The 60,948-nt window shown below is 36.1% G+C and overlaps 3 protein-coding genes across 4 annotated transcripts; 2 read left to right on the top strand and 1 right to left on the bottom strand.

Annotated features, from left to right (window-relative positions):
- Positions 1 to 3,628: 3,628 nt before the first annotated feature.
- On the top strand, positions 3,629 to 7,121 carry LOC133875520 (probable inactive poly [ADP-ribose] polymerase SRO5). 2 transcript variants are annotated; one of them, XM_062313682.1, is made up of 5 exons: positions 3,629 to 4,902; positions 5,140 to 5,381; positions 5,469 to 5,608; positions 5,739 to 5,834; positions 6,604 to 7,121. In XM_062313682.1, the coding sequence occupies exons 1-5, from the start codon at positions 4,304 to 4,306 to the stop codon at positions 6,631 to 6,633; spliced, it is 1,107 nt and encodes a 368-aa protein (XP_062169666.1). In that variant the 5' UTR covers positions 3,629 to 4,303; the 3' UTR covers positions 6,634 to 7,121. The 2 variants fall into 2 exon arrangements, with proteins under 2 accessions (XP_062169666.1, XP_062169667.1); XM_062313683.1 differs by having other exon boundaries at positions 3,631 to 4,902; positions 6,607 to 7,121.
- Positions 7,122 to 16,984: 9,863 nt separating this feature from the next.
- LOC133876045 (uncharacterized) lies at positions 16,985 to 17,863 on the top strand. The gene has a single exon (XM_062314347.1). The coding sequence runs from the start codon at positions 16,985 to 16,987 to the stop codon at positions 17,861 to 17,863; it is 879 nt and encodes a 292-aa protein (XP_062170331.1).
- Positions 17,864 to 31,925: 14,062 nt separating this feature from the next.
- On the bottom strand, positions 31,926 to 38,922 carry LOC133875349 (1-deoxy-D-xylulose 5-phosphate reductoisomerase, chloroplastic). The gene is made up of 12 exons (XM_062313459.1): positions 38,630 to 38,922; positions 37,786 to 37,964; positions 37,141 to 37,227; positions 35,631 to 35,756; positions 35,483 to 35,545; positions 35,217 to 35,366; positions 34,941 to 35,008; positions 34,332 to 34,443; positions 34,113 to 34,217; positions 33,824 to 33,945; positions 32,979 to 33,125; positions 31,926 to 32,419 (listed from the first exon to the last, which is right to left on the bottom strand). The coding sequence occupies exons 1-12, from the start codon at positions 38,715 to 38,717 to the stop codon at positions 32,251 to 32,253; spliced, it is 1,416 nt and encodes a 471-aa protein (XP_062169443.1). The 5' UTR covers positions 38,718 to 38,922; the 3' UTR covers positions 31,926 to 32,250.
- Between the last annotated feature and the right edge of the window lie 22,026 nt (positions 38,923 to 60,948).

The raw sequence follows: 60,948 nt of genomic DNA, 5'->3' as shown, positions 1-60,948 counted from the left end.
GTTTTCATCTTTACGTCATACGAGAACACTTTTTTAAATTAATAATAAGAAAACACCCTCCAAGCCCTAGTCAATAGCACAATGCAAAACCCCCCCTCTCCCCCCAAAAAAAAAAAAAATTATATATATATATATGACATTGTTAATCCTTTCTCTATTCTGAGAGGTTTTGTTAGAGCAGACCGTTGGTTTGAGTGAGAATCTCTTTGGTTAAATGATTGACATTTCTCTTAGATTTGCCAGTTGCCACCATTGTCTCCCTTGCTTAGCACTTAAGAGCACTAGAAGCAGATTCTCAACTATTTTTCTTATTTTAAGAAAAATTTAAGGAACTAAACTACCTTTTTTTTTTTCCTATACAAAAACACATCACAACAATTTCTATTTATCTTATCATATATATTAAAATATAATTATTCTTTAGTTTCACTTCTTTTTTTTTCATTTATTTCTTTTATCTCTCAACATCTCTGTCTCATCTCCATCTCTCTCTTAGATTTTCGCCTTCTTCCTCACTCTCATTTCCATTTTCACTTTCTAGGTTATTGATTTTTGGTTTGTAGTGGCGGCGTCGCTGGAGATCAAAGTCGTGGTTTCGCGTTCGACGTGGTTCTCGGGGACGGAGAGGCGTTCAACAGGGTTCTCAAAGTTTTGGTCACAGATCGAACTGAAACGCCGTCGTTTCACACGCCGACAGAGATAAGAGTCGGCCGTTCTGGATCTCCGAGCCCTCCTCCGTCCTCGAGCGTCGCTCCAGCCTCCTCCACCAGATGGGCCTCAGCAACAACCCCCTTTATCTCGAACCAGTGCGTGAAGGAGAGATGGAAATATCTGTTTTTGTTGTTTTGTGAGAAATTTGAATAAGATTTGGGAATTTGTGTTTGCAACTTTGTTTGGTTCATGAGAAAATGGAAGATGAGAAGATTGTGCAGAGGTTCTGTGATTCGAGGGAAGAAAGAAAAGGAAAGAAAGATGAAAAGGAAGAGGAGTGAATTGATGTGAAGGAGAGAGACTTTTTTTTTATTATTAAAATAACCTGTTGGGAAGCTACAGTGCTTCCCAATGGTGATCATCTAAAATAGGGTAACTATTGTGGGTTAATTTTTTGTTACTTTTTTCAAATTTTTCCTATTTTAGGAAATAGAATTATATATAGGGCATCTGCTACTAGTGCTCTAAGACCGAAGGTACCAGTCTTTCGGTGTTTTTTAAGACGGCAAAAGCTTAAAAAGAAAAAGTTATATGGTAAAGAAGTGTTTAAAAAAAAAAAATTGCTTTGCAAAAAGGAAGTGCTATCTTTAATGCTCTCTTCGATTTTAAATAATCATTGCACGCCATTTCTGGTGTTCCCTTGCAAGTTGCATCAGACGGTAACATGCAATTGGGCGGGGAACAGTAGATGTTATGAAATTTGATGTGAAGTATATAAAATAGGATCCTGTTAATAGGGTGGCCGGGTCTAACTAATGGGTCCAGTCAATTCGCTGTAAGAAGAAATATTTCTCATAAGTAATAATACGAAATTCCATCAATCGAATCACTTATGTCATCTCTCATGTGTCGCAAAGATTGCTTCGTGGAAAGATATGCTTATAGTACGTGATCCTACAGTTGCCACTATTGCATTGACTCCGCAGGGTCGAAAATGCTCAACATCAATTTTCATACCTTAACGTAGGGTCCAAGAAAAACTAATAATGAAATTGTAGAAATTCTTTTCTCTCTCTGGTGAGTCTTCATCTGCCTTAAGCCAGATGATGTTCTTGATCAAATGGAAGACATGCCTCCGAATTAACATGAAAGTTTTTCTTTTTTGTTTTAAATAATAGAAGCTATATATAGACTCTTACTTACGTTATATTTTTTCAATCTAATGATGATTTAAAAGTCATGTCACATTTTATATATATATACACAGTACTACAAGTTTATTTTGTCTTGCAAGAGAAACCCCATCAATAAAATATGACAAATAAGAAAGGTTGTGTGTGTTGCCCAAAAAAGAAAAAAAAAAAACGACTGTGAGAAGGAATTTAGAAAAAAGGAAAAAGATTAAAAAAAAAATAAATACTATTTAATATTTACTATTCTTATCCTTTCTTTTAACGCCAATTTGTTGTGTTATGTAAATAGTATAACTTTGCACTAAAAATTAGTCATTGAAAAGTATTTTTTTAAAAATAAAAAAAAAAATAACTAATTTTTATTGTCACGTTATTTAAATTATATGACAATTATGTAATAATTTATTAAATATTGACAATTCATTCCGGTGTGCGTGTCAGCAGTAATATTGGTTTGGTTTTTGTTTTTTCGCTTTTTTAAGCAGTAGTATTGACTATTTATTCCGGCCCACAAGGGTTGATATTGACTATTTAGTCCAGCCCCATTACCGACCCACGGATTCTCTCTAACACAATTAAGTTGCTCAAAAGCCTAGTAGGTTAGGTTCTTCCTTCTAATAGCGACAATTCCATCCGTCCCACAATATATGATATTTCCTTTAGGACTGCTCTATAATAGATACAAGTTTTCTTTTTCTTTTTCTTTTTTTCCTTTAGACTGCTCTCTATGATATTCCACAATATATGATATTCCATTAGAATGCTCTATAAACGTTGAGCCCCATCAACGTTTGCTTGACTTGTCTCATAATCCGATGTTGTGAGTTACACAATTTTTATTTTTTTTTAGTTAAACTTATAATTACAATTGGATCGTTATTAAACTTAGATTTGGAGTGTAAAATCACTCGATATTTTTTTTAAAATATATATATATATATTCTAAAAAGAAAATGAAAAACCCGACTGGCCAACTTTATATAAATTCAGCATGAACTAAAGAAATTAGGATGAAATAGAGATGATCTATTTCATGGTCCTGATGTTGTTTTGTGTTATCTAAAATTTTAATGATGATGAATATGTGAAATTTAATCTAAAAGTAATCAACTTTATCTCACTTGAAATTGAGAAAATTTTGATCCAAATTAGAGATTAATTGAAAGATGTAATTTGTTACCATTAATTCATAGTACCCAATGTCACATAATCCAATCACAAAACTTTTTGAATTCGGCCTATGTGCTGTAAAAAAAACTATAACATATCTGTTGTATCATTTTCAACAATTGATATTTAATTTTAAGTTTTTCATTAAAAAAAATAATAAATTTAAACATATAATAATTATTTTTGCCGCAGCTAAACCAAATCCAAAGGCTCTCCTAATCAGAAGCCCATCACGTCCCAAAACAAATGAAAAATATCTACACCACACCCAGAAGCTGCATGTAGTTGCCAATAATAATAGACATCATCCTCGATCTACCAATATTTTCTCATGCCCCAATCAGAGCATGACAGGCTTTAATTGCATACATTATCCATGAACCAATCATGGAAAGTAGAGCAGAGATATTAGCAAGGGTATTCTAGTAACTTCCTCGGGATATGTTCAAACTCGGGGTAACCGCCTCTATCTCTAGAGGAGTCCAACTGTCCACAAAACAACAGGCCCTCAAAAAACAATCAGCGCACCGCCCATCGCCCGTTCCAACAAAAGGCGGTTCCGTTAGTTTTATTATATATCTATAATCTATATCTCTCTGTAACCGCCCTCTTCTCCAAGTAACACATATAACATATATTCACATTTTCGCATTCAAATATTCTCACAAAAAAAAAAATATCACACGACAAATATGCATTGATTCCTTTCTGTACTTCCTAGGCAAGCATCACATGAAATCTTTCCATACTTGAAGCTTTCTCTTCGCTTACGTTTTTTCCTTTTTTGTGTTTCCTTGATCGCAGAGTATCGGTTCGCTTTGATCTTTGATAGTTTTTTCTGGGTTTATTTTTTCTTGTTTTCAATTCGTTGGAGTTCAGTTCTAAGGCTTTTTTTTGGTTTTTGCGCCAATTAATTGCCAGACTATGCGACTCTGTCCGTTCGTTCTACGGAAATCTTAATCTTGAAATTGAATTTTCTTTAGTTTTTTTTTTTTTTGGTACAGATTCTTATCTTTTGGTTTTCTGTTGGGCTCTCTGAATTCGTCGACCTTTCCTTGCTGGGTTTTTTGGTTTTGCATTCAATACAGTCGAAGTTCATTTCCGGGTTCTTCTTTTGGATTCTCTCTCTCTCTCTCTCTCTCTCTCAAATGTTCTACAATTTGCAACTCTGTCAATCTCAATCTTAAGCCTGTATTCTCTTTTCTTTAGGATTTAAGCTCGTTTTCTTGGCTGTTAGATTGTAAATCACTCTTAGCTTTTCTCTTAGGCGGTTGTAATTTCCTGTTGATATGGAGAATAGTAACGGAGATCAATGTCGGTCATCGTCCAGTCAAATGCGTAACAGTCATAGTACTTTTCCACATGGATTTGGGACTACAGCCTCTAACACTTCATCTGAAAATCTATTCGACGGGCGGTCCAGGCAAATGGGTGTCGAAGAGTCGGTCTCCGAGACCGTTAGTGATCAAGAAGCGTTGGTTTCCGATTGCGAAAGCGGCGTTTCCAGTGCTAGTTGCGAGCAATTTCCGTTGTTCGATGATGGGTTGGTCAGGCTGGCTGAAGGGGACACAATTTACGAAATTATCAAGCGCAGATTCGAGTCGAGTGTCGCTTCGCTTGGCGTGCAAGCAAGCGTTGTGGGCATTCATAGAAATGAGTTTGGCGGTGTGATGGGACAAGCAAGATTGAATTCGTTTCGGGTTTATGCGCAGGCGGTGGAGAAGAAATCCGGTGGTGATGCGAATGCGAAGTATGCTTGGTATGGTGATTCTAAGGATGAGATAGCTCAGATTGTTTCACATGGTTTTGGTCACTCTGGGCTGTCTCGGAACAATGGGTTGTATGGCGGCGGCGTTTATCTTTCACCGGATAATTCCCCTTTGGAAAGGTAAGCTTAGTGGTTATTACAGTTTCTCTTTGTATGTTTCTTCTCCAGTGTGATTGATATGCGAGATTGTTTCTGTTCCAGTGTGATTGATATGCGAGATTCGTTATGTGTTTTGATTACGAGTGATAAATTAGCAGTTGTGCAAAAGCCTAAGCTTACAAGAAATTATGCTTATCCTCTGTTCTAACAAATAATGTTCTGATTTTGTTGACAAATTTATGTCGGTGTTTATTACAGTGCGTGCAACTCGGTTGTTGATAAGGATGGTCTGCGACATCTTCTGCTCTGTCGTGTTATATTGGGGAAGGCAGAGCTTGTGGAGATCGGTTCCGAGCAGTGTCACCCGAGTTCCGAAGAGTTTGATTCCGGCGTGGACAACCTTTCGGCCCCTCGGAAATACATTGTGTGGAGCACCCACATGAACACTCATATTTTGCCTGAGTTCGTAGTGAGTTTCAGAGCTCCACCTTGCTTGGCAGGTAAGAGTAATTTGCCTTCTTGTGTGTGTGATGTGTGGATTTGTTTTCTCATGGTGTTTTACTGATTCTGTATCTCTAATTGTGTAGGGTTTGTAAGGATTAATCCAAAACCATCGAGTGTTCCGACTTCACCATGGGTGCCATTTTCAATTCTAATTTCCGTGCTTTCGAAATTCTTACCTCCACCCACCGTCTCTCTGATTAACAAGTATCATGAAGCTCACAAAGTAAGTACTTAGCAGTTAGCACTGATTTATCAGAGGCCACAAACCCACAAGCCTTTTTTTTTTCTTTCAGAATTATCCTTTCTTTTTCATATGCTCATTTTCTTGAACGTTTTCTGGTCTCTGTCTCCAGGCGAAGAAGATATCACGAAATGAAATGATACAACGATTCAGACAAATAGCAGGAGATAAGCTCTTGATTGCTGTAATCAAGAAATTCAAAGCCAAGGTACTACTTCTGTGATGAAATAGATGACCTTGTCAATATTCTTGACTCTTAAGAATAGTATTGGGATTTTTGCTTCTTTTTTTTAGCGATAATGTCAAACAAAATGGCTATATGGTTGATTTTAATTTGTCTGATGTACAATGTTGATGCAACTCCTGTTCAACATATAGAATTACAAAAGGTTTTTGTGGCAAGGTCTCTTTGGACATAGAAATTTTATTGTCGAACATTTTGCTGCATGAACTATTTTTGTCATACACTTTTGAAGTCGTACAAGGAGCTGAAAATTAGAGATGAAATTATTACATGCTTTCTGAAAGAATCTACTTGAAGCTGCAACTTGTTCACCTTGTATTTGAAATGGTGGATGCATGGTTGCTTAATCTCTAGGCATATAGAATCTTACTTTGTTGAAAATAGCTTTCTTCAAGCATTACAAAATCTGGTATAATTTGATGATGTGAGGTATTGTTCTGGTTCTCTGGCCTGTATAATTTTATGATATCCAAGTCTGATTGGGGAATATTGAAGGTGGAGGATAACGGTTTCCTCCACTTTATGCTTATATCGTCTCCTTTATTTTTGGCTAGTCGTCTATCTTATGCCTAGTTCTGTTATAAAAAATTAACTCAATCTTTATAAGATTCCATGAACTGGGGTTTAAAGGTTTCTTCATAAGACTCCATGATTACATTTCTTTTTCTTCTTTTTTTTGCGCCTTGCATAAGAAAATGTTATTGGATTGAGATTTAACGTGTTTTTTCTCCAGCAGTCCATGGCGCTAGCCGGCCTTAAATAAAAGAAAGACGTGCTATTTAGTACACTTGGGTCTTTCTCCCATCGAAGCATTTTTCATTGAAAGGTTATTATAATCAGAGTGCAGGCAATGTTGACTGGATAAGTTTTGACAGATGGTTACTCCCAAGGACAGGAATGAGAAGGTAGATGGTTTTGTCATATTGTATATAGCTGTTTCTGAGGAAATTGATGGTGAGGGATTGGGCAGATACCTGAGGGGCTATGTGGGATTTTCTTCAAATGTCTCACTAGTTGTATAAATTTTAGCTGTTAATTAGTGTTCTACCTAATAGAGTCCTTTTTTCTGTTGTAATCACTTCACATGGTTGTTGGACATCTGATACTGTGAGCTGTTGTTGATGGAGAGTGATTTTCTGGTTGGATTGGTTGAGAAATGAGACGTGTTTACAGCTCAAAATCAAGTTTCTCTAGGGGCATTTTCGTGTTCATATTTGCTAATGTCATAATAGCAGCATTTTAGGCTGCAATTGGGTTGCTTTTTTGGCCGTAAGCCGGAATTTGGATCCCCTCCATTTCAAATGGAGAGTATTCTCTGCAATTGGGTTGCTTTTTTGGCCGTACGCGGGAATTTAGATCCCCTCCATTTCAAATGGAGATGATTCTCTCCATTTAGTTATAAAGTAGGGCATAGTTATCTTTTCACATTTTCATTCTCTCCATATGAGAATGTGAAAAGACAACTATACCCCTACTTTATAACTAAATGAAGGGAATCGATTTTGTTCCAACGATGAGGGGCGTGATAGCATCTCTAGCAATGTTACGCATTTTAGCTTATCAAAAAGCACAATTTTTTACTTGCTACTTTTTTAATACAAACTCAAACAGGTTTTTTATTTCATTCTCTAATTTTAAAAGAAAAAAAAAATTATTTAGTTTTTAATAAATTTTTATGATTTTCTTAAACTCCCAAAGAGAGAAATGATGTAGCAAAAAAAAGAGATAGAGAAATGATTAGAAAAAGAATATGTAAGGTATAGTGCTCTCGTAAAAGTATATAATCAAAAAGCAAAATATGTGTCAGGTAAAAGTAGGGAGAAAATGTGTTTCAAATTAGGAATATTATCTACAAATATACACAGGTTTTGCTCTAAGGTTGGCACCCAAAATTCAAGGCACCTTATTAGATCACTCTTTCCACTTTGTCGCGGTATTGGCATATGCTCTGCCTCTTGAATGGGGAGATTTGTGCTGATCCATTCATAGCTCACCATCTTTCTAGCATGAGTGGTTAATTGGAGCTGTTAAGTCGGGTAACCCTCAGCTAAACACCCAGATCAAGAGAAATTGCATGCGTTTGGCTATGAAATTGTAAATAGATCTAGATAAATTATTTAATCCAAGACCAAAATTATCATGATTTTCACAGAAATTATGTTAATTACATACTATAATCTTTGCAAACCCCAGGAAAATTGGTTGTTAATGCCGGAAAGTGGTTTCTTTCACTCGATCTTCAATTTTACGTTGCACGAAATTTGAGTAAATTTATAGAGTAGAGAAAGACTCTTTTCTTTTTTCACTATTAACTCTATTTCTTATTTAATATAGGGATAAATATAAAATCAATTCATGTAATTGGCTTAAATTACAAATCGCTAGTTACAATATAAAAAATAATCCATGTAATTGGCTTAAATTACCCCCAAGTCGGCCGGTCTAGGGTGGTTCAGCCACCTCCAGGGCCAAAGAAAAAAAAAATTGAAGAAGTGGTTTTGGCCCTTAGGGGTGGCCGATTACATGGATTATTTTTTATGTTGTAGCTAGCGATTTGTAATTTAAGCAAATTACATAAATTAATTTTTAATATATTAATTTTTTTTTTTCATTAAAAATAACACTTGTCATCATTCTATTAGCATTAATGTGACACATTAACGGAATTTGTCAAGTGTTCTGACGAAATTTGACTACAGGGACTAAAATGTTATTTTGACCTATTCCAATGACTTCTGAATCATTTTTATACCACATGAAGCAATTTATAATTTAGGTCAACCACAAAAACTCATTTTGCATTTATCCCTTCAATAAAAACTTGTATTCTATTTGATGTGGATCATTAAAAATTATTTCATTCTCTCACTTGGGGCACAAAACAATAATGTTTATTATATTAATATTGTGTTGCGTAATAAAACAAATCCATTTTTATTTTAATCTTGTCATCATAATGCCATAGTCAAACAACCCACTGGTGTAAGTCGGAATGAAAAATAAAATTGATCCCTTCTATATACAACCCAAATAACATGCTAAAATTTTAAAATGAGAACTGTCCATAAAAAGTCCACCAATAATGATCTCATTCAAAGAATATTCATGTCACCATCTCATCCAAACTGACACATGTATGTACGTAATGAAAATAGGAAGCTAATATATATATTCACAAAAGGGTATCGAATTATCAGCCGTTTTGAACAAAATGTACTAAACTTCTAAACGTCTCAAACTAATGTATCTAAGTTTCTAAATGTCTCAATAAAGGATAATCCGTTAGGATTTGCTGTTACATTCTACCAAAATTTTCAAAATACCCCTCATTTTTTTAAGGAAAAAAGAAAAAAAAAAAAAAAAAAAAAAAAAAAAGAAACTCATGCCTGAATTTTTGAACATTTTAATAATTTTTTTAAAAAAAGATAAACACATGAGTATTTTAAAAATTTTAGCAGAATTTAACAGCAAATCGTAACGGATTACCCTTTATTGAAATATTTGAAAACTTTGATACCCTAATTTGAAACGTTTGAAAGTTTAGTATATTTTTTTCAAAACGGCATAGTTTGATATCTTTTTACGAAGTTATCCAAAAAAAAATAAATAAATAAACAAATATTAAATTATCCCAATAAATTCTCAACAGCTTGACAATGGAGTCAACAATTCCAAAGTGACAAAGTTCTGCAACCACAATCCATGAACCGAGAACTCGAAGCAAATTCTTGATGTGTGTTTTTTTTTTTTTTTATTTGTTTTCAAAGAACATTGATGTGTATTTAAAGCAAGCCATCGATGAAAAAAAAAAGAAGAAAAAAGCAAGCCATCGGAGGCGGCCCATTCTCTTTGAATGGGCTTGTAGATATTGGCCTCATCCTAATACAAACGGGGTATGATATTTTGAGAAGCAAATTTGGACGACAAATATGAACGGGTTGGATTGGGTTAGGCCCAGTTCCTGAATCAAAAATAGGCGCAGTGTAAAAATCCTTGATTCCTTCTTCCACACAAAATCCACCAAAACAACTCTTCTAGAAAATGGATTTTCCATGGGAACAAGTTTTTTTCATGGGCCATGGCTATCACTCTTTGGATGGCACACTATACGAAATTATCCTGAAATTTTTAATTTTAGAAGTCTATTATGCTTTTGCAGCCTCAATCTTTGTTAAATCACCACTTTTACAAAAGTTTAAGCTAATAAAAAATATTGAATGTATTCATTTAATTAATTTTTTTAACACTGTCATCATTACGTATGTGCTCAAACTCTCTCTCTCTCTCTCACTCTCTCTTTTTTTAAAATAGATTCGCCTTCATAATAAATTATCAATTTAAGCATAACGTTCTACATAGAAAAGACCATTAAAACAGAGAGGGAAATCCTCAAGACCAAACCCGTTCCTCACTAAGAATGATTACTTCATTTGCAAGCATGTGGGTAGTCCTATTGGCAATTCGCCAGATATGATAAACCTTCCACTGACAGAATCCATTTAATACCCCTCGAGCCTCCTTGATAATTTGATCATATTTACTCAAGTTACAACCTTCATTCCTTAGGATCTGCACCACCTAGAAAGCACCTCATTTTAGCTCCACCTGTTGATACCCCAAGTCCCTACAGAATAAAACAGCTCGTCAAGTTGCAATGGCTTCTGCAAAAACAAGGGTCGTAATGTGATCTTTTGGAGCTGACAAAGTAGCCAGGACCTCACCCTCGACATCTCGAATTACCGCTCCAATACCCATCTTTCGATTGTCTTTGTTTACAACTTCATCCCAATTAACCTTTACTAAACCTTCCAATGGGCCTTGCTACCTCTGGTTCGTGGTAGGGATAGTTTCTGGGCAAATCCCAAAAATATTTACTGAATTAAAAATTAAACTGTAAGGTCAAGATAAGACTTTTGCTACGATAGATTCATGAGTACTATGTAAAAAAATCGATTAAAAATAATGAAAATTTTAAAAAAGTAAAAATAAAAAAATAAAAAACCTTCTTATGTCTGTGCTAACTCTACGATGTCTAGCTTTATAATTGAATGAGGTGGTCAAAAATATAATAATAATCTAAAATAATTAACATATATACGTACAATCTATAGTAATTAAGACACGGAATATTGTGAAAATCTAATTATAATATTCTAAGAATATCATCGTAATTGTACGTAATGTACATGATAATCTAATACTAAATAGCATATCATCATAATATTCTATATATTAAATAGCATATATATCATAATATCCTAACTGGAAAATCGAACTTGTCATGGTTGAATTGTAAACCACCAATTTTGTTTTTATTCATTGGAGATTGGAGTAATTTTGTCCCATACAAATATATCAACTATCTCATCACTCATTTTTACGGATCAGGATCCGGTCTTTCAAATTATTTGTTCGAATCTAAAAAAATTTAGAGAGATAATTTTGAGAAACTATTTATGAGATTCATCTGATCGAATAAATAGTTGAACATCTCAAATTTTATTTGGTCAAATAAATTTTATAAGTGGTCTCTCATATCACTTACTTATTTGATCTTTTTCAAATTTAAACAAATAATTTGAGACGAATATATATATATATATATATATATATATATATATATATATATATACATAAAACTTTGTTGAACTATTAAGCTCCTTCTCAGCGACAGCTAACAGCTAGCAGCTAGCAGTCATTGATTGCAGTAGGATTAATTAGCTTCTTGTCCAAGTGTTTACCAGGCAGTTGTAAACTACAAGATAAGCATGCAGAATTAATGAATCGTCTCTTGTCTTGTCTCCTCTTCGATCTCTTCTTGTAAACACATCTTCCTTCATTAATTAACAAACTTTTTTTCTGCGTTAAGTACTGGTTAGTGATAATGCAAGTAATGTGAAAACCAAGCTAGGAGGAGTGCATCGCCACCATCGGCTTTTCATAATTAGCAGCGACGTACATGACAAAACCTAACTACCCCCATTTTCTGGCGGCCTTGACTTGCACAAATTCAGTGTCTTTCTTTCTATAAACAAAAATACATGCATCTTTTGCCCATGCTCACCAACATACTCATTTAATTAAATCATTGTTCATAAATTTTTATATAATTTACCTAAATTTTGTGCATGCCAAAAAAAACAATCAGCTAAATAGATTTAAAAATGCTATTGGTAGTTATTACTTATTAGTGGGCAACATTTGGCCAAAGTTCAAAAGTTTAAAAAATATTTTATAAACTGGTTTGTAGAAAATTTTTATCTTTTTTTTTTTTTTTTTAGAAAGATTGAAACTTTAGAGAGTTTTTCGAAACTATAATATAATATATTGGAATATCACTTTAGGCCATGCTGAATGCTCAGGCAAATTAAGCAATCGTCTAATACCCCACATTCCCAATAAAATAAAAGAAGGCCCCAACTAGTAATAGTGTAATTAAGTTTCATTTTATATAAAAATAAAAAATAAAGACTAATTATGACAAAAAAAAAAAAAAAAAAGTCAATACTCTTTAATTAAGGCCCAATTATGATAAAAATAATTACAAAAATTGAAGCCCAAGATAGTGAGACTTTAGCAGAAAATAAAGAGAAAAATGGGGAGTCATATTAATGGCACTCCTAAAGCAATAATTAAACTCATAATTTTACCTGAACTTAAAACCAACATGTTGTCTAAGTTCCTTCATTAAACTTATTTTTAGAATAAATTAAATTTCATTTTGCACAAATTAAATTCTACATAAAAAGAACTATATATAGCTCAACACAAAGTCATCGGTTGAAATTAAATATATATCTCGTATTATAGATGAATTATTCATGTCGTTTGAAAAAATTAAGGGAAAAAATGAAAGGAATAATTTAAAATTAAATATTGAAAAATGCCCATATAAATTTGTTGTCGTAGGCCTCAAAATCTATAAGTCAGCCCTAATATCACTCAACGCAAAAGGCTAAGCTTTTGAGTCTTTGGCCCAAGTATACTATACTCAATCTTATGGACTATCTTCAGAATTACTTATGTGCTATGCAAATTTGGCCGCATCATGCACCCATGCCTATGCCATTCTACCATTGGCCCTGATAAGATTTGTTAAAGAATTTATGAGTTTAGGCCTTACTATATTAAATTAACCACTCACATTTATAACAATTTTTTCAATATAAGATTCAATCACATGTGCGTATTCAACAATTAATACAATATTTCTTTCTCTTTTTTTTTTTTCCGGGGGGGGGGGGGGGGAGGGGTTGGACTCATATATAGGAGAAGATATAATTTGTATCAAAAGGGATTTTATCTATCATCAACCCAAATTAAAAACATTTTATCAACTATTGCAACTTAATAATATCTTTCTATAGTCTTTCCATCAAATATAAAAACAAAAAGTACATTCCATTTAGGCCATTAAATGATCATCACCCAACCTTGTTCTTATTATGTTTGCTTGGTTTTATTAGGTTGATAATAATACTTTAATTAAAAGGTTGTCTCACTCGTACAGGCTGGATACATATATGTATCTTCCAAAACTAGGTTTTCCATTAACATCATTACTTGCGAGACTCCAGTATTTTTCTTCCACAACTTGCAAATTCCCCAAAAACTCTTCTAGAACTACCAACTTGGATGTGACTATTAACTCGGAATATTTTATCTTGCAATTTATGAAATATTTCTTTTATTTTTATGCCCATACTCCCACTCTCTCTCTCTCTAGATCTTGAACACCTACCGGTTGATCCATCTTTATTTATTTATCGAGTTCTACTTCTATACATCAAACTTTAAAGTATAATTATATTCTATATATAAAAGAATATAATTATACTTAAATATGATGTGATTGATGCTCCGGTTGTTTCAGCGTACAATAATTTTTGAAAAATAATTTTGATATTTTATAATGTTTGGTAGAGGCGAAAATAATGGTTAGCAAAAATTATGGTATTTTATGGTGTTTGGTAGAGGCGAAAGCTTCTTTAAATTTTGGAAAACGATTTACGATTTTGAAAATCGGAAATCGTTTTACGAAATTAAACTCTTTGTCCTTGCACGCACATTTGATATCCGATTGTCGGAATCCAGCAATTGTCGGTCGTCGGAATCTAGCCGGCGTCAAAGTCCGGCTACATCCAGCCGTTGGAATGCTATCGGCGCCGGCAGGATTTCGGCTATAGTCTAAAGCCGATCGGATCTAGCCAAAATGGCTAGGATTCGGCCATTTTGGCCAAACCCAGCCAAACCTACTCACAAGAATCCGGTAGTGGCGACTGGACGTTGCCAGATTTCGACGGCAGTTGCATTTTCGCTTTCGTAATTTTTTTGTGCGAGCCAAACGCCAAAAATTATTTTCGAGAAAATTATTTTTTCTGAAAATGATTTTGTCAAAAATATTTTACGACAAAACAAACGGAACATGAATTGATATATATCTTTAAAGCATGTGATTATCACATACGTAGAAGTAACTACATATAGACCAAAAAAAGTCATGGTCTTCCTTGGTTTTCAATTTTTTTTAGTAAGTTAAATATATATAAATTTTTTAGGCTTAAAAATTAAGGTTACCCTGATCAAAATTAAATTTGACTTCTCGTATTTATATCCTCCTATTAAGTCATACAGAAATAACCCTTCCACACCCACCAGGCACCGTCCTTCCCGCCCCTCGCTCCTATAAATTTTCATTTAATTATACGGAAGTTTTTTTTTTTTTTTTTTTTTTTTTTTAAGAGAATTATACGGAAGTTGCTAAAGAAAAAGGACAATATTAATTGCTTGTCTAGAATCTCAAGGTTCCCCACCGTCAATCAAGGTCACAAACATTTGCAGTACTCCTTTTTATTTCGAGAATGGGGCCTCTTTCTTTCTTTTTTCTTTTTCTTTTTTTTTTTTTCTCTTGAATTTTGTTAAAATGATTATTTTAAATACTAAATAATTATTGAAAAGACACAAAGTAAACTTGTGGAATTACTTGTATGTGATAAAAGATATATATATATGTCCCTATTAGAGATTAACTATTTAATAATACCTTAAATAATGTGTAAAGTTTCTTAGGAAAACAAATGATGTTGTCTTGACCTAATTGTTATTGCCGAATTTTTTTTTTTTTTTAATAAATTTCTCATGGTTTGGTTAAAGTCTAATTGTTTAATTTGTATCAAAAATCATTATCTAAGTATCAAACTTGAAACTATTCAAACCGTTATTAATTAAAATCATAATTTTTTACTCGCTTAAAAATTTGAGATAAATAATAATTTAACGTGATATTAAAACAAAAATTATAAATTTAAAACATAACTCCACAATTTTTCCTTATTTTCACTTTGTTGGCCTCAAAACCTTTTTTTTTGTTTTTTTTTTTTTTAATAAAAAGATAATTATCATTGATCAGCCAATAACCTCTTGGTGAGCAAGAATAACAGCTTGGAGGAACAGAGGACATTCTCCTATCCACTCCTCATCTAACAATTGGAAATTAGCTAACTTAGCCATACAATCATGAGCGACTTTGTTAGCCTCCCGTTTTATGTGCCAAACCGAAGAGAAAAACAAATTGTTAAGGCATTGCTTAGAATCGTCAATCATGTGGCCAAAAACACTCCAACAAGGGTCTCACAACTTAAGCTTTTATGTAATGTATGACTAAAAAAAATATAAAATGCCATAATTTCACCTGTATGTCTATAACCACACCCAAAATAATTGGATATCGATCCAATATAGTCACAAACTCAAGAATTGGCTAGCTAAAACTTATTGAGTAATGCTATATGCTATATTTTTATTTCATAATTATTTTACTATGTTAATGTGACAGTTATAACATATCATTTATTTATTTATTTTAACAATAATTAATTTAAGTATTAATTGGAATTGTCACGTGAATATCATAAAATAATTGTGAAATAAAATATAATTGTGAATAACTCGTTCAAAGAACTAATTTTCCTTGAGTTGGATCTTGGGATCTACGTACAAAAATCCCTACAGAATAGGATTTTCAACTCATTGCCTTTTGACCGTAATAATTATGACCCATATTCTTTAACCAATTTAGTTCTTAATATAGGATGATTCAAGAGCTCGAAACTACAAAATCCCTATATATTAGAATATATAAGATTTTCAACTTATTGCCTTTTGACCATAATAATAATTATAACCCACTAATTAGTTCTTAATATAGGATATGATTCAATAAGACTTATTCTTATCAAAAAAAAAAAAAAAAAAAGACTTACTGACTCTTCATTTTGATGGCTCGGTCATCGGGGAAAGTGCGATTTAACATAGGATTGTTAACTATCCAAAGATATAGGGTTAGTTAAATCTTTAATATTATTCTCAAAAGATTAGTTTCAAATAATAAAAGAATCAACCTAGAACTTAAAAGAATGAATTTATGAGTATTTTTATAATCTATCTACTTTTTATATGAATAACTCATATTCTAAATATGAGATTATGAAATCTTGTAAATTTGGTGCTGCATTCAAAATTGACTGCCATGGTTAATTGTAAAAAATAGCCTTTACCAAAAAGAAAACAGTAAAAAGTGAAAAGAGTTCGGAGCATCTTATACCGAAGTACAGCCTTCATTTATTAAAGTGAAATAATCATGGGAAGGACGAAGAAAGAACAACCACCACAATTTACAAGGACAGCAATACCGCATTAATAAATAAAAAAGGAGCCCAACAGAGCAGCGTTCGTTCTAGAACGCAAAAACTTCTATCTTCCACGTGTGAACGCTCACCCTCTTCCACGTGTAAACACAAAGCTTGAGCACAGGGAGCACACCAGTTGTTATTATTACGTATAGAAGAAGCAAGAAAGTACTCTAATAACGTCCATGAACTCTGCGCCCACCTTACCTGATAAAACCCCCTTTCCCTTTCCAAAAAGCCTCATCTCTCTCTGTCTCTCTTTGCTCAATTTCCCACAACCACTCACACCTATATATCCCCAGCTTAAGCCCCACACTTTCTGCCATTTCAACCAAACCCTCTCTCCTTTCCTCTCTGTGTATGAGATACCGGAGGAGCAGAGCAACAAGTGCGCTTTGAAATTTTGAAGTAGAATTGATTAGTCAAATGCAAGGGGGTTCAGCGGTGTCAGTTTCTCCAAGCTTCAACAGCTACCCTTCAGCCAACCTTGCAGAGATCGCCGCCAGGGTAGTCAAAGAGCTTGGCCAAGAACCCGACCCAGACGACGATATCTTCAGCTGGGCTGCGGAGAATCCTCCTCCCCAACCCCAAGAAACCTCCAACACTGAACCTCAACGAGAAGAGGACGAGGACGAGGATGAATTTGAGTTTGCTGTTGTTTGCAGAGAGCCGGAGTACTCGTCGCCAATCTCAGCCGACGAGATCTTCTACAACGGCCAGATCAGACCCATCTACCCGATCTTCGACCAAACACTACTTCTCAACGATTCCCATACAAACCCCGATAATTCAAAGGCGTCCTTGTCGACGTTTCGTCGTTCTCCTCTGAGAAAGCTCATGGTCGAAGAGCGAGAACGAGAGCAACAAGAAGAAGCACGCGAGCCCATGTCTTGCTCTTCCTCCGAAGCCGACGACCTCGACGGGGTCCAACCCGGAACATACTGCGTGTGGACCCCAACAAAGCCATCATCAGAATCAGCCGCGGAGGCTTCTTCACCGGCCGGTAGACGCAAGAAGAGCCTCTCCACCGGCTCGTCCAAGAGATGGAAGCTCCGGGACCTTCTGTATCGGAGCAACAGTGACGGGAAGGACACGTTTGTGTTCGTGACGCCTTCCAAAAAGGCCGAGAAGACCGTCGCTGTGGCGTCCAAGGTAGCGCCGCAACAACTCAACGCGCACTATGTGAGGAACGGCGCGGCGAAAGAAGAGGATCATAAGAGGAGATCGTACTTGCCCTACAGAAAGGACTTGGTGGGTTTCTTTGCGAATATGAATGGGTTGAATAGGAGTTTGCAGCCGTTCTGACTGTTTAGGCGAGAACATTGAGAGGTGGGTGGCCGGGTCGGTTGGTCGTTTCGTGAATCCCAGAGTTTGCAGCCGTTATGATTTTGTTAATTCTATATGGGTTTTTTTTTTCTTTTTTCTTTTTTCTTTTTTCCTCCCCACCCCTGTTTTCTGTAAATATTAATGTTGAATTTGAGCCTTCTTATATGATTAATTAATTTTGTTCATTTTCTTGAACCATCAAGCAATAATCTTCAGTTCACTGCCTGAAGAGCTCAGGATGTGTCAATGCGTGTAAAAGATGTAATTTTTGCTGTTTTGGTTTGTGAGAAATCGTGTGGGTCTCACACGGTTGAAGTTGTATAGGCTCTACCAGTAGAGTAATGCTGGCCTATTGTATTTTTTGGTTTATATTTTTTTAATCTTTCACGTGATTTTTAAAATTATTATTAAATTTAAAATGAATTGTTTTTAAATTTTAATTCAATGGTAATTAAAAAAAGTTACATTAACTATAAAAAAAAAATAATAATAATAATAAAAAAAATTGATATTACTTGATAGGAAGTGCCAACATCTAAGACAAAATAAGTCTCCAACGGGAGAATTTGAAACGGGAGGGGAGCCAAATCCAGAATGGCGAAGTTAAGAAAGCGATTCCAAGTATTTTGGAAACATTTGGGACAAAAGTTTTTCACAAATCAGCTTGTTTCACGAATCACATGTGTGAGTCACGTAGGTTCTTTAAGCATCACTTGTTTTTTTTTTTTTTTTTTTTATTATTATTGTTATTAAAAAAATATGTTAAAAATATGTCTTTTAAGCGTGAGAGAATCACATGTCTCCAAATTAATTTTAGGTTTTTTATTTTAAAAAAATAAGTGTTAAAGTAAAAGTTATTACGTGTATAAAAGTGATCTGAAGTTATATTTTAGAATGACAATGTATCCTATCTCATCTATTTTCATTAGAAGTTTTCTTATTTTTCAAATTAATTTATAAGTGAGGAACTGACTTGGTTTTTTTTGTTTTTTTAATGTCAGATTTAACTTCTTCTTTTTTTGCATTATTATAAGAGGGTTAGTGCACCTATCAAAAAGTTATCTATAAAATATATATATTTTTTTATTATTAATTATCCAAATTCCGATCCAGACAGTATGGTGTAGATAATAGATTTGAATAACTTGAGAATCGAGATGTTAAAAGTGGATGACGTGATTTCGTGGCTTAATTAAACTCTACGATAAAAAAATAATTCAATAAATCATCAATTGTTAGTATTAAAAAATAGATCCCATTATGGCACGCCGATTTAAAAAAATAATTAATTTATTCGCCTTCCTAAAAGGTGTTTGTGCAACATACAACTCATTAAGTTGCTTCTTCTCTTTAACTCTTCCAAATTAATTCCAACAGAAAATTCGAAAATAACCCTGGTGAATTCCTGAAAAATATTTTCTATTTCTAAATTTATAGAGACCATTTCTTGGTGCGAAAATGAAGTATATGTGGTATACCCTTATTTGAATTAAAAGAAAGATAAAATAAATAAATTAAAAAATAAACAAACTTCCTTTTCTGCTTTTAAAATCACTTTTTGAAATTAATATTAAATTTTGATCAAACAATAATTTTAAAAGTTCGTCAAATTTAGAGAAACATAGATATGACGTTTAGAATATTACCTTATATTTTTTTTTTAATTTTTTAGATTATTTTTTTGAGGGTTTTATGTTATAGATTGTTTATTAATATTTTTATTTTAATAACAAAAAATAATAAAATAAAATTTTACCAATTATATACCGTCATGTCAAGACCAAGTTTATAAAGGAGATGAAGTAAAAGTTTACGTCACTCATGATCATTTACTTAAATTACTTGTACATGCATATCGTCCCACGCAATGTTTTCGTTGATTTTTGGCTCACGAAAATGTAGATATATATGCGTTGTATTTTTGGTCAATATAGAAATCATATAAAAATAAAACACATTGGCTGCGTTTCAAGCAAGTGGGAAAATATAAAACCTGACGTCGAGAATCGGCTATTAAAAAAAATATATAATAAAATTCTCATTCTTTTCAAAAGCTACAACGTCAATATCAGCTATAAGAACACTACCCACAGATTCAAAATAACTTATTGCAACTGTCTTTAGTTTTCCTTAATCAAGGGAAATTCAAGAGAACCAAAAGTATCATCCTAGCTCCTAGCTAGATTAAGGTTGTACAAGTGGATGGTTATTAATCGCTATCCACTTATACAGATGCGGATATTACGATTAACAAAAATTACTAATAATATATGCGAATGTAAATAATAATTTTAGGATATGTGAATGTGATTAATAACCGCATTTACACACATATATATATATATAACCAAAACTACGTCATTTGGACCACGGTATAGGGTTTAGTTTAGGTTTTTTCTTTTCTCTCCTATCAAATGTTGGATTTACATTTGAATAACTGCCTTTTGTAATTAATTTGTATTTTTGATTGAACCCAGCCATCATGGGGTGTTTGTATTTTTTTTTTTTTTTTGGTTATTTTTAAACTGAAATGTGGAATCAAGATATGAATTTCAATTAAAGCATTAAGGCCTCGTTTGGTTTGCGGAATGACCATTACATTAGGAAAATGAATAGCTATTCCTAGGAATAAAAAGGTGATGAAATGGAATGGTTATTCCTATTCTTTTGTTTGGTAATAACTCACACATTTTAATTGAAGTTAAAAATTTTTTACTAAAAACACCCTACATTATAAAAAAAAACAAAAAAAAAATTGAACTAAACTGGTGGGTGGCCGACCACCCACCATTGAACTGGAGGTGGCTGCGACCACCTCCGAGTGGCCTCCGGGGGTGGCCGTGGCCATCCTCGATGGACTATAGGGGTGGCCGTGGCCACCCCCGAGGGACCCTAGAGGTAGGGCTGGCAAAACGAGTCACCCGACACGACCCGTTTGACCCATTCCCCACCACCCCCTCAAAAAAAAAAAAAGAGATTATTTTAAAAGAAACTGTTGCAATTAAAGATTTTAAGCAATTAAGTTCCATCATATAAAATGGACTTTAAACATTTATAATATGTGAATATATGATTTGGTTGACCAAACTAAACATTTATTATATGATTTCTTATAATAAGGCATAAAAGGACAACAATATACCTTGGTGAGGATGTTTAACTGGGCGGTTACAAGACAAATTAGAAACATAACAAATACTAAAGAAAAGATAAAGAGAATGCCAACTTCCATGATTTAACAAATAATAACATAAACCGACTTCTGAACCAGTAAAATGTGATTCAGTCGAAGGTAAACAAGGATAAGCAGAAGGATGAAAAGAGCATGCGCAATACTATGGTAGATGACATTATGGCGTAAAAAATAACAAGAATATGGTTCTAGAGTGAGCAGTTTAGCCAAAATGGAATCATGTAGTTTATGACAATTAATGAAGGTTTGGCAACAAGAACATCATGTCTGCATCATACAATTAATGCAGAACAACTCGCATAAACTTAAGGAGTTAGAAAATTAAACTTCTAGATTCTGGAAGAGTGAGACACAAAGCACTTGAACAATTAAACACAAACTATAAAATGATCAATCTTCGAAAGATTGCATCTGAGTATCCATCCATCTAAATACAAAGCATTAATTGTAATATTAAAGGACACAGAACATGGAGTATAACAAATATAATAGAATGAGACATACTACGTTGGATCAATCCAAGAAAACGGGGAACTTGACCAACCCACTCACAATCTGGTCGAGCAATATAATCCCAGAAACAAATAAGAATAAGATTTTACTAAAAACTTACAGGTAAAAAAATGGAATCTAAAGATTCACCCTGCTGGGCTCGCCCTATAAAAAACGAAGTCTTGTCCCTCAGTTCAAAATCTAAACATTGCATCAGGGCTTGAAATTTCTTCACAAAAAATTTCTGAACAGATTTTGAACAAGCAGGCAAGCATCACGAATTCACGATTATGATTTTAATACCCACAATAATGAGGCTATAAAAAATTAAAAATAGAAATCAACTAACATACTGGCGGACCCGGTGGTACCGGATGCTACATCGGCCAAAGAGAGAGAGAGAGAGTGGCGGAGAGACAAGGAGAGGGCTAGAGAGTAGAGACTTGAGAGAGAGAGAGAGAGAGAGAGAGAGAGAGTCAAGCGGGTCCAGTTTTCGATTGGGCCTTGCGGGAGGAAGAAGAAGGGGCGGCGGCGCGGAGCTGAAGAAGAAGAGAAGGGTGGCGGCGTGGCGACTCGGCGAGGCTGAAGGAAAAATCCAAAAAAAAAAATCTAGGGATTTCCACTTTTCCGGTTTTGTTTGTGTTTTCACTGTTTTGATTAATTGATTCTTTTGAGTTTTGAATCTTTTGTTTTCAACTTTTCACTGTGTTTTCACTTTCCAGATAATTTCCCATTTCCCCCCAATTTTCCATTCGGCCATTCCCCCTTTTTTCTTTTTTTCTTTTTTTTAACACCAAAAAAGAAAAGAAAAAGAAAGGCTAATTGTGTCTGGCAGGTCACTCGCGGGTGACCCGCGACCTGACTCGCCAGACCAAGATAAACGGGTTGACCCGTTTTTTAACACAAACCCGTTTAAGGTAAACTCAAACCCGCTAATTTCGTGTCGGGCTGTCGAGTCGTATCAAAATTGACAGCCCTACCTAGGAGTGGCTTGTGCCACCCCCACTTGCTCCGAGGGTAGTCACACCACCCTCGAAACGCCTCAATGGTCCCCCTAAGGCATTCCAGGGGTGGTGCGGCCACCCCTGGCCCTCCATAGTGGTTGGCCGACCACCCGTTGGGGTGGGCGGCCAACCACTTTAGGGGTTTAGATTTACTTTTCTTTTTTTTCTTTTTTTTTTTTTATATATATATAAATATTTGAAAGAAAATAAAAAATGAGTTTTTTTTTTTTTTTTTTCTCAAAAATGTTATCTTTACCCTAAGGAATAGCTATTCCTCTCATATTTGAAAGGAATAGGTATTCATTTTCTTAAAGGAATAGCTATTCCATAGAATATACCCTTACCAAACTAAAAAATAGTTATTCCTATGAAATAACTATTCCATTTCAGGAGCCGATTCCGCGAACCAAACGAGGCCTAAAGCTTAAAATATATATGTATATATATATATATATTAAAACAAGCTTAAAACACTAAAAATATGCCCTAATAGAATTTTTGCTTCTCTAATTACTATTATTTTATTCAAAACAAAGCCTTTTTCTTTTTCTTTTCTTTCTCTTTATATTTATTTGAAATAATATTTAAATGATATAAAGAAATGAACGATAAAGCTATTATTTATTTTTAGCTGAAATCCACACTCTCAGCTCCACAAGGAGGAATCTAGGAACACCTGTGAAAGCAAGTTTGAAGAGAAGTGAAGAGGGGAAGGGAAATTTTTTTTTTTTCTCTTGCCAAACAAGGGCAATGTTTTCGAGGGAGTTGAAGGACTACTGTGACGAGAATCTGACAAGCTGAAAATTTGACGGTCGGCGTTAATCAATAATCAATACTATACTGAACGCACCGTTTAATCAACAATATATTAAAAACAAGCATGTGTGAATTGTGATGTGTCGGCCTTAAATATATTCCTTATAGCATCTCCATCAACAATAGTAATTAAAATACGTATTTTGTTAAAAAATATAAATTTTTATTTTGGCTATTGTTTTTTTACACACATACAGTCCAACAAATTCTTTATTCTATTTTTTACTTTCTTTAAATATTATTTATCATTCTTTTTTAATTATATTCTATTACTCATATTTTCATTTGGAACGAAGAGGGATGGTGAGAGAGGGAGAGTCCAGAGAGATTTGTTGAGAAACAATTTTTTATTTAGACATTTTACTATGAACAGTGAAGAACAAGAAGTTGCTATTCACTGTTGTTAGGAAATATTCCCACTAATTAATAAATGGGATTGGAAGCCTAACTCTACTCACTTATTACTCACAATATATTCCAAAGAAGACCATTAATCGGGCCCATGGGCTGGGCCGAATGATCCATTGCACGACCCAACCGTGCCTTGTCGGAAACAAGCCATAGAAAGCCATGAGAAGACCGAGGCTCCAAGATATCCAGAACGTGTCTCAAACACATCCTAGACAATCATGCCACAAATCGTGGGCCCACACGATCTGGATACAAGGAGACGCGCCCATCCGACATATGGAAATTCACGTTTCGGAAGATTTGAAGACCCACGTTCTGAACCGCGTGATTACCCACGTTCCAGAAGTGGAGACGAGAGCAGGTTCCCGCTCTTTCCGAAGAAAACCAACTCCACTCTTTAGTATAAATACAAACCTACCTTCAAGTATTTTCCTAGCTAAAATTATTGTGATTAAGGCATACACTTGCATTTTCTAAAAATCTGACTTAAGTATCGGAGTGGGATCAGCTGGCACCCCTAACAAGCACCCTTACCGACCGTATTATTTTGTAAGAAAAGACATCAAATTTTTTTTAGAAGCTTGTACTACCGGTTCGGAAACTGTTCTAACAACTGTAGCATTAGATGTACTTTAGCTCACCTCTAGCTAAATTTAGCTAATATTTACATTTTACCTAGTCTAATGAAGATGTTCTAAGTCCTCACTCGTCTTCGTCTAACACATTGTAGTGTTACTGGACATTGAAGCTCACAAAAGAAAAATACAACACAAACACTGGCTCAGTTAGTGGTGACGGCGGCAACAGATCGACAAATTGCCGGTAATGTTTGGTAATGGCCATGGCCCATGGGTGATCAGGTGAAGACGTAAGGGTGCATGATTTGACATCAAATTCACTTACTTTTTGGGTTTTTTTTGTTAAGCCAAAGAATCAAAGATAATCGGTGGCCATGTGGTAATGTCGATTACCCCTTAATTAATGGAATAATGATTCAATGCTACTTAAAAATATACAATTTTTTACCACCTTGCCTATGTGGCAAGGTGGTCCTCCACTAGTTTTTGAGTTTTTTTATTTTTTAAAAATAAATTGAGGTGAAGGACTACCTTGCCACATAGACAAAGTGGTGGAAAGTTGTATATTTAGATGGTAGTGAATCATTACTCTAATTAATGAGTGTATGGTTTGTTTGGATTCAGAAAAGAATCCTTATTCTATTCGGGTTTTTTTTTACAACCCGCCCACCCGCCTAAAAACCCAAATTTCACCCGAGTTTTATTTCAATTCAAGGCTGACATTCTGATGAACCTTATTTAATGACCGGGACCCACGCGTAGGACAAGTTGTCTTTAAAAACGCGTGGATCCGACATTTAATAAATAAAATAATAAAAATTTAAATCAACAAAAAAAAAAAGTTAAAAGAAATTAAAATAAATAAAAAACAGAGGGGTGGCTGCCGGTTACACCCCCCTTGGGGGTGGCTACGCAGTCACCCCAGACCCTTGGGGGTGGCCGCGCGGCCTCCCCAGAGGTGGCCAGGCGTTGCGGCGCACCACCCCCGACCACTGGGGGTGGCCACGCGCCACCCCCGGTTACCTCTGGGGTGGCGCGCGGCCACGCCCAAATTAAAACCACCCCATTCATCCTTTATTTTTTTTAATTTTAATTTTAATTATTTTTTTTTAAAAAAATTTATTTATTTATTTTTTAATTAAACAATCAATATATAATAAATTATTATTATTTAAATTATTATTCCACACAACTTTTCACAATACCAACCATTATACAGAACTTTTCAAACTTTCAATAATTTCTTACAATTAAAAAATAATATTTTTCAATCTAAAAATTCAACTCCTAAACACATTTTTTTGCTTTGAAATTTATAAAGAGAATTAGAATTTAATTTTGATTTCAAAAATTCAATACCCAAACACACCATTAAGGGTGGACAATCCGGGATTTTGGAAGAACTCTAACTGGTCTAAAGGAAGTTTTTGGCTTTTCCCTCTTTGCCCCTGTTTTCTCTACCCCTGATAGATATAAATGGATAAAGATCCTTACAATTGGGGCGGGTAGTCCATAGAAAGAAGGTTGCGAGGTTCATCTATCATTCTATCCGGACAAACTTGAGGTGCAAGGCTTACTTAGCTTGCTCGATCAGGATAAATAGGTTCAACAGCCCCCTCTTTGTGGACAGCCTCCGCCAATATCTATCAACGGATTGTTATGAAGTAATGGGTGTGGCATAATCATTAATTGTAACTAATACTATCTAACAAGAATGATTGAGGCAAGAATTTATTTCATTGGTCTAAAAAAATGATATAGTTTGTAGTGATACAACTCTTAATAGTTATTTTTTAAATATATTTTATTTAATATTAGAGGTGATGCAAATTTACATAATTTTCTTTTCACATTAGAATAACATATATAGAAGTTTTTTCGAAAAAATTTCACTTAATTATTGAAAAAAGTTTCATATATTTTAACATAATCTAAAAAGAAAGATTATTATATATAACATCCGTAAAAAAGAAATCATTTTTTCAAATAACTAAAAAATTGTCCCGCTTTAATAACACTCCAAGATACTGATCAAAAGAAAAAGGAAGGATGACTTGAGTCTCCGACTCTCCACATGCAGTAAATTAAGCAGCATCATATGTTCTATCACGCGTTCGGGGTGCCATTTGGTCTTGGTCCGAGTCTCTGTCTTTTGTCATTTCCCCCCATCTTTTTCCACTGCAAGAGTAATCGAACTCCCGTAATTTGGAGTTATCTTCCAAACTTGTTATTGAATAGGCTAAACGTAAACTTGTTAATGCAAAACGCATCTGATCTTCCTTTGTGATAAAAAATAAAAAGATAAAGAGAGAGAGAACAAAATCAATACAAAAAGCACAGAAGATAAACAAAGATAAGATTATCTGTAAACTATTGAAGTGAAGCACTTTATTCAGGCTTCTTCTACACATCCCCATAAAGAAGAAAGGAAAGAAGAAGGGACTCGGTCTCAGATGTTGCCTGGAATCTGGGTCGGCTGTATATATGTGGGGTATTTTCACATCTTTTCTTTTACTTCTTTTGGAGCAGACAGTGCCAAAGCCTGTGTAGCTCTCTCTCACAAGTACCCATACATGTGGGATACCCAATGAAATCCGTATAGAGTCACAGTCATAGTCACATTCAGAGTCACAGACCCTGGGACCCTGGCCTCCATGACTTCCACATCAACCCCACTTTGCTGAAGCTCCTTTTTCTATTTTCCAATCAATTAATATGCTCCTTTTTCTTTCGTGGGATCAAGCTGATTCCAACCAATAGGCTATAACCCATCTCCATCGGGCATCAACTTGTTCTTAAATCTCCAGGATAATAATATTATGGCCTGTGCCACAGTGAGATTATGCCAGGAAAGCGTTTAAGATAAGACCATGACAAGTTGTCAGGTTTGATACGTCATGTTATAATATGTATATTGATCTTTCTACCAATTTTATTTCACCTTCCAAAAGATTGATTTAACACCATATTCGTCGGTCGAGTGGACGGACAAGGGAATTGAACCGAAGGTGAACATCGGAAAAAATGGAGAAAGGAAGTATAACATTCTCTTTTTTTTTAAGTGTAATTATTTTGATAGGACCAAGACATTAGGGCTGGGCAAAAAATTGAGTATGCCAACCCAACCCCTCATTTTTCTTACTAATTGATCTAATTAATTAGTCCAATTATCAGTTTTTGACACATGTCAGTTAAGTATTTGGAAGGACTTTCTTTTAAACAGAAAATTCGACATGAAAAATACTATAAACCACATTTTTATCTCACAGCTATTTCATAATATCTTAATCAACTCTTTAATTTTTATTAATTTTAATTTTTAATTTTTTTAAATGAATTGATTCAAGGGTTGATTAATTAAGACTACTAGGTCAACATTGTGAGAAGATGTCGGATACCTAGGCAGAGCAGTCCGTACTAACTGGATGTGCCCCAATCGGATGGTGCCACATGGCCTAATTAGTTGCTACACCCCCTTCTTTATAAATAGGAGTCTATTTAATTTTACAGAAAATTTCCTATGTCGTTCCTGATTTTATAGGTTTCTATTCATCTCAAGAATTTTTATTGACTAAAGTATCGGAGTGTTCGCTGTTGGTACCTCTGGCAAGTTAGTACCCTTGTCTGTTTTTTGTCTCTCTCTTTGCAAATGTCCTTAACTGAACTACCGGTGTGCAGTTTACTGTACTAACAATTAATTAATTAATTTTTTTGTTTATATTTAATATCCAAGCAAAAATGTTTTAATGGGCAGAATTTATTCCTCTCCTCCCTTCACCTCCATTTTATTCCTCAGATCCCTTGTCACTTGTAAACAGAATGAATTACAAATTGTTCGATCTTAGACGTCATTTTCTATGAAAAGGTTTTTTTAGGTGGTCCCATAAACTTTTAGTCATCTTTTATATTCAAAAATTGCACCATGTTTATGTTAAATCACTTTTTAACACGATAAGAAAGAGATAAATTTAATTGATATTTTGACACTTCTTCTAACGTATGTGCTCAAACTCAATTTTAATAGATGAGGCCCAACATATAAAATATTAAATTAAAATAAGAGGTAAACGAACGAGACATGATTTAAACTCAGAACCTTTTGATCAGATACCATGTTAAATCACTACTTATCCCAAAAGTTTAAATTCATACAAAAAAAAATAAATTTAATCATTAAGCAATTCTTTAACAATTTCGACGAAGCCACTTGCAAATTGCAAATTAAAATCATGATCACCTAATTAAGTGAATAGCTTAATTTCATAAGAAAAATCTTCAAATATCGATATATACCATGGGAGTTGTGTATTTTTTCAGTTTGATTGATTGGTTAATTGTTGTCCGGTAGAGTGGATAAGATTCCATAAAGAAGGATGGACATGTTCACAAAGAACCTAATTTTAGTGCTCTTTCTTTGATCTCAAATCTTCCATTATTTTCTCCAGTACTATAAGGACCAGTCTCAATCATCACCTTAAACTGATAAACATATAAGAAAGCATGAATATATCTCAAAGGCAAGATTCAATGAAAAAGCTAGAAAAAGAGCCTACTTTCCTCATTTTACATCAGAGATTTCGCAGGAAAAAAAAAGGAGAAAAGTGTAAAATGAGAGAATTGGATGCTTGATGAACTGAGGTGGTAGACAATGTCACTATTGTGTGACTAACAATCTTCTTTCTATACGTGGAACACACTTACCGCCACCATGGTGATGAATCGGCAGCCAATAAACGATTCACCTTCACAAAGATCCTATATATATATATATATATATATCAAAATGATTTAATCTTTAACGTAAATGAATCCTATGTAATACTTAGGTACGTTAGGTATGCGGAATAGCTATTGTATTAAGAAAAATGAATAGCTTTTATTAAGAATTGAAAAATGTGAAATAAAATAGTCTTGATCTATTGATCATTTTCTTGCATACTAAATGTATTCATAAGATGTTACAAGCCTACAATATATATCTTGAATTTTGTAATAAACAATAAGTATTATTTTACGTCATAAAAAACTAGAGAAAAAAAAGTGAAAATAATAGGGTGATTACCCACTACAAAACAATTTGAAGGGTCATTGGCTTTGCCATCGACTGCTATAGGGTGGTCGACCGCCCCCAAACTCCTAAAGTAATCGTTAGAGTGGTCAGACCACTAAAGCTAGCGAGGTGACAAGCCTTTCCTTATTGTAAGCCAAGAAACATGACAATCTCATAACTATATAACCATCATCAATTTCCCTGCCTCAAAATCTCATTCCAAGTACTGTAGACTTGACATTCTTGGAGGAAGGGGCCACATATCTAGGTAGATGGTCTATTCAATTTGTGTGCGTTTTCGTAGGTGATGAACACATTGAATTTTCTAATGCGGGAAACATCTACTGGTTAGATTCGATCGGCACAAATGTATGCTCGTTGTTGGATATTGAAACAATATATAGCTACGAGAACTCTAGAGTCAAAATATGGTTTTTTAATGAAAAAGTGGAAGAGATGTGTAACGTTTAAGCTCTTTTTTTATAAATAGAATTTTGTATACAATCAAATAAAAAAAAGAAAAAGATTTTGATGTGTGGACGTAGTTTATAAGCCGAACCACTTTAATTCTATGTCTTTTTTTCATTCTTCCATCTGTTTAGATTATTATGTGATTCTATACCACATATTAATGCTTAGGTATGTGAATAGGCATGCACCAAAAAGAAAATGGCGAGAATATTGACATGGGTAATTGGAAATGAAAGACGTACGCCATTCAATTATACAACAGAACTTTTGCAAAAAATATCACATTCTAATCATCCACCTCAAGACTACAAAATGAAATGTCGGCCAAGCCTCCTAGCACATACATGATTACATTGAAAGCGATCGAGCAAAGAGCAGTACGTACTTTCAACTGCAGAAATGAATCTCATCTCAAGTGCATGAGCTTTTCAACTTGAGAGGGAGAGATATTTGTAGGCCGAGCACATTCAGACAAACTGGAGTCTGGACTACATATGACATCCATGTTTAGTGGGCGGGTGTTTGATTCATTGTCGTTTTCCTTCCCCCCCATTATTAGTTTAGGTATGCATTGAATCTCCCTCTATCTGACGATGGAATAGCAGATGAACTTGCAAGTATTATCAAACAAGGGAGAGCGGCTATGGAAAGGCAAAGAAACCTGGAAACGACAAAAGCTTATTTTCATAGAGCTTCTACTAAAAGAAGCTATTTAATTTATTAATGCTATGCCAATCTTTCGTATAAATAATAGCTGAAAGTCGGATAATTAAAGATTGTTTACAATTATTTACCTGATTTATAGATGATTTAGACAGATAATTGTAAGAGACTACTTATGAGTCTCACCTCAAAATCACATGTTCAAGTTGTCTGCACTTCGAACTGATAATTATAGACGATCTTAAATTCTTAATCAATGAAAATCCCAAAGTTTTAATGTCGGAGGCAAGCGTAGGTAGTGGAGAACACCGCTTAAACATAGCAAAAAAATAAACACAAATATCAAATGGGTAAAATGAGATGCCCAACTCTGTGCCTAAAAAGAAAGCCCAAATATTTCAATGCAAGGTCAACCATTGTGCAGGTTGGACCTTATCAACCCCGGTTGCAGCCTAATGTATCCATTAATTAAGTCCCCGATCTAATTAATCCAAAATCTAATGAAAAGACAAATGGTTTCAGATCAAAGTCTCGAGAAAATTTCAGTCCATTAGTTTAGCAATCATTCCATTAGAATACGTGGCAGTCTAATGAAAATACACGTTGTCACGTAGATTGTACGTACACGTAACAATCTATATAAGCCGACAACGTTTGCAAACTGACATGCGAATTCACACGGCACTTATCATGTCAACCATTAAAATTTGTTTTGACTTCTATTCCAGCAAAAAATAATCACAGTTGTTTCTTTTATTCCAGCAAAAAAAATAAACTTCATATTTTCTTCCTGAGATGTATGTAAAAGAAAAGTGTGAGAGTGATGTAAGACTTCCATTCTCCTTTTATTTCTTAAAAGTGACGTGACTTTTAAAATTATTATTAAATCAAAATTCAATAATAATCCATCCTAAATTTAAAGATGATTTTATAAGCTCCTTTCATTTTTTTTGGAGGATAAAAAGGAAAATAAAAGTCTGAGTCACTCTCTACACTGTTCTTTTACTTGCACTCAGAAAGAAGATAGGAAGTACAATTAAAAAGTGATCCTGGAAATTAAGCAAATTACAAGAAAGTTACGAACTAAATAATAGGCCAATTAATTATTTTCAGGAAAAAAAATGGAAAAATAAGATATGTAAACATGGGAATTATAAAATACAGCCAAGTACCGATCAAACATGCACAATGGGCTCCCATATATATATATATATATATATATATATATATATATATATATATATATATATATATATATATATATATATATATATATATATATATATTCAAACAAGAAAAGATTCAAAACGTAAGGAAATTAAAAAGAATTGCAGAACAATGCAATAAACGCTGGCAATGGTAATTAAGAGAATCAAGCGAGAATCAAGATGCATCTTGCCATCTTTACTGCAAACTAAAACGTTCATCCAATTCCTTTAATGGCTAGGAAAAGCATTCAAACATTTAAAACCAGTCTGTCTCGGGGAACACATCTCAGATGCCTATTTTCATCTTTATGTTATATACAATTGCCCCCCCCCCCCCCCCCCCCCCCAAATCCAATTTCTAATACAGTCACTCACCTGCCTCAGTACCGCCAAATCAAACCTTGGCAAAATGCCGACTTTTGGCCGGAATTCAACACCCTCTTCAGCCCCTCTATCCTGGCCAACAAGGGTAGCTCTCACTCATGCCATAACAGGACTTAAACTGGAAGACTCGTGCAAATTTGCAGCATATTTTCGCGCCCACAAGTCATAGTGTATAATTTCCTCAAGGGAAGGTGAAGTCACCAACTCTGTCTGATGCTTGTCACATGTTAGCTCCACGATCTTGAAAATATCCAGATAGCCGATCCTGAAATCAGGCAAAACTATTCAATACAGAAGTGGATGTATATAAAGCACAAGATTGCATTATCAATGACCAGGTTATTTAATCAACAGATTCCAGATAATATATGTCGGACAAACTCAGAGAGAGAACAAATCAAGTGAATGCAAAAGGCACGAAAGATGGTCCAGTTTTAAAGTCATTTAGTTTCATGAAATATGCATTTGGAAACTCAAGATGCAAATCAGAAGTCGCGCAGGCTAACTTCTGTCAGGAGAGGAGGTGAGAGGGTCAGGGTCAACGACAAAATTTGACAAAGAATTAGAAATACAAATATACCAATAAAAATTTGGGGATTGTTAGGCAATGTTAACAACAAACTGATGTTCAAATCTATAAAAAAGGGAAAAAGAAAATATTTTGCAAATTACTAAACAACATGCAATAAAATCACATTATCTGGACCAAAAATAATACCAATTAATAAGGAGACAAGAAACAGAAAACAGACTTATCAAGGTACGAAGCAATGTTTGAAAGGAAATATTTGTATCAAGCGAAAATCAAGGAACCGAATGCATACTTTTCATCAATAAACATCTCTACAGCTTTCTCATTAGCTGCACTAAGAACTCCTGTCATGGTGCCTCCAGCCCGTCCGGCAGCATATGCGAGATCCATAGAGGGGTATTTTACATTGTCAGGAGCTTTAAATGTTAGTGAACCGAGCCTGCATAACCCCATTTTAACTCTCGTCATATTAAACAGGCACAATGACATCAAGTATAAGCATCTTGACCATTTTCTGACTTATGTTGAATTCATCACATCTTATGGGCTCTTGGCAAGTACAGGAAGTGCTAATCTTCTAAGACGAGAACTCACTATAAAAGGTGGTTTTAGAAATGTAGTTAATGTAAGCAATATAGCGAACATCCACAACTAACAAAGAAGTCTAGCGAAATGGAGGCTAAACAAAACACGTACGCAAAAATTTGCAATCATTTACATGGACAAGTTCATAATTGATACAAGTCAAATAGCTCAAAATATAGTGGTCAACAAGTCGTCATCATTCGATGCAACAAGAACAGTTTCGTCCTGTACAATGCAAAATGGATGATAGACCTACTTTTCAGGATTTTAGGGTTCTCGAAAAAATATGAGAAATAATTGTTTATGGCACCAGATCACTCATTGATTGAGTCCCTGAAGTCCACACAATTTTCTGACTTTATATAAGGAATTCAATATGGTAATTTATTTGTAGGTACCAGAAAGGTAGCATGACAAAGGCATGGATTGAAATTTTTTACTTTTTATAAAGGTAATTAATGCCGGTCATATATTCAAGTGATACCCTCCTGGTATTTAAAATGAAAATGACAGGGATTATAAAACATTAAGATATTCGGGAAGACTATGTACTTGCAAAGATCAAGACGAGGCCATGTTATTTCAGAACAATAGATTCTGTCTGGCCATGACATTGTGTAGAGGATGGGCAAACGCATATCAGGCCACCCCAACTGCGCCAGAACAGATGAGTCCTGAAAAAAAAGAGAAAGAAAAAGATTTAAGAAGAAAAATTTCAAGCTGCACATTCAAAAGGATTATCATTTCAATTGCACTGCCTCTACATATATAAAGCACTTGATAGTAAAAGACATCTTAAACATAATATAAGCAGCCACAAAACCGAGTATAAAAATTAAACCTGTGTTTCAACCATCGAGTGGATGATAGATTGCGGATGAATCACAATTTCAATATCATCATATTCAGCTCCAAACAGATAATGGGCTTCAATGACTTCTAGACCCTATAAGAAGAAAGGAACTTAATTTCTTATTGCTGGAAACTTCTACGACAACAGCAGATAGATTGGATGGAGCAGTATTTCAATTTGAATTACATACAACAGAAAGGAAAAAACCTTGTTGAAAAGGGTAGCAGAGTCAACGGTGATCTTTTTCCCCATGTTCCAGTTAGGATGCTTCAAGGCATCAGCAACTTTAACTTCTTTCAGTTTATCAACAGGCAAATCCCTGTCAGTAACCAAGTAAACAAATTGTTAAATCAAGATTATCTAAATGTATAAATTATCAGAGAGGTAGGAGGTGCGCTTCTCCAAAATTGGCCATGAAAGATATTAAAGGAGTCAAATATGCTAAACATGAGAGCAAAGGAGATTTCAATAGTTTAGCAGGTAAGCTGCATATACAGAATAATGTATAGTACTGAACTCCAATAAAAGAATTTATGTAAGAAAAATGTTTGATCCATGAGATTTAATGTTGTCCATATGGGTTCTTTTGAATTGCAGAAAAAGGAAAGTACACTTTGAGCTTTAGTTTCAAATTACTGAACCAAAATTGATCACTAAATACATCTCTTATCAAACAAAACAAAGGAAAAGACCCAAATTATGTTTGCATTGTATAATTGTGTTTTGCCTCCAGTTCCACAGAAGAGACGTGATTATTCCCCCTGTACATTTGCAGTTACCAGCTTGAGTATTATAGCTTAAATTATGATTTCACACCTGAAAGCCCCACCAGACGCAGTTAAAATTATGCGCCGAAGCGCACCCTCCGGCAAGCCTTGAATACACTGAAGAAAGGAGATCTTATAATGAGTGGAGTGTGGAGTAAAATGATCAAATTATCATTGAGTGCTAGAGATAAGATGAACCGAGTAATATTTATTAGTACTTCCTTTAACTACTAAAAAACAAAAAGGTAAAAATGTGACAGAAATGTTAGAAATCTATGCATGACTTGTTGCATAAGCTTAGCTATTACTACATGAATTTTTGTACCTGAAATATGGCAGAATGTTCTGAATCGGCAGGAAGAATTTTTATTTTATGCTTTTGAGCTAGAGGAAGGACAAAAGGACCTCCAGCAATCAGGGTCTCTTTATTGGCCAAAGCTATGTCTTTCCCAGCTTCTATTGCAGCAACTGTAGGCTAAGAAAAGAATAACATGAACATTTCAGTTAGCTAACATGAGCTGATACTTAGTAAGTGACAGCTGGTTTAGTTTCACCCTATTAATATTTGGTACTTAAAACTTATGGATTTACCTTCAGTCCTGCGCAGCCTACTATTCCTGTAACTACAGTGACTGCATCTGGGTGGCGGGCGACCTGAAAAGAATACGAAATATCTATTGATTAATGAGGATGTCTATCATTATCCAAACAAGTACTGGAGAACAAGATGGTATGCCACCTCTATAACTCCTTGCTCCCCAGGAATAATCTCAGGCTTTTGTTCAAGATCTGCCAAAGCCTCCTTGAGTTCATCAACTAAGGACTCATTTCTAACAGCAACTAGTTGAGGTTTAAATGTTTTCACCTGTCCAGAAAGAACAAATAAGTATATAAAGAGCAATACTAATAATGCTACTTCTGATACTGTAGAACAACAAAAATAAGAACAAGATTCAAGACTATGGCATCCAAACCCCAGCTTGAGAGTACTAGTGGTTAAAGCAAGATCATACTCAAGTGAGTAAAAAAATCAAGTGACACGGGTCAGACTTTGTCTTGTTAAAATTTAGGGTAAATTATGTCATCACCACTCGTGCTTTTGTGGTTTTTGACATTGAGACTCCAGTTTCCAATTTGATGAAATCAAGACCCATACTTTGAATATTCGTAAATCGAGACCTCCGTTATTATTTTCCACAATAGATAACAAAAACGATATGAAAATAAAATTATTCCCCTCAGATATATATATATATATAAAGGGCCATGCCTAGGTGACAGAACCCAGCCATGGCACTGTGGTTTGGTGCCTAGCTATGGCTGGGCTGAGTGACAGCACCAGCCCCGGCCTTTAATTTTTTGGCTCTCTTTTTTATTTTTATGTATTTATTTATTTATTTTTGCTTTGTATTTTGAATCTTTTTTATTTTAGGGGAAAAACTATATTTTCATGTTGTTTCTATTATTTATTTGATGGAAAATTCTAAATAAGTTCTCGATTTACAAATATTCAACACGTGATTCTTGATTTCATCAAATTGAACACTGAGGTTTTAAGTGGGTGAGGTTCCGCTCTCTTCGGTCCAGTCTGTGCTTTGGTGCCCGCCTTTATTGACTGTCTTAGAAGTGGGTGAATCTTCGCGGGGAGGTGGTTTTGAAGAGTTTGGTGGTCCTCCTGGGGTAGCGATTGATCTTAGCTTCTGTTTTCAAACTTTGGGGGTCTCTCACGAAGGAAATGTGAATGACTTTTTAGACTTCATGGCTCTAATTGATGAGGAGCATCGTCCAAAGGCTCCAGTCTTCACTTCTAAGTTTAAAGGGAATCATGAAGTGAAGAACCTTGAGTGCTCGATCAATTATGATGCCAGGGATCTTGGTTCTAGCCGGGGCAAGGCAAAACAGCCTAATGTGATGTATTAGTCTTTGGGTGTTGTGGGCTCGTTTTGTAGGGGTTTCTGGGTTTTCTCTTGTTTTTGGGTTTTTCGGGTGTTTTTTTTTTCCTTCCCCCTCTTTCCTGTTTTGGTGTCCTTTTTGTATACTTCCTGTATGCTTAGGAGCGCCTTTACACTTTAATAAAATTCTCTACTTACTTATCAAAAAAAAAAAAAAAAAAACTGAGGTTTTAATGTCAAAAGGCACGAAAGCTCGAGGGGTTTGTCACATAATTTCCCTAAAATTTAATGCTTGCTGTAAATTGAAAAAACAAAACCATTGCAAGTTCTATGACATGTTCTGTATGAGACTATTACCTGATCTGCAAGAAGAGTTACATTTGAACCAGCTGCAAGTGCCACAACTCTGAATTTATCTGGATTTTCTGCCACTATGTCCAATGTCTGTAAAATATCAAAGCTGATTCTAAGGAACTAATGAAGGGTCAAAACATAAGTCAAATGCCAAGCATTACTTTCACTCCAGAACAAAAACATTCTACCATAATTTTTATTTATTTTTTTCTAAAAAAAAAAAAAGAGGAGCTAGAGATAGAAAACCAAGTCAATGCAATTCCACAACCAACTTCATCTCAAACTACAATGTCTAGATATAGAACTGATTCTGAAAATGAGAATACTTTCAGCAAACACCATACTTGTCCAAAGTTATAAAATAAGTACCCAAGTAAATGCTTGGCTGCTATGTTACTCACAAAACAAAATCAAAAAATTTGCACCTGCTAGGCAACATTTGGTGTTACCAGTTGTTATTAATCTCAGAACCTGCTATACTTTTTGGTCTGCAATTTCCTTTTTCTTCACCCTTATTTTCACCATGTGTTACAATATCTAGCTTCTCAAAAAATAAAACCTTTTTGATAGAACTGCATCTACACTGGGGTCCTGAAGTATAATTTTGTTCTCAGTTCAAGTTCTGTTGCAAAATGAATTTATTTTTACCTGAGTTCCAATCGACCCAGTGGATCCAACAATGGAGATTGGCTTTGGACCATCCCAAGTCCTACGACCGGGCTCTGGAACAGCTCGTCCCGGCCACGCTGGCGGAGGCTGCTGTGCTGAACAACGAATTCTTCCCCCAAATACCACTCCACAATCCTTCCTCTTCAAAGCAAACCCAGCTAAAAATCATAAACAATTAAACTCAAAAATTAAGCCCCCAACAAAATATATATATATAAAAAGGTACAAATCAAACGACTTAACTCAACCAGTTCTCAAGCATCAATAACAAAGACACACAAACCAATAAATCTTCCCTAAAAAAATAACTAAAAACTTATTCAAATGTGATGCATATCAGCGTCTCACAAGTCCGAGATTTCCGATAATCACAGAAATTCATAAATTTGGAACAATAATAAGTTTCTTTTTTTTTTAAACAAAAAAAAAAGCACGATTGACCCATTCATGCTTTTAGTTACTCCAACAATTCCGAAGTGTGATTTTTCAGTCTACACAGCACCAAATTAACACCCAAGTAAACGCTTAATGGAAGCAACCACGCTATCCTACAGCTAATGAAAGTGTAGTCTAAATCTTACACAGGCAAAGCTAATATGCGAAAGCTACTTTTTTGTCCAAAGGCAAAAGATTTACTAAAAATACTCTCTTTTCTACACTTTATCCTTCATGTATAGTTTTTTTCACAGCAACCAAGCAAAGAATCCACGGCTTTTGAGCCTCCTAGAATTTATCAAATTAGAACCCAAAAGCAAGCAACACAAAACAGCTTTTCCTTTTAACCGCTTTTCCAAGTGTTTTTTTGCAGCAACCAAACGCGCACCTGGAAGCTTGAGGAAGTGGGTGGACTTGGTGGAGTCCAAGAAGGAGACGGCCTTGATTTCAGGTGGAGACACCAAGTTCAGGGCCATCAAATTCGTTTAACTTTCAAAAAGTGTCAAATTCAGAGGCACGGAGGCCAGAAATGGTAAGCTAGAAAGAAAGAGGCCTTGAAAAATGGCTTTCAGAGTGATTTGTGGCCACACAATTTTGCAGAGCTGAATTGGTATTATATGTACGGGCACTGTAAATAAAAATGGGAAGGGGAGGAGAGAGACAATAAGGCCGGCAATGTTGTGTCGTCTGATGACTCGTATCACCCATGTGTTATTGGCGTGGATGCTGGGTACCTCCCATTGGATTGATTCCATTGTGATCCGTCCAAAATTATTGTTTTCGGAGTAAAACAGGTACTTTCGTTTTCCATGTTGTTATAATGTTATCACTCGCAAATTGTTGAACACCTTTTCTTTCTTTTTTTTTTTAATTTTATTTTAGGGTACCTTTTTGCTCCATTTGGTTTCAAATTTTAATTTTTTTCGTTCCTTGTGCTTGTTTTTTTTTATCATAGATAGTATCTTTGTTATAGAAAAAGATAGAAATGGTACTTCTGTTCATTTTTCCATTTAAAATTGACAGATTTTTACATCAACAACACATGACACCATTAAAATTGCGACACGTGGCTACACAATTTTTTTTTTAATTTTAATTTTTTTTTAAGGCTTTAAAAAATAAATGTAGGGGTTGTTCGGCCACCCAAAGGGCCAAAGTGAAGGAAAAAAAAAAAAGAAAAAAGAAAAAAAAAAGATGTTTTGACCCCCCAAGCCAAATGGGGATGGTTTCGGCCACTTCTAAGGGCTATGGGGATGGTTCGATCACCTCTAAAACTGGCATTAAGCCACCCCCTTGGTTAAAATGGGGGTGACCGGCCACCCTTACAATTTTTTTTTTTTTTAAAAAAAAAGCCTTAATTTTTTAAAAAATAAAAATAAAAATGATAGCCACGTGTTGCAATTTTTATGGTACCACGTGTCGCTAACGTGAAAATTCGTCAGTTTTGGACGGAAAAATGGACGGAGGTACTATCTCCGTCTTTTCCCATAACACAGGTATTACCTGTGATAAAAATGAAAGCACAAGGGACAAAAAATAAAGATTTGAAACCACCTAGGGCTGTAACGTATTTAACCCTTTATTTTATTGTAGGGTACTTTTGAGATCCAAGATTGGATTGTTTTAGAGTGTGTTTGAGATTGCAATTTCATATACGATAAACCAAATCGCGTGAATTGTTTTTTCAAAAAATTGCGAGAAAACGCAAAAAATAGTTTTTTTAAATCACAGGCAATAAGATGTTTTTTTGAAAACGCATAATTTTAAAGGCTAACATGCAATTTTAAAGATCAAACTATGATTTTGTCAAACGCTTAATTGCGTTTTTAAAAATTATTTTTTCAAATCACACATTTTAAAATAGCTATTTTTAAAAATAGACGTAAAAATCACATATCCTTGTAGAAATGTACATAATAATTATATATCTTTTATTTTCAATACATGTTAATTTAATAGACTGAATAAAAAATAAAAATTACTCTGAATCAATTTTGAGGAAGTTTTTTATTTACTCGCTTACTTTTTTTTTTTTTTTTTTGAATAGTTATTTACTCGCTTCCTACTGTAGGCTTATATATATATACATATATACATATATTCTCTCTCTCTCTCTCTCTCTCTCTCTCTCTAGGCGGCTTATATTATACTTCTCGGCGGCTTTTGTTGCGTTGAGGTAGGGCTTTAGGCCATCTCCAGCAGTTGGAGTTAAAGTAGCTACTCAAAAAGTGACAATCTCTACTTTAACTACTGGTTATCTTAAAAACACTCCAACAATAATCTCTATCCCACTCTTTATTTTCTTTAAATAATATTTTTTAATATTTTTTTATTGTTTTTTTTTTTTTTTCTCTCTTCCGTCCTCAGCCCCAACCGGCCAACCCCATCAAACCCACAACCAAACCACTGAAACCAACCTTGCCCACCCACGCCCAAGACCCAGAACCAAACCAGCCTTGCCCACCCACACCCAAGACTCAGAACAGTCGATGGTGGCTAGTGCGGTCGATGGTAGCTAGAGCGGTCAATTGTCGGTGGTGCGGTGTAGTGAGGTAATTTTTCCTAAATTCAACATTTTCTTTGCTTCTCCTTGGTGTTTCTCGGCAAACAAACGAGGGATTGAGAATGGTATCGGTGTTTCTATACCATGTGGTGGGCGATTTGACGGTGGGGAAGCCGGATTCAACATTTTCTTTACTTCTCCTTGGTGTTTCTCGACAGACAAACGAGGGATTGAGAACGGTGTTTTCTGTACCATGTGGTGGGCGATTTGACGGTGGGGAAGCTGGAGATTGTGGAGTTCCTGGAGACGAAGATGGTGGAGTCGGCCAGCAACGCACGTAGACGGCGGCGACATCTGGGTCGTCAAGGACGGTCTCGTTCGGCTCTGGAGCTTTGGGAGGCTCGGTCGGACCTCGGCGTCGGCACTTAGAGAGGAGACCGGTGCCTATTCCGAGCGGCGTCAGTGCATGGAGAGAGGCGTCGGCGTCGGCGTCGGACCTCGTCTTCTCCGGTGGGCGAGAGACTCTTCGGTGGGCGAGAGAGAGGAGTGAGAGAAAGAGGGAAGAGAAAAAAACAATTAAAAAATAGTAAACATGTGAACAGTGAATAGCTATTAGTGGCTATTCACTGTTGATGAAGTTAAAGAAAAAATTATAATGGCCATTCTGTTGGACGAAGAAAAAGTGGTAAAAATAGTCAAATTTGACTTTTTGATTAAAATGAAGCTTCTGCTGAAGATGGCCTTTAGGACGTAGAAGTACCTTCCTCTTTTCTATTCTTTATAAATATACCTTGTCCTTTACTTAATCTTGCTAACTTTTATGAAGTTTATAATTATCTCTTTAAATTTTAAAAACTCTCAATTTAACATATTCATCTTTCAATTTTTTTTCATTTCACTTATCCGTTAGAATTTTTTATTAAATCCTAATAATCCTCATTCTTTTTAAAAGGAAAAAATTAACAAAAAAACTGTACGGATTTAGGCATTTGTAAAAATTTAACGAAATTTGTAAAAATACATACGCCTAAATCTTGAAATTTTTTATTTATTTTTAAAAAAATAGATATTTTAGAAATTTTAACCGGAATTAATGAAAAATCGTAACTGAATGATGAAATTTAAAGAAATTAAAAAAAAAAAAAATGAATACATTAAATTGAATATTTTTTTTGCAGATTTTAAAAGTAATTACAAAACAGCGACAATTAAAAAGGTTTAAGTAAAAAAATTTCATTTATTTTTTTAATGTTCCGAGCGCCTTTAGAAGTAATTTTACTATTTAGTCCCTAACTAATAAGACAAATATTTCTTACTTTATTTCTAATCAATGGGCCAAGCAAATTGAAGCAATTGGTCGTGCAAAACGTGGTAAACCAGACAAGGTGTTGAAATTCAACGCTTGCACATCCACGACCAGGACTAGTCATATATTAAATATTACCTCCATAGAAGTTCTCTACCATTAACAATGACTTATGTATTTTTTAATCTAAAATAGTTAACCAAAATTTATTTTATCTAGTTTAACTAATGAATTTTAAAATGTACCATACATCCGATTATCTATTCTTAACTTTATATTATTTTTTTATTATTTTCCATTAATTTTTTTTCATTATAGTATTTTTTTTTTTTCACGTGGGTCCCACTTGATAACTCCACTACTTTACACATTTTTCCTTAGATGTCTACTATAAAGGAAGAACGTGGAGTCATGGAGGGAAAAAGCAAAACAAAAAAAAAACGGAAAAGGTGGAGATAGAGAAAGAAAAAAAATAAATAAGTGAATGGTATAACTCTACTTGTAGAGTTGTACTATTTGTGGAATTAAAAAAAAATCTATTTTAGAGTTGGAATACATAAGTCGATGGAATCTCTTTTTAACACTTTTGTTATCTATTCTAACTTAAAGTTATAAATAGATAATCTATAAGGAGTGCTCTAAACTAAGCTTATGTTAAACATGCATATTTAAATAAAATCATAAAAAATAAGACCTCTTTATTAAAAAACCTCTCTTTTCGTTGAAGAGAGAGAAAGTCTGAGATTTTTCTAGAAAGCGAGGGCTCCGAGCATTTTCTTGTCTTCCAGGGGGGGAGGCCTCACGCCTCCTCCTCCCGGCTCTGTTTTTTGGCTTTAGTTTCCCTTGGCCGTTAGGGCCAGGGTTTTGTCTCCAAGCCTTTAGGGCTGTTGGAGTTGTTTCCTCCCAGTGTTTCACTGGTGGAGGTTGTTTTGTTGTGGTTGTTTTTTTTTCTTTCTTTCTTTTGTTTTTGTTTCGTCTTTGTTGGTGCAAGCAGAGGCTTTGGTTTCTGGCTCGTGGAGATAGACAGGTGTGGGCGAAGGGCTGATGGAGATGGCGGTCAAAGCTAGATCTATTAACCTCGGTCGGCTCTCCTTTGACAAGAATCTTCCTGTGGCGGTCTTCGGCCCTCTCCGGTCTCAATGGTCACCTGGCGGAACCGTGTTGCTCTCTCCTGTACGGCGCGTGATCCGTACGCGCCGGGGGTCTTCCTTCCTGCCCTTGCGCGTGCAGGTTATGGCTTGTTCCTTCGGCTTCGCAAGGTGTTGATCTGGACTTCTGATGGTCGCCCGCTGATGGGGAGGTTCCCGGAGACGATGTGTGTCCTGCACGCGCTGGCTGTTTCCGGCCGTTTGTTTCCTGTGCTAGTTTCCTGAGCTTCTTCTTGTTTGGTTGTAAATCCTTCCTTTGTTTCACAGTCTACCGGTTTTCGGTAGCTGCTTTAAGTTAGGGTATACCCTGGCTTTGTGATTAGAGGTTCTTTACCTCTAGTTACTGCTTTCGGCCTTCGGCCTTAGATTTAGCTTCGCCTTTGGGCGACTATAAATGCCTTCTTTCTCTGTTCAGTGTATTTGTTATGATCTTTGTATCCTTTGGGTGCTTCCGGGCGATTGTTCCGGAAATGATGAATGAAGAAGGTTTTTACGTTCAAAAATTAAAAAAAAAAAAAAAAAAAATCATAAAAATTATTTTAATTAAGAGTGTATTTGAAAGAAATGACAAATCAAACTGGAGGTAATTAATATGTGTACTTTTAAAAACGTACAATTTTAATTCATTTAAAACACATGGCATGATTGTGAGATTCAAAATTTGTAATTTTTTTTTTTTTTTAAAAAAAATTTAGTCTTTTAAGGCATAATTATATTTTTATAAATTTTATGAGAGTGTAACGGATATTTTACATCATGTAATGCGTTAATCGTCCAAGTTAACGAAATTTTTTAACAGTAGAGGTAACTAAAAGAGGATGGTGGGTGGAATAGCTCTCCACATTGCATTAAGGGTGTGTTTGGGATTGCGATTTCGTAGACAATAAGTGCGATTTTAAACCAAATCGCAGAACATAAATCGTTTGGGAACTGCGTTTTTAAAAATTGCGATTTGAAAACGGCGAAAATCTGCTTTTTCAAATCGCAGATAAGATGGTGCTTTTTTGAAAACGCAGAATTTTAAAGGCAAATTTGCAATTTTAAATGCTAAATTGCAATTTTGCCAAACGCTTAATTGCGTTTTTAAAAATCACTTTTTTCTAATCGCACATTTTAAAATCGTGATTTTAAATCGCACTTTTTGAAATCGCAAACCCAAGCGAACCCTAAGAAGTCATTGCAAATATGGTAATAATTTAGAACATATTTGAAATTGTGTTAGAAAATAGATCTTATATATATATATATATATATAGTAATGATTCACTACCACCTAAATATACAACTTTTCACCATCTTGCCTATGTGGTAAGGTGGTCCCCCACCTTAATTTATTTTTAAAAAATAAAAAAATTCAAAAAGTAGTAAGGAACCACCTTGCCACATAGACAAGGTGGTGAAAAGTTGTATCTTTAGGTGGCAATGAATCATTATTCATATATATATATATAGAGAAATGATTCTTCACCACCTAAATATACAACTTTTTACCACATTGTCTATGTGGCAAGATGGTCCCCCACTTTATTTTATTTTTTAAAAATAAAAAAACTCTAAAGTTAGTAGGGGACCACCTTGCCACATAGACAAGGTGGTAAAAAGTTGTATATTTAGGTGGTAGTGAATCATTACTCATTCCTATATATATATATATATATATATATAGCTTTGGAGAAAAAAGTTTAATTTTTTAAACTTTTTCTAAAAATGTGTTTTGATATTTTTCTTAAATTAAAAAAGTCAAAGAATTTTTTTTTTTTTTTTTTTTAATTTTTTTTAATTAAAATATTTGTTGGGCCAGATACGTGTTTATTCATGTCTCTTGGCGCGCAACAAACAAAAGTGAAGTAGGTGAGGATGGAAAATTGTTTAACTCGTTGAAAATGTTCAGACAAAAAACAAGATTGTTTCACAAATCATGTCCATATATGTTGTACTTGGCAAACGTTTTTCACACAACGTACCCATGATGTTTTATATATGTTTTATTTTTATTTTTATTTTTAATGTGGCTGGGGAGATATACCTATAGGTACGTAGCTATATATAAGCCATATATCATCCAATGAATAACAGTAATTTTCAATTAATTTAACTGGGGGTATCTGATCAATTCAGATGCAAGAAGATACTTCAGCTCCCTAATTTTGGCTCATTTGGAACGTGACAAAAAGTAGTTATGCCATATACTATACTTCCATCCCACTTTTATTATATTAAGCTGAAAGTATTTGTCGATCAATCATTGGATCAACTCTTGCTAATAATACTAATAATAATAATAATAATGAGATGATAATATAATATGTAGCATTACTCGACAAGAAAATCCCTATACACACCTTGGAAAAAAAGTTACCATGCAACTTTAATTGAAAAAGAGTATTAATTAATATTGAATACCTCCAAGCAAATCTATTTTTGAGTTAAGAAACAGAAAAAATAAATGAAGGAAAAAAAGTTACTGTGCAACTTTAATCGAAAAAGAGTATTAACCTTTTAATTAATTAAATGATTAAATTTATCAATTCTAATGATTTAAATTTTTGAAATAACTAAAATAATTTAACATAGTATCAAAACGGAAGCAAAAAATTTAGACTATGCCTCTAGAGTTCACTCTCGTGATTTAACTTTTTAAATACATATATGTAAGTAATACTGATACGAAAGTGACTAGGCATTTACCTCGGATGAAACTAAGAAATTAACTCCAAAGGGGCATCATAATAAGGTTTAAAAAGTGATTCACTTATTTATTTATTATTTTAATGAGAAAAATAGGATAATGAGATAAATATGAAAAAGGGAGAGAGATCAAGGTGGTCTTTCCCATTCTTGATTCTGACAAAGGAAAGGAAAAAACGAAAGGTGGGAATGCTTTTATAACAATGATGAGAAGCAGCCCATTTAACAACACTAAATGTGCCCAAAGATTAACACTCTTAGAGACTTTGATAGCAGAGCAAGAAGGAAAATCAGAAGAAAGAGAAGTGGTATTTGAAATGGTGCGCGCATGCATGGCCGCCGAAGATCATTCAGCACTCAAACGAACAGGAGTCGTTTAAGGCACCCACTTATTAATACCAATACTGTAGTATGCCTAATATGCTTTTTGAACGGCTCCACTACTAGAAACTGTTCCTTGATAAGGATCATGAAAAGCAAGACCTAAACAAAAAGAAGAATATTACCAGAAAATGTTTATACATTATCACCATCACTAAGGCTAACAGAGTCCTCATAAAATTAGTGGTAATGGGCACGTGTACACCTCATATGGGAGAAGGACAATGGTCGGCAGATGTGTCCTCCATTGCTTAAAGCACTTGAAAACCATGCATGTATAAATACCAAATATGAAGATCCCGTTTTAGTCATCCCATCTTTAACCAATAGAACAAAGTTTCTCTTCATCCAAAAGATAAGCACACTATCTTTAAAAAGATATGATATTTGCACTTCTATTTTACATCTCATTTTTAAATTTATCATTGGATTTATGAGATCTACATTAATTAGGTCCCACAAATTCAATAATGCATTTAAAACTTAGCTGTATGAAGATTTACGTACAAAATGATATACAAATATCATTTCTCACGTTTAAATACTAGGTATGCGATTGATAGGTGGTCATAATAGGAATACGCAATAAGTGTGCTCTCACAATATAGTATTCGGATGATGATCGGGTGCAATACTTCTTCCTTAATATAATACAATATAATATAGGATATGGCATATAAGAGTATGGGCGATTTCTACTTGTTCGGGTAAATGTTCGAATATCTCGAGCCCTACGTGTTTAAATTGTCCAAACACCTGTCGAGGCATATAGGTCCATCCATTCTCTCATATGCTTATGCAAACAGCACTGAGTCTAATCAATCATAAGATTTTACTGATTTGTGAGTTGGATTCATCGCCAATTTGTCATTGACTAAATTTTGTAGCTAGGAAAATCAATTTAAAGGAACAAGTGGGACTGTGGGAGTTGAATTCGTTGCATCAAAGTTAACTGGAAGTAAGAACTGGGAGAACATATGCTTTTACAATGTAAATAAAAATTATGGGTCTTCTGCTAACACATTTATTTAATGGTCGATGAAAACTGACATTTAGAGCAGAGTACATCCTATTTTGATTTCGATATTTGGCTATTGATGGCATTTTTGTCATTTAAAGAGATGTCTAAGAGCACTAGCAATATTTTTTCTAAAACTCATTTCATTTTTTAAATGTAGGAAAAATTCCTAAAAAAATCATCTGAAACAGATTTCCTTGATGTTTCTTAAGCAATGGGAACCAAGAGTGCGGGTAATACTTTTGCTCCATTAACATTATTTTAATATAAAAAATAATTATCTCTCCTCAATTTTTTTTTTTTTTTTTTTCTCTATCATTTATTTGGAAGAATATTTAAAAGGTATAGGAAAAAGGTTATGGAAGTTATTGTGGAGTTTATTTGAATAGAAAGAACACTAGTAGTAGATTCCCTTAGATTTTTCTTAAATGTAGGGAAGTAAGCTTTTTTTTGCTTCCCTATTCAAAAAAACTCAGTAGTAGCTTCCTTTATCCTTTTCATATGCCATTTAACTATTCTTTAAATTAAATATTAGGGGAAAGAGAACATTTAAATATTGTTTTAAATAAATGTTAGAAGAAAGATAGAGGAAAAATAAAACTTTTTTTATATTAAAATAATGTTAAGGGAATTGCTTTTGCTTTCATAGATTTAGTGTACAACTTTCGGTTCACTTAGTTTATGGAAGAACAAGAGAATCTACTTCAAGAGATTTTTTTAGGAATTTTTCCTATATTTAGGAAAGAGAATGAGTTTTAAAGAAGTGGCTGCTAGTGCTCTAATACATGAAATACAGGGAATGCCTATTACTGGCTTGGCCCACTGGATCCTCCAGGAGATGGCGGCGGTGATCGAGATGTTCGTTGCATTAGTTTTCTCAAGAGCAAAGGTCGGCCTTTTCTTTGTTTTACAGGAACAACTCCAGATAATTCTTTCGCATTCCTTGTATAAACCAACTCCTCCATTTTATCACCTGATCAAAGTAATTAGTACTGATAGTTTCAAATAAGAAAAAAAATAAAGAAAAGATAGCGCTAACTGATGTTAAAAGATCATAAATACAGTGCGATTGGAATTAGACATGACATAAATGTGAGTGTTAAGTTCAACATAAATGTAGGTGTTAAGTACGTTCATCTCTATTTTGATTGCAGAGTAAAACATGCCATCTAAATTAACTTCAATTTGATACTTAATACAATTATATATATCTTGACGCCTCATGAAGCGGAGGTCTAGTTCGAATCTCTCCTCTTGTGTGGACATGTTAAAAAAAAAACAAAAAAAAAAAAATTATATATCCCCTGAGTCTCTCCCTTCCTCAGAAAAGGCTCTCCCTTCCTCTCTTTACTGTTCACACACCCACAAGTAAACAACACAAAATGTGAAGCCGTAGCCTGCCTACACAAACACACATAAATATATATATATATGAGAATTTTTTTTTTTCTCTTTTGAAAAAATAAAATATATATATATATATATATATATATATATATATTTATAAAAAAAAAAAGAAGCTGCCTATTTGCCACGTAGGCAAAATTAGACGAGAAATATTGTATCGACTGTTGTACAACAATCATATATATATATATATATATATATATGTCAAACATTATATGCAGAAGCTAGGGTGCTTTACCGGTGACGAACAAGCTGCATGCAAGGAACATGAAGGTAAGCAAAAGAAAACCAAAGAGGAAGCGTCTCTTGATCTCAAACTTCATGTTGCATTGTGGAAGAGACTTGCAAATATCACAATTATTATATAGCCACTCCGTTCTGCTTATCCCACGCAATTTCTAACCTACCCACTTCGGTCCTTTTCCTTTACTCGGTCAAAGATGGAAAATTTCCCACTCACATGCAATTATTTGGCCTGTAGAATATAGTTAATTATTTAGAAAGAATAATGTTGTAAATTACATTTTTATTATATCAGTACGTTTAAGAATTTATTTATGTTGTTTTTTTGGTCTGAACTTATTTATGTTTTGAGCTGCCATGAAAAGGCTGTGAAGATAGTTTACTCGTTCTTGCTTTTTAGTCTGTACAAGTTGTGATAGGAATGTGGACGTACTGGTTGAAACTGTAGTCTTGTAACTGCCGTGCTTGCAAGAAGTTTATGGTATTGTAATTTCAATTGGTACAAACGAGTAACTTCTCTCTCATCTTGTGAGATGGTCAACATATTTTATGCAGAAATTAATGCTTATTGTTAGTACAGTTTTTGATATGGTGTGAATACAACTCTTTCTTCTAGATTCTTCGGGCTTTCTTCAAGAATTTTGCAAAATCAGCGAACTTAATAAACCCTTCCGAAGGTCTGCTCCGATGCTTAAGTTAGTTTCTGTTAGAGAAAGAGAATGCTTAATTCTCCAAAATTCAATCTGAAATTATACTTGGAGTTGAGGCTTATTTATAGGCTGAGATCTGTATCTATTTTTTTTAGATGAATAAAATTTTTCATTGATCACCAATAGAATGCACTCCAGAAAACCTGGAACTCTGTCCCAAACGAAACACAATACCCTAAGGCCATTAAACAAGCCACACTCCAAAAACAACTGCAACCTCACAGGAGCAAAACACAAACACCCAACCAACACCAAACATGGCCCACATCTCAACAACATAACAAGCACTTGATCACAGATACAACAACTACAACAAAAACAACAGAGAGTCAAACGCACACCCAACTTCAAAACAGAGCACACTAAATCAAATTCTGCAGATTCCATCTAGAAACAAGGAACAAAGATTTCCGGAGGTTCTTGAAATATCCTTTAGCCACGAGCTTAGCCCGGACTTCCCACCTAATATGAGCCAGGATTGCTTTCTCAATGCATGGAGTATTGTTATGCATAAAATCATTTCTCAACCTCCATAAATTGTACACGGTAGCCCCAAGACACAACTGGCCCAAGCTAGCCTTTAAGTTTTTACCTTGCAGCACCTTCAAACTCCATTCTTCTATATTCTCCCAATCTAAAGGCACATTGAAAATGGAATAATCAGCCATGATTCTTGTCCAAATCCGACGACTGAAGCTACACCTAAAGAAAAGATGTTTGCGGCTCTCTTGAGCGACATAATAGAAAAGACACAAAGTCTTTCCGGTATAACCCCATCCACTCATTCACTATTTCGTGACCAACGCATCCCGGAAAACAAGCCAAAGAATGAAGGAGTGACGATGGATAGAATTGGGAAACCAAACTATCTTCTACCAACTGACAACCTGATGCACCTCTCTCAACTTTTCCCAAGTACCCGCACAATTATATTGTCCGCTTTGAGAGTTCCACACAGGTAAATCAGCATCCCCTAACTCAATTGCATGAAGCTTGCTCTGCACCTCAACAAGAGCATCTGATCGAGTGTGAGGTCAGAACCAATCTCCATTTTTAATTATAACACCGCCGTTTAGTTTGCTGTTGTTGTGTTGTTGTTCGTGTTTTTTTTTTCTTTTTTCTTTTTTTTTTTTCTCTTAGGGCGACATCGTTACCCTAGAGTAGAAGGTTGTTTTTGTCTCGTCTTGTTTTGGGATTGAGATGTAGATTTCTTTATTTGTTGTGGTTTTTCTCCTTTGTGCGTTAGATTGTAATTCCCTCTGTGAGTAAGGATTGCCGGCATGCAGTAGGAATCAAATCAGGCGGCGGGATGTGATCATGTTTGTAATTGTTTCACCCGAGTTATGGGCTTCAACCAACAACGGTTTTCTTCGAATGGGGGAGAAGTTTCTTCGCATGTGGGCCGTACGTGATTGATTGTAAACCTCCAACTTAGAGATTGTTTTGGAGGAAATATAAGTGTATGGCTAGATTGTTTCCCGGAGTATCTGGGGAAATTGTTTCTTTAGGGTCTAGGACTTTGTTTTATGAAGAGCAATTTGTTCTCTTGGGTTGATGAATGAAATCTTATCTTTATATATGTAAATGTATGGAATTATAATTGATTGGATCAATTCGGGATGCTTAATCTGATGGGGATTGTAATGTATGGAATTTCTCCGCCTCCCCCTCAAGTCAAATTTCTTGGCTACGCTGGGCCCTCCGACCAATCTTTAATACCGTTAACCTCACACAACATCATAAAGCTTTACTAATTCACTCTAAAATGCTTAATCTGATAGGGATTGTAAAATACACACTATTTTTTATATTTTAATTTTGAATGGTTGTGGCTGCATGCCTTTATATATATAATGTGCATAAACGTACGAGGACAGGATATATTCAATGTTGGGAAAAGTTGACCTTCTGGATATCCTTAAAATGGGTTGTATTTAGGCTTCTAGCATAATACACATAGATGTATCATATATATGCGTACATCTATATGTATGGATATAACTTATAAGATACACATATTAGTAACAATTAATATTTGTGGCAATCAAAATTGTTACTTTCGGCTATTTCAGAAATTCTCAAAACTTTAAATTCTTCTAAGATGTGTTTAATATATGTTAGAACAGATTTCGGTATGGTAGTTGCTAAAATGGAAGGGCTTCTCTCCACTTACCTGCAAAACAAGAAGCTGCGTCGGGGGGGGGGGGGGATCTGACAATCCTGCTCCGATGCTTTTATCAGTTTTACCTCAAGTGTATATTCTTTTTGTAATCACAGTGAGCCAGTTAGATTTACCCGGGTGAGTGCGGGGCATTTATAGATAGTAACGCTGAGAGTAATCTGGTGGCTTTACCTGGCCATGTGTTTAGTCCGGAGCGTTTTCCTACCATTTAGATCATGGGATCATGGTATACATGTCATGTTCGTTGCGAAGTCGGCCTTCAACTGCTCATATCGTCGGGTCGGACTTTGACCAGCCATAGATCGTGGGGTACTTTCCGCAATAGTTGTTTCCGTGCAGATTGCACAATCGGTATTTGACCGATTGTAGACAAGGCGATCTCGGTAAATACAAAAAGGACATAAATGGCCTTTTTGTTAACGAGCTTGATCGTCATCACCATGGCGATCTGTTGTTGGGCTTTGTTGGATCAGAGCTTTGGCCCATTCGATCGAGTCGGTATTATGTCCCAATAGTTACCCCCAATTCCTTTTGCATGAAGTGTTTTCAGTGAAAGGAATTTTTCTTGTGTGATTTAGTTGAGGCCGATCGTGGGGTAAACTGGTTTACTTTTCCCTGAAAAATACTGGGAAATTTTGAAATTGAAATTTATTTATATTTTTTTTTTCGAATTTAAGCACCCTTGGAAACGGAAGCGTCCGAAATAATGACTTTGGTCATGATGAGATTCGGAATCTGTTGTCAGGTCGGTCCGTATTCTTGTGCGGCACGGACATTATTAGGTTGAATTCAAGCTCCTTGTGTCGCGTGTAGTCACGCTCGTTAGCCTTTTGGTCATGGAAGCTGTTTCACGCGCTAAGATGCGCGTTTGACTTGTCTTTCAAGGCCAGTTGAATGCCCGACGGTTACAAAACTTTTTAACTCGGCGCATTCAATGAGTGTCTTTTCAGCTTCTTGATGAAGGACTATATAAACCCCCATCCCTTAGTTTTACTTTTCACCATTCACTGTTCTGTAAAAAACCTCTGAGTTTTCTAGGCGAGAATTCCCTTTTCCGGCCAACCTTTTCCTATTTCCCGATCCCCTTCAAACTGTTGACCGACTTCCTTCAAACTATTGACCGACTTCCTTCAAACATATGTTGCACCGATTTTAATGTATTCTGATGGTGCTCACATCGGTGGTGGCCCCAATCTCATTCCTCATGAGAATAGATTTAGGTCTCTGATTTCGGCTTCTGAGGAAGGTCGCCTCCATTGGAGCTATAACATCCCGACCTCCGTGACTCTTCACTACCAAGAGCTCGGCCAACTTTCCATCGCAGGCGGCGATGTGACGATCACCGAGCGAATGCTGATGATCGGATTCCGGTTCCCTTTCACAGGGATAGCCCGAGAACTGTTAGTGCAGCTAGGGGTGGCTCCATCTCAGGTAAAACTGAACGGATGGAGATATTTGTTTGCTTCTTTCATCCTTTGGAGGATCAAACTTCAGAAGAGGATATCTGTAGCAGAGTTCCTTACGATTTATAGAGCCGGTACGGTAGAGTTCACCGTTCGCAAGAAACCGTCCTTTATCCATCTGGCTTGGAGATATTCTAACAATAAAGAATGAAATGAGCAAATCTTCAGAGTCTCCGGCCAATGGGAAAGAATCGAGCCCTCAACCTTCCCGAACCAAAGGGTACCCCAGGATTGGGCCCGCATGAGAGTCGGGGCAGCTGAAGCCCTTGAGTTGAACGATGAGCAGATCGACAATGTCGACACCATGCTTGCCTTCATGAAGGCTACGCCAATCGAAGAGGCATCGGTCGTGCTGGACTTTGACCACCTTGTAACAAACGAGAATATACTAAATATTCTCGGTTATGACATTCCGATTTTTGATCTTCCTTTCCTGAAGGTGAGGAAGATCAAGCCTCAAAATCCGAAGGAAAATCCAGAGCCTGCTACCCGGAAGGGTAAAGAAAAGGTCCTCGAAGGACTGAAAAAACCTAAGGAGCGGAAAGAGGCTCCAAAAACCGTGAAAAAGCTTCTTATTGAGAGGGAGCCTCTTAAGAAGAAGGGGTAATTACCTTTTCCCCCCATCAACTACCAGCCATTGTCAACATGCCCCCATGAACTGACACCTCGACCAAAAGAGAGCATCCAACTACCATCGTTACCCACTTTTCCCCCATCCGTCAGAAGATTCCGTTAACTTGGATGGAATATTCTATTTTTAGGTGTTAATTTTTGTTTAAAGACCAAAATACCCTCTACAGTAATTAATAAAAAAATATTAAAATTAATATATTTTTTTTGTTTTAAAAAAAAAAAAACAAAAACAAAAATTAATCTAAGGGTGGCGCCCTTTTTCAGTTTTTTTTTTAAATATTAATTTTAATATTTTTTTATTAATTACTGTAGAGGGCATTTTGGTCTTTGTGTGAATTAGACTGACGGATGGGGGCAAAGTGGGTAATGATGGTAGTTGGATGCTCTCTTTTGGTCGAGGTGTCAGTTCATGGGGGCATGTTGACAATGACTGGTAGTTGATGGGGGGAAAAGGTAATTACCCCTAAGAAGAACCAAAGGATTGAGGCGGCACTGTCATATCTTAAGTCGATTGGTTTGGGGTATTCCAATCCGCGCCGAACCCCTGTCGACGATTATTTCTGAAGATTCACTTTAGAATGTCGAGAAGAGGGCAACGCCTCAACATCCGGGCGTCAATCGGAGTTCCAGTGCTTGGTGACGAAGATGTGCCCGGTACGCGAGCCGCAGGCCAGGGCAGGACTTTTCTGCCCGTGGTTGGGGATGAAGCTGTTCAGACTGGCCCCTTAGCAACTAATTTGGACCTACCCGAGTTATCGACGACACGGGTTGATGCTGAGGTTGAGACCCAGGAAATAACGCTGCCAGAAGTGACCGCTGAGGTTGGTGACGATGCTGCACCCCTCCAAGTTGAAGCGGATAGTGTGGCCGCCGGGCCCAGCAACCGGCCCTCAGTTTGCCCTGCGGCACAAGAGGCGGAGCCAAATTGAAGCAGGCCCTTTGTCGAGCTTAGGATCGAAAGGACCGGGCCGACAATAGAATCTACTCACGATTCTATCGACTTTTTTAGGCCAGCCCAGCAATACGAATACGACGAGGCCTCATTGGAAAAGCGTTTGGCCGGGCCAATCATGGACGCGGTTTCGGCCCTGACTCCAGCCGATTACCTAGGGCGAAGTACCGCCGGTTACATTCCAACCGAGGACATGATCGCTTCATTGGTCCGACTGCAGACAATGGTGAGTTTCTTCTAATCTTTTCTTTTGCTTGTTTTGTTTCTTTTTCTTTTTTTTTTTTTTCTTTTTTTTTTGAAAGTCTCATTTTTGCTCGATAGCAATTGGGGGACACCCTTGCTCTTTTTGACCAGCATAGGGATTTCCACCGAGACCAGGTTCCAGTTGTGGCTGGGCTTCAACAGCGGGTTTCTGAGCTTGAGCTTGAGTTGGCTCGGATACAATCCCTAGAATCGGAAGTGGCCAGACTGAATAAACTTCTTGTCGAGCGAGAGTTAGAATCGGCCAAACATGATGGGTCGATTGTTGAGGCTGAGCTCCGGCGAGAAGTGGCCGAGGATTAGTTGCCAAGCTGGATGTGAGAACCCACGAGATGTTTGCACTAAAGACTCACACTAATAGTGTCGAGGCAAGGTACTCGGCTACATCATGCAGTAATATCGTGTTGCGGGCCGATCTGAGCGCGGTAGCAGCATAAAAGAGAGTTGCCGAAGAAGCTCCGTGAGTTGCTGAAGCAGCTCAGCAAGCCTCCGAGGAGAAGTTACAGAAAGCTGAATCGGGCTTACAAGCATCTCAGGCGGATTTACAAAAGGCTAAATCCAAGTTTCATGAGCTTCGGAAGAAATCCAAGCACTATAAATCGAAGGCCACTCATTACAAAGCGAAGGCCGAACGATTTCATAGTCAGATTCTGGCATTTACCAAGGTTCGGGATCAAACCTGGGTTAATGGATTTAGCTAGGGTTTTAATTCACTCAAGGAATTTGCGCTCAACCCTTCGACACCTTCCCCAAAGTTTGCCAAGTTGAATTATACTGACTTTATGGATGTTCTTGAACAAGCTATTTTAGAGTTAAGGGGAATAGGTCGAGATTTGATTCCTGACGTCCCAAATTGGGTTGATAAAAATGCTGAGCTTGTTGATGGGACTACTCAACCGGCGGATTCAAGCACTCCAACTGAGGTCGTTGATGTTGAGGCTTTTGCTGATCAAGATTCCGGAGAACCGAATAGCGAAAAGCCTTAATTTTTTTATTTTTTTTTATTTTTTATTTTTTTTATTTTTTTTATTTTTAGCTTCGGCATGCCTTTAGTTTCGGTGTTTTTGCCAGCCTTTGCATTGGCATTCGGCCTTTTATGTAAAAATCTTTACACAAAAATTATATCAATATTTTGTGTTATACCTTTTGTATTCTTGTCATGGTACTACTACCGCCCAACTTTTACACTTAGCCAATGTTGACTGCGTGTGGAAGTTAATCAACATGAATTTGCTCAAGATTGAAATTTTTGCCAACTTGAGTCCCCTCAACGTGACTTAAGTCTCGGTTTGAATCCCCTCAACGTGATTCGAGTCATATATTTTTTCGACTTGAGTCCCCTCAACGTTACTCAAGTCTCGGCTTGAATCCCCTCAACGAGATTTGAGTCACATATTTTTCCGACTTGAGTCCCATCAACCTGACTCAAGTCTCGGCTTGAATCCCCTCAACGTGACTCAAGTCTCGGCTCGAATCCCCTCAACGTGATTCGAGTCATATATTTTTCCGACTTGAGTCCCCTCAACATGACTCAAGTCTCGGCTCGAATCCCCTCAACGTGATTCGAGTCATATATTTTTCTGACTTGAGTCCCCTCGACGTGACTCAAGTCTCGCTGGAACCCCTTCAACGTGATTCGAGTCATATATTTTTCCGACTTGAGTCCCCTCGACGCGACTCAAGTCTCGGCTCGAATCCCGTTGACGTGATTCAAGTTTGCGAATGTTGTTATGGGATTTAGTATGCTGTCTGAATCTGCATTTATTGATAAACAATGGAGTTTAAGAACAAGCATATTACATATAATATTTCAGAAGATATTCGGCATTCCATGGTCTTTGCAGCTTCTTTCCCTTCATATCCTCTAAATGGTACGCTCCTTTTGGGTTGCCTCTAATAACTCGGAATGGTCCTCCCAGACTTGCCCCAGCTTCCCTTCTGTGGGGTCTCTAGCTGCCGAAGTTATCCTCCGAAGCACCCAATCACCAGTATTGAGCGATCGGGGCTTTACTCATTTGTTATAATACCGAGTAGCTTTTTCCTTATAAGTAGATGTTCTGACTCTTGCCTCTTCTCGTTGTTCTTCCAGGAGATCAAGGTGGAACTTTAATCCTTCGCTGTTGAATCCGGGATTATAATGTTGAATGCGAAAGCTCGGGGAACCTATCTCAACTGGGATTGCTGCTTCGGTCCCGAAGGTTAGTGAGTAGGGAGTTTTGGAAGTTGCCGAACTGGTTGTTGTTCGATATGACCACATGACCTCTGGCAGATATTTTACCCATCCTCCCTTACGCTCTGGGAGGTTTTTTTTTAATATCTTCACCAGAGTTTTGTTTGTAGCTTCAACCTGCCCGTTAGACTGAGGATGATATACCGATGAGAAAAAATGTCGGATTTTGAGCTCGGCGCACCACTCCTGGAATGGTTTACAGTTAAACTGCATTCCATTGTCAGTTACGAAGGCGTAAGGTATCTCGAATCTACATACGATCGCCTTCCAGAGGAAATTCTTGATTGCCCCGGTCGTAATAGTCATTAGAGGCCCAGCTTCTGCCCATTTGGTGAAGTAATCTATTGCGACCACTAGAAATTTGCAATTCCCTTTTCATGTGGGCATGGGCCCTACGATGTCAACCCCCTATTGGGCAAACGACCATGGTGAAGAAACCGAGCTGAGTTCAGTTGGGGGGTTTGTTTGTAACTTTGCAAACCTTTGGCACTTGTCACATCTTCGGACCATCTCCATTGATTGTTGGCCAATAGTAGCCAGCTTGTACAGCCTTGTGTGCTAACATTCTACCCCTCGAGTGACTGTCGCAGATTCCCTCGTGAATTTCCTTCAATACATACTCGGTCTCAGTCGTTGAGAGGCATTTCAGGAGGGGAAGTGTATAGCCTCGGTGATATAGAACTTGACCAACGATAGTGTACTGTGCTGACTGCATCCGGACTTTTCGAGCTTCTTTTTTATCATTCGGTAGCTGCCTATTCTTCAGATATTCAACCACATTCCTTGCCCATTCGGGAATTACGTAGGCATCTTCAATATGCATCACCGATCCAAGGTCATCCACATAAGGGTAGTCTAGGATGATTACTAGGTGTTTCGAGGCCGAAATCTTTTTGTTCGTTGCCAACCTAACCGATCTAGTGCATCGGCTCATTCATTTTCGGTTCTTGGGATCTGTGTAACCACCACTTGATCGAAGCGGTCCCAAAAACTCAAAACTTTGGCAAGGTATTTTATCATCTTTTCTCCTTTGGCCACAGATCCACCTTGGATGTGGCCGACCACCACCTGTGAGTCGCTTCGGACTTCGAGGTTCTTTGCCTCGAGATGTTCTGCTAGGCTGAGAGCTGCTACTACTACTTCGTACTCCGCCTCATTGTTTGTGTTCGGGAAGTTTAGCTTTAGTGCCACTGTAATTTCCTCTTTATCCAGGGTTATTAAAGCTACTTCGGCTCCGCTCTGGGATTTCATGGATGACTCGTTGACATATGCTATCCACATGTCTTTCTCGGGCGGTTCTTGACTTTCGGAGAGATTGCTAAATTCTGCAATAAAGTCTGCCAGAACTTGAGCCTTGATGGTGGTTCTCGAATAGAATTCTAGGTCAAATTCTCCGAGTTCCACGGTCCAATTTACCAATCTACCTGAGAGGTCGGGCTTTTGCAAGACTTTCTTCAAAGGATATTCTGTGAGCACCCTTATAGCATGTGCTTGGAAATATGGTTTCAACCTCCGAGCTGAAGTGATGAGGGCGAAGGCCAACTTCTCAATCCGAGGATACCTTCCTTCGGCCCCGTGAAGTGCCCTGCTGGTGAAATATACTGGTTTTTGCAATCCGGACTCCTCTCGGACTAAGACCGAGCTGACAGCTGATGGTGATACTGCTAGGTATAGGTAGAGAATTTCCCCTTCTTTTGGTGAGCTTAGGAGTGGTGGGTTGGCTAGGTATTCTTTTAACTGGCCAAAAGCCTCCTCACACTCGTTGCTCGAAACAAACGTCTTCCGAAGTATCTTGAAGAACGGCAAACACTTATCTGTTGATCGGGAGATGAACCAGTTTAGGGCCGCAATCCTCCCGGTCAATTGCTGCAGTTGTTTTGTTGTACAGGGAGCTTGCATTTCCAGCACAGCTCGGATTTTTTCCAGGTTTGCCTCGATTCCTCTACTCGAGACCATGAACCCCAAGAATTTTCCTGATGATACGCCAAAGGCACATTTCGCCGGGTTTAACTTCATCCGATATCTCCTTAGTGTGTTAAAAGTTTCTTCGAGATTAGCCAGATGGCCAATCACTTTCCGACTCTTTACCAGCATGTCATCCACATATACTTCTATATTCATCCCGATCTGGTTTCTGAACATTTTGTTGACCAGCCTTTGGTTGGTTGCATCGGCATTCTTCAAACCGAAAGGCATCATATTGTAGCAATACAACACTCCGTCAGTGATGAAGGAAGTTTTCTCTTCATTGAGCTCGCTCATGTGGATCTGGTTATACCTCGAGAAGGCATCCATAAAACTTATGAGCTCATGCCCCGAGGTGGAGTCGATTAGGACATCCATCCGGGGGAGAGGGAAACTATCTTTTGGGCACGCCCTGTTGAGGTCGGTGAAATCCATGCACATTCTCCATTTCCTGCTTGACTTTTTCACCAAGACAACATTGGCCAGCCATTGGGGGTAGTTCACCTCTCGGATAAAACCGGCTTTCAATAGTCTCTCCACTTCTTCATGTATGGCTTGGTTTCTCTCTAGAGCAAAGTTTCTTCTTTTCTGCTTAACGGGTCGGTAGTTTGGGTCGACATTTAGCCTTTGCAAAATTACCGAAGGATCAATTCCTGGCATATCGTCATGGCACCAGGCGAATACGTCAGTATTGCTTCGAAGGAAAGCTACCAAGGATTCTTTGATCTTCGGAGATAATAAAGATCCGACCCTAACTCTTTTCTCTTTACCCCCCATTTCAAATTCTTCCATCTCCTCGGTTGGTTCCCCCGGTTGTAATTGCTATTGCTCGCCTTTCTCTCCGCAACTACTCCGTGAGGGGGCTCATTTCATAGTTACGTTGTAGCACTGACGTGCCACGCCCTGTTCTCCCCTTACTTCCCCAACCCCTCTCTCAGTCGGGAATTTGGTATTCAAATGTGAAGTGGAAGCGATTGCCTTCAGATCATTGAGGGCTGTCCTTCCAAGGATCGCATTGTAGGCCGAGGGTTTATCGATCAACAAAAACTTAACTATAATAATTTTTGTGGTCGGATAATCCCCGGCTGTTACAGGGACTTCCAAATAACTATTTACTCGCTTCCTTTTTTTTTTTTTTTTTTGAATAGTTATTTACTCGCTTCCTACTGTAGGCTTATATATATATATACACACACACGTATATTCTCTCTCTCTCTCTCTCTCTATAGGCGGCTTATATTATACTTCTTGGCTTCTCTTTCTTGGTGGCTTTTGTTGCGTGGAAGTAGGGCTTTAGAACGTAGAAGTACCTTCCTCTTTTCTATTCTTTATAAATATACCTTGTCCTTTACTTAATCTTAACAACTTTTATCAAGTTTATAATTATCTCTTTAAATTTAAAAACTTTCAATTTAGTATATTCATCTTTTAATTTTTTTTCATTTCACTTATCCGTTAGAATTTTTCATTAAATCCTAATAGAGGAAGGTCAAAATTTTCAAACTAATCATCATTTTTTTTAAAAGGAAAAAATTAACAAAAATACTGTAAGGATTTAGGCGTTAGTAAGAATTTAACGGAGTTTGTAAAAATACATACGCCTAAATCTTGAAATTT

Source organism: Alnus glutinosa, chromosome 8 (genome assembly GCF_958979055.1).
Source record: "Alnus glutinosa chromosome 8, dhAlnGlut1.1, whole genome shotgun sequence".
Taxonomy (NCBI): domain Eukaryota; kingdom Viridiplantae; phylum Streptophyta; class Magnoliopsida; order Fagales; family Betulaceae; genus Alnus; species Alnus glutinosa.
Note: the sequence above shows the minus strand (reverse complement) of the source record. Positions and strands in the feature narration are given on the sequence as shown.

Coding starts and splice junctions, on each gene's coding strand:
- LOC133875520 (XM_062313682.1), top strand. CDS start 4,304: ATGGAGAATAGTAACGGAGATCAATGTCGGTCATCGTCCAGTCAAATG. Junction 5,382..5,468: donor AGCTCCACCTTGCTTGGCAG/GTAAGAGTAATT, acceptor CTAATTGTGTAG/GGTTTGTAAGGATTAATCCA. Junction 5,835..6,603: donor TCAAGAAATTCAAAGCCAAG/GTACTACTTCTG, acceptor TTTTTTCTCCAG/CAGTCCATGGCGCTAGCCGG.
- LOC133875349 (XM_062313459.1), bottom strand. CDS start 38,717: ATGGCCCTGAACTTGGTGTCTCCACCTGAAATCAAGGCCGTCTCCTTC. Junction 37,228..37,785: donor CTGGGTCGATTGGAACTCAG/GTAAAAATAAAT, acceptor GATATTTTACAG/ACATTGGACATAGTGGCAGA. Junction 33,126..33,823: donor CCTCGTCTTGATCTTTGCAA/GTACATAGTCTT, acceptor GGGGTTATGCAG/GCTCGGTTCACTAACATTTA.
- LOC133876045 (XM_062314347.1), top strand. CDS start 16,985: ATGCAAGGGGGTTCAGCGGTGTCAGTTTCTCCAAGCTTCAACAGCTAC.